This window comes from Oncorhynchus mykiss, chromosome 12 (genome assembly GCF_057628025.1).
Source record: "Oncorhynchus mykiss isolate SJ-2025 chromosome 12, ASM5762802v1, whole genome shotgun sequence".
Taxonomy (NCBI): domain Eukaryota; kingdom Metazoa; phylum Chordata; class Actinopteri; order Salmoniformes; family Salmonidae; genus Oncorhynchus; species Oncorhynchus mykiss.
Genome location: NC_143033.1, coordinates 29,288,624 through 29,345,958, shown reverse-complemented (window position 1 = coordinate 29,345,958; position 57,335 = coordinate 29,288,624). Strand labels below are relative to the sequence as shown.

The following is a 57,335-nucleotide window of genomic DNA, read 5'->3' as shown; positions in this document are numbered from 1 at the left end:
AGATTTTGGCCAACATTATGCACATTTTCTCATGAATTAAACATTTGATCTCAATACTGTTTTCTGTTCCCAAAAATAGAATATGTTACGAACAGAGTGGACTAAGTCATGTAGATTTTACCCTTTCCCAAATAAAAAACAATATTGTTGTTTAGAATGAGGCTAATTGAGTTCTTGCACACGCATGTCACAGAGTAGGCTTTGGATGTCAATTAAGGCAGCAGAGGGGTTGGGTTAAATGCGAATGACACATTTCAGTTGAATGCATTCAGGTGTACAACTGACTAGGTATCCCCCTTTCCCTTCCCTTTCCATAACGGAAGTATGCAAATATGTGCTAGAACGCGCCTATAAGATCTCGTTAGTGCGTGCTTGGCTCTGCCCTCTCCTCTTAGGATCCCTAACCCTGGACCCATCTTTCTCTACTACTCTTCACTGCCTCAGCATCTGACACCTTCTGTACAACTCTGATCCTGGCAACCTCAACCAGCCTTTCTCTTACCAGACACCTCTGATCTCCAACATCATGGGTACCCCTATAGTTTACACACACAACTTTTTCCACCTATACACCTTCCTTTGTATCATGTCCTTCTGCACACTTATCAATTTATCCTCCTCAACACTTAATGCCACTCCAGTTATCACTCCTTTCAACGGTGCCCTGCTCCGGAGAGGAAAGCAAGTCACAGTTCTTGTCCCCAATCGTGTGGCACACGTTCACTCACTCTGAACACTTTTGCAAACAGTTAGTGTAATTTTAAAACGTGCACAAGACAGTTCACAGAATTGTCCATTTAAAGAAATGTTGGCAATTTATTCATTACTACATTTAGCTAACATTAGGTAGTTAATCCAGAGATTCTTACCTTTGCCTCGATTCGGTAGTGTAACAGCATTCCTCCTCCTCTTATGAGGAGGAGAGGCGAGAAGGATCGGAGGACCAATGCGCAGCGTGGTAAATGTCCATAACATTTATTAAAAGACAAACTGAACACTACAAAACAATAAACGTGAACATGAACAAAAACCGAAACAGTACCGTGTGGCCAAAACACTCACACGGAAACAAACACCCACAACTCAAAAGGCTACCTAGGTATGATTCTCAATCAGAGACAACTAAAGACACCTGCCTCTGATTAAGAACCATACTAGGCTGAACTCAAAACCCCAACATAGAAAAACACACATAGACTGCCCACCCCAACTCACGCCCTGACCATACTAAATAAAGACAAAACAAAGGAAATAAAGGTCAGAACGTGACAGTACCCCTCCAAAGGTGCGGACTCCGGCCGTAAAAATCACCGGCGTGACAGGCGGCTCTGGCGGCTCCTGTCTGGCTGATGGCTCTGGCGGCTCCTGTCTGGCTGACGGCTCTGGCGGCTCCTGTCTGGCTGACGGCTCTGGCGGCTCCTGTCTGGCTGACGGCTCTGGCGGGTCCTGGCTGGGTGACGGCTCTGGCGGCTCCTGGCTGGCTGACGGCTCTGGCGGCTCCTGGCTGGCTGACGGCTCTGGCGGCTCCTGGCTGACCGGCGGCTCTGGCGGCTCCTGGCTGACTGGAGGCTCAGGACAGACTGGCGGCTCTGGCGGCTCAGGACAGACTGGCGGCTCTGGCGGCTCAGGACAGCCTGGCGGCTCTGGCGGCTCAGGACAGACTGGCGGCTCTGGCGGCTCAGGACAGACTGGCGGCTCTGGTGGCTCAGGACAGACGGGAGACTCTGGCGGCTCAGGACAGACGGGAGACTCTGGTGGCTCAGGACAGACGGGAGACTGGCGGCTCAGGACAGACGGGAGACTGACAGCGCTGGGCAGGAGGAAGGCTCTGGCAGCGCAGGACAGGTGGGAGCACCTGTAGGGAGAAGACGGAGAAACAGCCTGGTGCGGGGGGCTGCCACCGGAGGGCTGGTGCGTGGAGGCGGCACCGGATAGACCGGACCGTGCAGGTGCACTGGAGCTCTTGAGCACCGAGCCTGCCCAACCTTACCTGGTTGAATGCTCCCCGTAGCCAGGCCAGTGCGGCGAGGTGGAATAGCCCGCACTGGGCTGTGCTGGCGAACCGGGGACACCATGCGTAAGGCTGGTGCCATGTACGCCGGCCCGAGGAGACGCACTGGAGACCAGATGCGTAGAGCCGGCTTCATAGCACCTGGCTCGATGCCCACTCTAGCCCGGCCGATACGAGGAGCTGGAATGTACCGCACCGGACTATGCACACGCACTGGGGAAACTGTGCGCTCTACCGCATAACACGGTACCTGCCCGGTCCCTCTCTCTCTCCTGTAAGCATGGGAAGTTGGCGCAGGTCTCGTACCTGACTTAGCCACAATACATTTTTGGGGCTGCCTCTCGGGCTTCCAGCCACGCTACCGAGCTAGCTCATCATAATGGCGCCTCTCTGCTTTCGCTGCCTCCAGCTCTGCTTTGGGACGGCGATATTCCCCTGGCTGAGTCCAGGGTCCTTTGCCGTCCAGAATCTCTTCCCAAGTCCATCTCTCCAGGTATCACTGCCTCTCCTGCTGCTGCTGCCTGTTACCACGCTGCTTGATCCTCTGGTGGTGGGTGTTTCTGTAACGGCATTCCTCCTCCTCTTCTGAGGAGGAGAAGCGAGAAGGATCGGAGGACCAATGCGCAGCGTGGTAAGTGTCCATAAAGTTTATTAAAAGACATAAACTGAACACTACAAAATAATAAACGTGAACATGAACAAAAACCGAAACAGTACCGTGTGGCCAAAACACTCACTTGGAAACAAACACCCACAACTCAAAAGTGAAACCCCTGCTACCTAAGTATGATTCTCAATCAGAGACAACTAACGACACCTGCCTCTGATTGAGAACCATACTAGGCTGAACTCAAAACCCCATCATAGAAAAACACACATAGACTGCCCACCCCAACTCACACCCTGACCATACTAAATATAGACAAAACAAAGGAAATAAAGGTCAGAACGTGACAGGTAGACTTGTCCAGATCATCAGGGCATTTGTAGTTATTTATGTTAGCCACATTAGCAGCTAATTAGCATTTACATTTTTTTAGGGGAGGTAAATACAGGCAAATATATTGCTAAAAGTCACCTAGTCCTAGACAGAATTATACAAAACGTCATGCCAGGGTAAGCCTACATGAAACACAGCCCTTTTCAAATCCAATTTTATTGATCACATACTTTAGTGAATGGCTTGTGTTTCTAGCTCCTAACAGTGCAGTAGTATCTAAAAACAATTCACAACAATACACATACATCTAAAAGTAAAATAATGGAATTGAGAAATATCTAAATATTAGATTGAGCAATGTCGGAGTGGCATTGACTAAAATACAGTAGAATAGAATTCAAAATATACATACGTGATGAGTATAGCAGTATGTGAACATGATTTAAACATTATTAAAGTGACTGGTCTTCCCCTATTAAAGTGGCAAGTGATTCCAAGTCTATGAATATAGGGCAGCAGCCTCTAAGGTGCAGGGTTGCGTAACAAGGTGGAAGCCAGCTAGTGGTGGCTATTTAACAGTCTGATGACCTTGAGATAGAAGCTGTTTTTCGGTCTCTCGGTCCCAGCTTTGATGCACAAAAACTGACCTCGCCTTCTGGATGATAGCGGGGTGAATAGGCCATGGCTCGGGTGGTTAATGTCCTTGATGGAGGAACTTGACGCTTTCCACCTTCTCCACTGCGGTCCCGTCAATGTGGATACGGGCGTGCTCCCTCTGCTGTTTCCTGAAGTCCACGATCAGCTCCTTTGTTTTGTTGACGTTGAGTGAGAGATTTTTTTCTGGCACCACTCTACCATGGCCCTCACCTCCTCCATGTGTAGGCTGTCTCGTAATCAGGCCTACTACTGTTGTGTCATCTGCAAACTTGATAATTGAGTTGGAGGAGTGCGTGGCCACGCAGTCATGGGTGAACAGGAAGTACAGGAGGGGGCTGAGCACGCACCCTTGTGGGGCCCTGTGTTGAGGATCATCGAAGTGGAGGTGTTGTTTCCTACCTTCACCCCCTGGTGGCGGCACATCAGGAAGTCCAGGACCCAGTTACACAGGGAAGGGTTCAGACCCAGGGTCCTGAGCTTAATGATGAGCTTGGAGGGCAATATGGTGTTGAATGCTGAGCTATAGTCAATGAACAGCATTCTTACATAGGTATTCCTCTTGTCCAGATGGGATAGGGCAGTGTGATGGCGATTGCATCATCTGTGGATCTATTGGGGCGGCAAATTGAAGTGGGTCTAGGGTGTCAGGTAAGGTGGAGGTGATATGATCCTTAACTAGCCTCTCAAAGCACTTTATGATGACAGAAGTGCTACGGGGCGATAGTAATTTAGTTCAGTTACCTTTGCTTTCTTGGGTATAGGAACAATGGTGGACATCTTGAAGCAAGTGGGGACAGCAGACTGGGATAGGGAGAGATTGAATTGGTCCGTAAACACTCCAGCCAGCTGGTCTGCGCATACTCTGAGGACGCGCCTAGTAATGCTGTCTGGGCCGGCGGCCGTAGTCCGTGGTTGTCTGTAGACCCTGCCACATACGTCTCGTGTCTGAGCCATTGAATTGCGACTCCACTTTGTCTCTGTACTGACGTTTTGCCTGTTTGATTTTCTTACGGAGGGAATAACTACACTGTTTGTATTCGGACATATTCCCAGTCACCTTGCCATTGTTAAATGCGGTGGTTCGTGTTTTCAGTTTTGCGCGAATGCTTCCAGCTATCCACAGCTTCTGGTTTGGGTAGGTTTTAATAGTCACAGTGGTTACAACATGTCCTATACACTTCCTGATGAACTTAGTCACCGTATCTGTGTATTCGTCTATGTTATTCTCAGAGGCTACCCGGAACATATCCCAGTCTGCGTGATCAAAACAATCTTGAAGCATGGATTCCGATTGGTCAGACCAGCGTTGAATAGACCTTACGATAGGTACTTCCTGTTTGAGTTTCTGCCTATAGGAAGGTAGGAGCAAAATGCAGTCGTGATAAGATTTGCCGAAGGGAGGGCGGGGGAGGGCCTTGAAGGCATTTTGAAAAGTTTAGTAGCTGTGGTCCAATGTTTTCCCAGCGCGAGTACTACAGTCAATGTGTTGGTAGAACTTCGGTAGCATTTTCCCAAAATTTGCTTTGTTAAAATCCCCAGCTACAATAAATGTGGCCTCAGGATATGTGGTTTCCAGTTTGCATAAAGTCCAGTGTAGTTCTTCGACGGCCATCGTGGTATCGGCTTCACTCGGGTGGTAATACGGTCGGCAATTGATTGTGAGGTATTCTAGGTATGGAGCACAAAAGGACTTGAGTTTCTGTATGTTATCACATTCACACCATGTAGTAGTTAATCATAAAACATACACCCCCAAATTTCTTCTTCCCGGAGAGATCTTTTTCCTGTCTGCACGATGTACTGAGAACCCAGATGGCTGTATGAACGGGGACAGTATGTATGAACGGGGACGTGAACATTAGCGAGTAATATACTCGGAAGTGGTGAATGGTGTGCACTTTTCCTGAGTCGGACTAGAAATCCACTCCGAATACCTCTTCTCCGCTGGCTGTGTTTTGGAGCAGCCTCTGGAATAAGTTAAATTGCCCTGGGGGCTACGAACAAATGATCCAATTCGTAAAATTCGTATTCCTGGTCGTAACGCTGGTGAGTTACCGCTGCTCTGATATCCAAAAGTTATTTCTGGCTGTATGTAGTTACACAAAACATTTTCTGGGCTAATAATGTAAGAATAACACACCAAAAAGCAAAATACTGCAAAGTTGCTTAGGAGCTAGAAGCAGAGCTGCCATATCTGTCAGTGACATCTTACTATTTTAAGTGTTTCTAAAATCCCCTATAGGAAAAATGAATGGTGGAAAAACGATTGGAACCATTTCCCCATTTGACCGCTAGGTGTTATGGGTATTATGACTTATACTGTGGTACTCTATACTGGCAACCATCTCATTCAGATTGCTCCTCGGTTAAAAAATACAGAGTTAAAAACGTTCAACAACTGGGACCTCAGAAATCTCTGACATCCGACTTAAGTGCATTCAAGATAACTGGGGAACTCAACAAAATATATACAAAAAAGCTCAGACTGGGAATGGTCATCTAACTCGGAATTCGAAGTTGGAAACTCAGGCATCTTTCTACAGCTCCAACTTTCTGACTTGAAGATCACGGACATCATGATTTGACCTCGTTTTTTGTTCCCAGTTTCTTTAAAGCACAAAAAGCAACATACGGACAGTTTGTAGAATGGTAAAAGTACTTCTGTGAGACGTCACACACCCAAGAAGGCTCACCAATCACCCGACGTAAGTCATTAATGTTAATACCTTTGGCTCCGGATATCCTACGAAAGGAAATTTCGCACACGGCGTAACGTCAAGTTTCAACCCGTCCAGTTGGTGGCGGCAATTCACCTTTTGGGGTTGTAGTCCGCCATAAAACCCACAGAAGAAGAAGGACGGCGTGACGTCACTGTTTACCTCTAAAGGCCCTTTCTCTTCCTCATAGTGTGAGGAAAAAGGTACATTTCCTCGACATTATTCCATATTAGCTTGCTAGCTAGTTGATTTTATTTTTTAAAATAGAAATACAGTTTATTATTTTAGTAAACTTGTAGCTTTGGTTACTGTATGACTGTTATTTTTCTCGCTGAAAATATAGTAAAGCTAACGTTAGCTGGCAGCCAGCTTGCTAGCTAACAACCCCGGTACACATAACTTACTACCTAGCGTAGACGAGTGTGCTGGTGTTTGCACAGCAATAATCAATACCAAGTTTGTACTAAATTCCATGCAATGCTGAAATCGTTATTAAATGTGCTTTACTAACTAGCTGTGTCGGCTGGTTAGCTAGCCATATAACTAGCTAGCTTATATGTATGTGTTTATTTAAGTACAGTACTACTAGCTAGCTAACGTTTCTCGCCAGATACTCTGTATCTCAGACGTCCACCGTTTGTTTTTTTCACCATGGCGAGTTAGCTAACTAAATACGTATCGAGTTATGTTAACGTGACATAAAAAAACGTTGTCACGTAATTTGATGTGTTAATGGCAGATTAGCTATGTATGTGTTGCCCTTTATGTTCTCGCTAGCTAGCTATATTTCCTTGGGTTTTCTATTTTTAGAGCTACCAAAAATGACAACAGCCGCGAGACCAACGTTTGAGCCAGCGAGAGGAGGGAGAGGGAAGGGAGAAGGCGATCTCAGTGCCTTGTCCAAACAGTACTCAAGCCGAGATCTGCCTGGTCACACAAAGATCAAATACAGGTGAGTGACACAAGTAACAAAACCTATTCTTGTTGTGTTTTGACATCTTGGCATCAGTCTTTCCCCATACCATATGGCTTAGTGCTGCACTGCACCAGTAGTTGGGAACAGGTCCCTCTGGTTGAAGGTAGAGTGATGTCTCACTGTGTCCCTGTCTCATCCCCTCAGACAGCCCACCCAGGATGCCCCCGAGGAGGTGCGTGCCCGTGACTTCCGCAGAGAGCTGGAGGAGAGGGAGCGTGTTGCTGTCCGGGAGAAGACCAGAGAGAGGGGACCTAGAGGTGGGTATCCAGGCATACACATAAACTCAGACCTGAGGTAAAGATTGACCTGAATGTAAAATATTGTCTTCTGTGTGTAAAGAAGATCAATAGGATTTAGCATCTGACATACCATTATGCCCAAAGGTTATTTTTTGTTGGCATGAGTCATCTGCAAGGGCTTTCATCTCAAGCAAGTATCATTGAAATTGTGGTTTCTCTTTTTAATTTTCAGAACACACCACATCTTCATCCTCGTCCTCAAAGAGGCCCAGACTGGATCAGATCCCTGCTGCCAACCTTGATGCAGACGACCCCCTCACTGACGTAGGTGCCACATGTTCATCCACCTGTCACATTAAAGTCTGTGCTTCTTTTTTTCCCTTCTTTTTTGAAAGCTCAGCCTCTAACCTTTTATTGTTTTATGTGTTTGGGTGTAGGATGATGAGGAAGATGATGACTCTGAGGACAGTGATGATGATGATGACACTGCAGCCCTGCTGGCTGAACTGGAGAAGATCAAGAAGGAGCGGGCTGAGGAGCAGGAACGCAAGGTAAGGCCTCCAACGCAGAGATACGAGTCGCTACAAGATAGTCAATAGCTGCAAGGTCACAGTCGTGCCAGTTGAGTCCAGCCAAGTGCAAATGGCTTACTCCAGTATTGCTGAGTAGTAGAGAATAGGGCTAAATTGACCTGCTAAATTAATGGGTTGTTTTGTTTGAAAAATATGTGGACACCTGCTAGCCAAACATCTCATTCCAAAATCATGGGCATTAATATGGAGTTGGTCCCCCCTTTTCTGCTATCACAGCCTCCACTCTTCTGGGAAGGTTTTCCACTAGATGTTGGGACATTTCTGTGGGGACTTGCTTCCATTCAGCCACAAGAGCATTAGTGAGGTCGGGCACTGATGTTGGGTGATTAGGCCTGGCACTAAGTCGGCGTTCCAAATCATCCCAAATGTGTTCAATGGAGTTGAGGTCAGGGCCCTGTGCAGGTAGTCAAGTTCTTCCACATCGATCTCAACTTCGATGGGGAAGCGTGATTCATCACTGCAGAGAACGCATTTCCACTGCTCCACAGTCCAATAGCAGCGAGCTTTACACAACTCCAGTCGACACTTGGCATTGCGCATGATGATCTTAGGCTTGTGTGCGGCTACTCAGCCATGGAAACCCATTTCATGAAGCTCCCGACAAATAGTTTTTGTGCTGACGTTGCTTCCAGAGGCAGTTTGGTAGTGAGTGTTGCAACAGAGGACAGACTATTTTTATGTGCTACACGCTTTAGCACTCACTAGTCCCGTTCTGTGAGCTTGTGTGGCCTACCACCTTACGGCTGAGCTGTTGTTGCTCCTAGACATTTTTACTTCACAATAACAGCACTGAGTTGACCAGGGTAGAAATTTGACGGACTGACTTTTTTGACCGTGCCACGTTGAAAGTCACTGAGCTCTTCAGTAAGGTTGTTCTTCCGCCAATGTTTGTCTATGGCGATTGCATGACTGTGTGCTCGATTTTATACACCTGTCAGCAACGGGTGTGGCTGAAATAGCCGAATCCACTATTTTGAAGGGTTGTCCATATACTTTCGTCATTATAGTGTATAATCCTGGTCAGACATTTTCTGACTTAGATATATACATATGGATTCAACTGTCAAACCCCATCAGAAACCAAAATATAAGATTGGAGTAAATGCCTAAAAACATGCATGAAACTAATGTTGATATATTGGCTGGTCAGTCCTTGCATCTATAGCTCTGTCTTTGAATTTCAGAGTGGTTACATATGTTTAAAGGGACAGTCCTGAGTTGACACAAGTCTACCTTTTTTGTTGATTTTTGAGATGCTTGCAAGCAACTATTTGAGCCTTTTATCAAGGCCTACCAGGAAGTGGCTAAAGTATTGAACAATGAGAGCTTTGCACCTGGTCCTCTCTGTCCACGTTTCGTGTCCTGTACCAGGAGCGGGAGCAGAAAGCTGAGGAGGAGAGGATCCGCATGGAGAACATCCTGAGTGGGAATCCTCTGCTCAACCTGGCAGGACAGCAGCAGCAGCAGCAGCAACAGATAGTCCCCACCCCGACTGCCTTCAGCGTCAAGCGGAGGTAAACAAACACACACAAACACAACTGCCTGGGGCATGGCTGTGGATGACAGTTGTTTTATATCCTCTCCTGTCTTTCTCTCTAAGGTGGGACGATGATGTAGTGTTCAAGAACTGTGCAAAGGGAGTGGATGAGGCACGCAGGGAGAAACGCTTTGTCAACGACACTCTGCGCTCCGAGTTCCACAAGAAATTCATGGAGAAATATGTGAAGTAGAACTTACAACTCTGCTTTGAAGGTGTTTCATTTCACTCGGCTCTGCTCTGTTTCCAGTTCATCACTGACTGATAGGGATTCGTCTGAAATCATTGAATGAACCTGAAGAATGGAGGGACCCCCACGTACCGAATCCTCTGTATATAAATGAATCTAATGCTTGACATAAACAGATTAACTAATTTTGTTTAGTGTTAACATTTTCTACCCTTGAAAGGAATGGTTGCAATTGCGACATCGTCAACTTTTTGTTATTTTGCTTTTAGCCTTTTTTTTAAGTGATGTTAATAAAACAATAAATAAAACCTGTCTGTGAGAGGGCTTTTATGGTTTTGTCATTGCTTTTAGCTTTGTGCCCCAGGAGTTATAATTCTGCAATGGCAAGCTCGACAGCATGCCTTTTCTCTCCTTTTGTTTTGGGGGCTTATTTTGTGGTCATTGAAAGCCTATGTGACACATTACCTTTAAGACTCATGCCTTTTAATTGAGATGAGGTTAAACCTTTCTGCAGAGGATGTTTATTTTAACTGAAGTGAAGTGTTGGTTAAACTTACCGTCAGCTGCAACCTGACTGACTGCCTTCGGGAGGAGGTTCACACACACTGGTGAATGTCCTCAGAATTAGAGGGGAGATATTGTAGCTATTTAACGGACAATGGAAGTTAAGTAAAACTAATGCGATGGCCAAAAGCCGAAACACTGGTTTTACTTGTAATGTTTTAACTTCCATTGTCCTCCAATAGTTGCTGAATCTCCCCTTTAGTTTGCTCTTCAGTTCATGCACCTTGGTTGGAGAGCGAGGTTGCGGCAGTGCTCCCTTTCCTTTGGTGAATGAGTCAAGCCATATTCTTCATAACGCATCACAGTGTGGCAGAGAAATGTGGAAAGATTAGTAAGTATTTGTATTTTGTTTGCTTTGATGTGCAAAGCTGTTCCCACTGAATGTCTTCTCTCGTTTGAATTTAACCTTGACAGATGTTATTTTCCTCATGGTGATAAAGGCAAACATTTAGCTCTGCAGATGTGCTTGACATTCATTTTGAGATGGTGTGATTGTATGTTGCAATAGACATTCTTCACTTTAATTATGACAACATACTTTTTCCTTTCAGCAGATTAGGTCCTCAGCCAGCAGTACATCTCCAGGGAACTCTTCTGGGTGGTTTTCTTGACCTTATTCCATGTGGTTCCTGCCTTCTTAATTTCCTCCTCACTTCCATGGTAGGTAGGTCATTTGACCACTCCAGTATTTATGCTGCAATAGTTTGTGATTCTAGCACCCCCAACAGTCTTATATCTGGAGTATTTATCCTGTCTTATCCGGTGTCCTGTGTGAATTTAGGTATGTTCTCTTTCGCGGAGGACCTGAGCCCTAGGACCATGCCTCAGGACTACCTGGCCTGATGACTCCTTGCTGTCCCCAGTCCATCTGGTCGTGCTGCTGCTCCAGTTTCAACTGTTCTGCCTGCGGGTGTGGAACCCTGACCTGTTCACCGGACGGGCTCCCTCTCCCAGACCTGCTGTTTTCAACTCTAGAGACAGCAAGCGCGGTAGAGATGCTATGAAAAGCCAACCGACATTTACTCCTGAGGTGCTGACCTGTTGTACTCTCTACAACCACTGTGATTATTATTATTATTCGACCCTGCTGGTCATCTGAACGTTTGACAGCCAGAAGAGGACTGGCCACCCCTCGTAGCCTGGTTCCTCTCTAGGGTTCTTCCTAGGTTCCTGCCTTTCTAGGGAGTTTTTCCTAGCCACCGTGCTTCTACACCTGCATTGCTTGCTGTTTGGGGTTTTAGGCTGGGTTTCTGTACAGCACTTTGACATCAGCTGATGTAAGAAGGGCTTCATAAATAAATTTGATTGTACAACCTTTCATACCAAAGTTAAGAAGAGTACGTCTCGTGGGGAAACAACAAAACGATTAACTGGCTGAATGCAACCTATGTTTTTGTTTGTTCAATCATGTTGCTCAGTTCTACAATCTTACTTTGCTGAACTTATACACAATATTTTTAGCCATTCAGCCACTCAGAGGAAAAAGGAAATCAAATAAGAATGCACTTTTTCATTCAGTTTGTTCCCTAAACATGCGCTTTGGTTGAATGTATTGCCAGTATGCTTTTTCCTTGTCAGAATACAAAAAGGTACATGTCATTGGAAGATGTTCCACAGACAATGTTTGACTGACGGTCTTTGTGATTGCAATAACGCAGTCCTCAGATGTACAGAAGTTATTATATTATTGGCTGTTCTCTTTCACTCAAAGGCTGAACAGTAATCATAAAGGGCCCCATTCCGACTTTGGAAAGGCATAAATTCCTACGCACTTCTCAGTACACTTATCTTAAGCCATCCCTTTAAAGATGGTGTGCCTTTTAATTAGAACTTTGTCTACAGACTAGAATACATTGAGAGAACGGGTTCAGAAAATAGGGTTCAATGAAAGAAAGTCATCTAAATATATGCATATTCGTCTCCGTTTCAACACCAACTGGTAGATTTAAAAATACTCATGTTAATGATTTAGGCACATTTTAGGGTTGTATGAATCATTAAAAAGAACTGGTTTGGAGAGCCTTTACGCATGAAAGATATTGATGAATAAAAAATGGTGGTTTGAGTCATTCAGAAAATGTTTAACCCAAGGTAATGTATATACAATTATAATAGGGAGAAAAGTGTACAATAGCAGGCTATACCCTCATTTATTGCCTGCACTAGCCATGGAACTATGTGATGACATAGCCAAGTGTCGGGTTCAAACTGTTCGGTCTTGGTCTGTGCTCTGCTCCATAACAATTTCATTAACTATTACGAATGATCCCCTGCAACAACTACACGTCTGTGATGGAGTTCACAAAGGAAGCAAATGAAGGCAAACTAAATAATGGAATGATAATGTAGGCTATACCAACTGAAGGGAACTAACAGTCAATTGGCAGTTGAATATGTGTTGTTATTAGGCCTACTGAGGGTCGAGACTGATCGTGGTATTTAGAAAGTTGGGGTAGCCTGTAATTACAACATTTGAGAGTGCCCATCCCCGCCAGTTAAAAGGCTGTCAAATGTTTATTCTGCATAATGGCACAGCATTTCATAAACTTTACTGTGAGAAAGTTGATATGCTTCAGTTTGCTGCCATATGACTGGTTTCACTTCTCCAGCGATAAGGTCAAATATATCTAAAAACAAGTGTCAATTATATTTACAATTCCCTTATCCAAACAGATTACTCATTTACCTAGCTCTTATCAATAGCGTTATTTCTATCTGAAAAAATAAAGTCAATTATTTTTCCACTTGGTAGTTTGCTGGACCTTATTCATGGTTTCGTCATGTGTAAAGTTGGTGGAAATATTAGGGGATTAAGTAAAGGTCAGAAAACTGCATATCTGTAGGCACACCTCTGCCACACCTTCATTTATTCCATCTAAACCCAAAATGAATGGCAGGTGAATAGCACCCTATTATCATGCTTAAGTTCAAGGTCAGAATACACAGAAAGAGAAGTGCATATAAAGGGAATAACGTTCCATTTACACGTGCTTAACTCAGGTTGGAATCAGGGCCATAGCGATTTGCTGCTGTAAAAAAAAAAAAAAATACTGTATGAGATGAGCAAGCTGCAGTAGCAAGAGGCTGACCAGAGCAGAACAAGGGTTATTCACACTCCCATTCACAGCATCTACTGGACCATTCATCCCTCTTTGATCTCACTTTGTTCAAAGTGCCTATATATTTCAGATCTTGTTAAAAGAATGATGTGGTTCAGCCTGTCAACTAGCAGAATTTAGACTGACTAAATAAGGATGTCATTGAAGGGTTACTCAGCATCAGCAACCATCTAATTCTCTGACATTCTACTTGGCACTGTCATATATTAAGCCAGGAAATTAGGATACGTTTCTCAAATTTAAATGTTTGTTTTGATGAAACAAAAGCTAAAAAAGACAATCACCACTACGTCAACTTTATTTGCAAAGAATCCAATTCTAGGTAGGAGCAATGTAAAAAAATTATAATAGTTCTATTAAAATGTTCAATTTGCTGGAAGTTATGAGTTTTTCCTACCAAGGTCATTGCTAAGGTCCACTCATTAAAGAGCTTAAAGAGCCAGTCTTTTCCAGACATCCCATTTATCTGTAAGCTAAGTGCTTCAGTATTACAAAAGGAAAGGGATTCCATGCTTTGGATTGAGACCCTCCACTGGCCAGACTGAAGGTGAAATCTCTCCAACTCAGTATCCTGTACCCTCTATGACCACAGTACCCTAATGTAGCAGCTACTATTCAAACACATTATGGCACATCACACAAAAAAACAGAGCGACTGAAAGCCAGCTTCTATCTATCAGCCAACTGAACCATGGCCTAAAGGTGGAGACAGTACAGGTGCAACCAAGCTGGGACCAAGAGACTGAAAGCCAGCTTCTATCTTCAGGCAATCAGACTGTTGACTATTCACTACTAGCCAGCCTCCGCCCACTACCCTGCCCTGAAATTGTGTCACTGTTACTAGCCGGCTACCACCCGGTACACCACCCTGCATCTTATAGATGGCTGCCCCTTTGTACATAGTCATTGATCACTGGTCACTTGAATAACGTTTACATACCGTTTTACCCACTTCATATGTACAGTGCCTTGCGAAAGTATTCGGCCCCCTTAAGTTAATACTTTGTAGCGCCACCTTTTGCTGCGATTACAGCTGTAAGTCGCTTGGGGTATGTCTATCAGTTTTGCACATCGAGAGGCTGACATTTTTTCCCATTCCTCCTTGCAAAACAGCTCGAGCTCAGTGAGGTTGGATGGAGAGCATTTGTGAACAGAAGTTTTCAGTTCTTTCCACAGATTCTCGATTGGATTCAGGTCTGGACTTTGACTTGGCCATTCTAACACCTGGATATGTTTATTTTTTAACCATTCCATTGTAGATTTTGCTTTGTGTTTTGGATCATTGTCTTGTTGGAAGACAAATCTCCGTCCCAGTCTCAGGTCTTTTGCAGACTCCATCAGGTTTTCTTCCAGAATGGTCCTGTATTTGGCTCCATCCATTGTCCCATCAATTTTAACCATCTTCCCTGTCCCTGCTGAAGAAAAGCAGGCCCAAACCATGATGCTGCCACCACCATGTTTGACAGTGGGGATGGTTTGTTCAGCTGTGTTGCTTTTACGCCAAACATAACGTTTTGCATTGTTGCCAAAAACTTCAATTTTGGTTTCATCTGACCAGAGCACCTTCTTCCACATGTTTGGTGTGTCTCCCAGGTGGCTTGTGGCAAACTTTAAACGACACTTTTTATGGATATCTTTAAGAAATGGCTTTCTTCTTGCCACTCTCCCATAAAGGCCAGATTTGTGCAATATACGACTGATTGTTGTCCTATGGACAGAGTCTCCCACCTCAGCTGTAGATCTCTGCAGTTCATCCAGAGTGATCACGGGCCTCTTGGCTGCATCTCTGATCAGTCTTCTCCTTGTATGAGCTGAAAGTTTAGAGGGACAGCCAGGTCTTGGTAGATTTGCAGTGGTCTGATACTCCTTCCATTTCAATATTATCGCTTGCACAGTGCTCCTTGGGATGTTTAAAGCTTGGGAAATCTTTTTGTATCCAAATCCGGCTTTAAACTTCTTCACAACAGTATCTCGGACCTGCCTGGTGTGTTCCTTGTTCTTCATGATGCTCTCTGCGCTTTTAACGGACCTCTGAGACTATCACAGTGCAGGTGCATTTATACGGAGACTTGATTACACACAGGTGGATTGTATTTATCATCATTAGTCATTTAGGTCAACATTGGATCATTCAGAGATCCTCACTGAACTTCTGGAGAGAGTTTGCTGCACTGAAAGTAAAGGGGCTGAATAATTTTGCACGCCCAATTTTTCAGTTTTTGATTTGTTAAAAAAGTTTGAAATATCCAATAAATGTCGTTCCACTTCATGATTGTGTCCCACTTGTTGTTGATTCTTCACAAAAAAATACAGTTTTATATCTTTATGTTTGAAGCCCGAAATGTTGCAAAAGGTCGCAAAGTTCAAGGGGGCCGAATACTTTCGCAAGGCACTGTATATATATATATATTTACAACTTTTTATTATAGTCAAGGTTCATCCTATATACTGTCCATAATGTCTATACACACCATCATATGTCTCATATCTATCTATATTGCCACATCACCATATTGTGATGCCCATGTTCCAGTCCCATGGAGTTAAAAATAGAATTTATCATGGCATTAAACAAGGGACTGGTTGTGTGTGTGGTTCCATTTTCCATTTCACAAAAAGTGAGGGGTAACCGTGAGGGAGCTGTCCCAATATAAACCTGTATCAACCGTCCAAATAATACAACTCAAGATCCAATTATATAATCTCCCACAGATCCTTTAAGGGTACAGTAGTCCTTCTGTCTACAATTTGTCATTGGCCTTTCCAGGGCTCTTTTGTGTGCCTGGCTTTGCATACAACAATCTCCGCTCAATCTCAGCTCTGCATAGTTATTGTTTTTATGCAGAATTTTTTATATTAGCATGAAAATCTGTCACCAATTGGATGGAAAGCTAGCCATGGTTGACATGGTTGTTGCATTCATCCATTTTTCAGTCCTGTGGACTTCCACAAGTCACATTATGCTGGCTTGAAAAGTACACTGAACAAGATATAAACAACATTTAAAGTGCTGGTCCCATGTTTCATGAGCTGAAATAAAATATCCCAGAAGTGTTCCATACCCACAAACATTGTATTTCTCTCAAACTGTGTGCAGAAATTTGTTTACATCTTTATTAGTGAGCATTTCTCATTTGCCAAGATAATCCATCCACCTGACATGTGAGGCATATGAAGAAACTGATTAAACAGCATGATCATTACACAGGTGCACCTTGTGCTGGGGACAATAAATTGCCACTAAAATGTGACGTTGTCGTCACACAATACAATGCCACAAATATCTCAAGTTGAGGGAGCGTGCAATTGGCATGCATTGGCAGCTGACTGAAAGAATGTCCACAAGAGCTGTTGCCAGAACATTTTATGTTAATTTCTCTACCATAAGCTGCCTCCAACATCATTTTAGAAAATTTGTCAGTACATGCAACTGGCCTCACAACCGCAGACCACATGTATGGCATCGTGTGGGCGAGCGGTTTGCTGATGTCAATGTTGTGAACAGAGTGCACCATGGTGGCGATGTGGTTATAGTATGGGCAGGCATAAGATGTGGACAACAAACACAATTGTATTATATCGATGGCAATTTGAATGCACAGAGATCCTGAGGCCCATTGTCGTGCCATTCATCCACCGCCACCACCTCATGTTTCAGAATGATAATGCACGGCCCATGTCGCAAGGATCTGTACACAATTCCTGGAGCTGAAAATGTCCCAGTTCTTCCATGGCCTGTATACTCACCAGACGTGTCAGCCATTGAGCAGGTTTAGGATGCTCTGGATTAACATGTACGACAGCGTTTTTCAGTTCCTGCCAATACCCAACAACTTTGCACAGCCATTGAGGAGGAGTGTGACAACATTCCACAGGCCACAATAAACAGTCTGATCAACTCCATGCGAAGGAGATGTGTCATGCTGCATTTGCTGCAAATGGTGGTCACACCAGTTATGGACTTGTTTTCTGATTCAGACCCCTACTTTTAATTTTATTTTTAAAGGTATACAGATGCATATCTGTATTCCCAGTCATTTGAAATCCATAGATTAGGGCCTAATGAGTTTATTTCAATTGACTGATTTCCTTATATAATCTGTAACTCAGTAAAATCTTTGAAATTGTTGTATGTTGCATTTATATTTTTGTTCAGTGTATTTATCAAAGTGCAGCTGCACTCTTAAACACCTTGATGCCGTTTTTCAAAGCGCCTTCAGTTTTATCACAGAAAACAGTATTATTACTCATCACTGTATTCTTTACCAAAAGGTTGGCTGGACCTCTTTGAAGTAACATAGATCACATCCTTACACTCTTTTTGTTTCCAAGCCCTGCTCCACAAACTTACGACTTACCTAACATCACTGTTAAGATTTACAATGACAAGTTATCAAACTAGTTCACAGGGTTGGTTAACTCTGGAGACTCCTTTGGTGTCTAGAGAGTTAGGTCGGTTTCCTTGCGCCTTGTGTGTGGAATGATCTACAATGCACTTAAGAAATAGGAATTGGTACCTCTAGGGCATTTCAGATGGCTGTAAGGGGACCTTTTTATTGAAGAATGTGTCTGTTTTTTATGATTGCGTTTAGCTTTTTGTGTATTGTTGTGTATAATAAAGTGTATTTTATTGTGTATATGCATTTGTAGTAATGTGTTTCTTGTATTTGGATGTGTATTATGGTGCTATACAGGGCTCACCAGGAAAAAATATATTGGTCTCAGCATTGACTGAAGGTTAATGTAAAAAAAAATAGAAACATTAAAGTGTGTCATTGTACCATCCCACCACTAGAGGGCACAGTAAACTCTGTGTCTAAATCAAATCAAATGTTATTGGTAACATGGTTAGCAGAGTGTAGCGAAATGCTTGTGCTTCTAGTTCCGACAGTGCAGTAACATCTAACAGTAATCTAACAAATCCACAACAACTACCTAATACACACTAATCTAAGTAAAGGAATGGAATGCACACATGGACACATATGCACACATGGATGAGCGATGACAGAGCAGCATAGGCAAGATGCAATAGATGGTATAAAATACAGTATATACAAATGAGAAGAGTAATGCAAGATATGTAAACATTATTAAAGTGGCATTATTAAAGTGACTAGTGATCCATTTATTAAAGTGGCCAATGATTTTAAGTCTGTATGTAGGAAGCAGCCTCTGTGCTAGTGATGGCTGTTTAACAGTCTGATGGCCTTGAGATAGAAGCTGTTTTTCAGTCTCTCGGTCCCAGCTTTGATGCACCTGTACTGACCTTGCCTTATGGATGGTAGCAGGGTGACCTTGATGATCTTTTTGGCCTTCCTGTGACATCGGGTGCTGTAGGTGTCCTGGAGGGCAGGTAGTTTGCCCCCGGCGATGCGTTGTGCAGACGGCACCACCCTCTGGAAAGCCTTGCAGTTGTGGGAGATGCAGTTGCCGTACCAGGCGGTGATACAGCCCGACAGGATTCTTTCAATTGTGCATCTGTAAAAGTTTGTGAGGGTTTTAGGTGACAAGACACATTTCTTCAGCCTCCTGAGGTTGAAGAGGCCTTCTTCACCACAATGTCTGTGTGGGTGGATCATTTTAGTTTGTCCGTGATGTGTACGCCAAGGAACTTAAAATTTTCCACCTTCTCCACTGCTGTCCCGTTGATGTGGATAGGGGGGTGCTCCCTCCTATCCTGAAGTCCACGATCATCTCCTTTGTTGTGTTGCTATTGAGTGAGAGGTTGTTTTCCTGACACCACACTCCTGGAGCCCTCACCTCCTCCCTGTAGGCGGTCTCGTCGTTGTTGGTAATCAAGCCTACTATTGTTGTGTCGTCTGCAAACTGCATAGCCACGCAGTCATGGGTGAACAGGGAGTACAGGAGGGGACTGAGCACGCACCCTTGTGTTGAGGATCAGTGAAGTGGAGGTGTTGTTTCCTACCTTCACCACCCGGGGGTGGCTCGTCAGGAAGTCCAGGACCCAATTGCACAGAATGGGGTTGAGACCCAGGGCCTCAAGCTTAATGATGAGCTTGGAGGGTACTATGGTGTTGAATGCTGAGCTGTAGTCAATGAACAGCATTCTTACATAGGAATTCCTCATCCAGATGGGATAGGGCAGTGTGCAGTGTGATGGCGATTGCATCGTCTGTGGACCTTTTGGGGCGGTTAGCAAATTGAAGTGGGTTTAGGGTAAGGTAGAGGTAATATGTTCCTTGACTAGTCTCTCAAAGCACTTCATGATGACAGAAGTGAGTGCTACGGGGCAATAGTCATTTAGTTCAGATACATTTGCCTTCTTGGGTACAGGAACAATGGTGGCCATATTGAAGCATGTGGGGATAGGGAGATATTGAATATGTCCGTAAACACACCAGCCAGCTGATCTGCGCATGCTCTGAGGACGTGGCTAGGGATGCCGTCTGGGCCGGCAGCCCTGCGAGGGTTAACATGTTTAAATGTCTTATTCACGTCGGCCACGGAGAAGGAGGGCCCGCAGTCCTTGGTAGTGGGCTTCGTCGGTGGCACTGTATTATCCTCAAAGCTGGCAAAGAAGGTGTGTAGTTTGTCTGGAAGAGTGACGTCGGCGGTTGTCTTTTTGTAGTCTGTGGATGCCTGTAGACCCTGCCACAGCCGTTGAATTGTGACTCCACTTTGTCCCTATACCGACATTTCACTTGTTTGATTGCCTTGCGGAGGGAACATCTACACGGTTTGTTTTCTGCCATTTTCCCAGTCACCTTTCCATGGTTTTGCGCAAATGTCGCCATATATCCACAGTTCCTGGTTAGGGTAGGTTTTAATTGTCACAGTGGGTACAACATCTCCAATGCACTTCCTTATAAACTCACTCACCGAATCAGCGTATAAATCTAGATTATTCTCGGACACTGCCCTGAACATTTCCCAGTCCGCGTGATCAAAACAATCTTGAAGCATGGATTCCGATTGGTCAGACCAGCATTGAATAGTTCTTGTCACGGGTACATCCTGTTTGAGTTTCTGCCTGTAGGACGGGAAAAGAAAAATGGAGTCATCCTCAGATTTGCCAAAGGGAGGGCGGGGGATGAAAGTTAAAAGGAGAAGAGGGGTTCAATAAAGATATTTAAGTTAACATAATTATCTAAAATTGAATGAGGGAAAGCGATAGAAAACTACAGATCACTGTTCATATGTTTGGGACATGGCTTTCAGATCAAGGCTGAAATGAACCCACATTTAAAATCTGCAATTCTCTCATTATTTTCTGTGAGGATATTTCTCTCTGGAATTACTGTAATTAAAAGGGGATTTACCCCTCCACATCTAGTCTACTAGTAGGGGAACAGTCTGAGTGATTGCATCATTATGTACCAAACTGTTTTGGAGATTGAGCTTTCTTTTTCACACTGAAATATTGTCAAGTCATCATGGCCAGACCTTGGTTCACACAGCAGCTCCCATTCATTCAAACTGCTTCACTTCTGACTCACTCTGTTATCTGACATTAGTCAAAGTAATGGAAAGCTGGTTAATCACTCTGTACAATAGAGCATGACATTTAGAACGTCAGGATTGTTGGTTCAATTCACGGCGCCACCCATATGTAAAATGACTATGCTGTTTTGCAGAAAAATGTCTGATAAAATGGCATATATTATGTATTTGTTATATTATCAGTGGGCTGGGCTGAGGTAGTGTTCTGATCAGGTAGCTTAATCACCAATCAGCTTGCTAGAACTTTCACTAATTACTTTATTACTAATGACAGATAACAGTCTGCTGTTACTTCCAGCCTGATAGATCTGAATATAAATGTGTTTATTTCCACACAAACAAAGGTTTGTGATATTAGTTTTGGGTACAGAGATGGTCTGTCTGAAATATTCCACTGTGCACACCACGGCAGTTCAACGTGGACATTTTAATATTTGGTTGAGACGTTGATCAATGAGATTTCAACCTAGCCAGCCAGAAGTTTGTTGAATTCCCAATGTGTTATCACTACACTTTCAACCATTTAAACAAAATTAAAATGGCAAAACAACGTCAGATATTTTGTATTTATACAAACAACTTAATGTGTTATCACTGTGCCTTATCAAATAGCATAACCAAATGACCTGGATTGTAGTTGAGGTTTCATTGAGATTCTGCACAGATTATTATAGCAATGGTGAAAATATCCATAGACATGCGACCTTTGCATGCTTCGTTGAACATGCACGATTTCTATGATTAAATCAGACATTTGTAGTTACAGTAACCTCAATGTGTTCATGGATGTGTTAGTCATTTTAAGGTTGAATAAATACTGTTACATTAGTTCAGGGACAGTGGAGGCTGCTGAGGAGAGGACGGCTCATAATAATGTCTGGAACAGAGCGAATGGAATGGCATCAAACACAAGGAAACCATGTGCTTGATTTATTTGACACCATTCCTCCTATTCCGCTCCAGCCATTACCACAAGCCCATTCTCCCCAATTAAGGTGCCACCAACCTCCTGTGTTCAGGGATCATCAACTAGATTCAGCTACGGGCCAATTCTTTCTTGAGCGGATGGTTGGGGGGCCGGAACATAATTACAAATAATTTGTAGACTGCAAGAAGCTCAAGCAGATATAATATTTGACTAAAACAATAATTGCAAACCTTACTTATATCACGTGTCTCTTTTATGTATGGTAATACTTGGGAACCGATTTCCAAAATTAAAATATCTTGGAGCAGATTTCCTGGTGTTTTTACAGTCTTACAGCCAAAAACAAACTTGGGAACCCTGCATTAGTTTGTAAGATAGGCCATTTACTGTTTTACAAAAGTAATATTGAATTGTGTTTGGTTGACAACTCAACCAAATATGAACATTTATAGGAGATGTATCTAGTGCTTGCATAGATTCATCTGAGCTACTGGCTTAATCCTTTTCTTTAACTTTGATTTTTGGGTTTGGTTTTAGACATGAAACCAACTGTTAACTTTTCAACAAGTTAATAGGCTATTTAGCTACTTTATTGCAAAGTTGATATTAAATTGTTTATGTTTGTCAACGCAACCAAATATCAAAATCTGAAGGAGACGTATATTTTGTGCCATTGACTTAGTCTGGCTTTAATTCCAGTTTGACTTGTTGGATTCATGTCTACATCTCAACCAAAAAGAATAGGACTAAATCAAATCACACATGATTTAAAGTTTGACTTGATGTAGTGTGATGGAACATTTCATGTTGGTGCTTTTCTACCCATACATTTGTGTTCTACGTTTGTACTTTTCTAATAACTGTTTTCTGTGTTCATGCAAGTGACTGATTGAATGAATCCTCACCATCAGTATCTGCAACTGGCTTTCAGATAGCACTCCAATAATGCAATATTTTAGTAATTTGATGTCGTAAAACAGAGGGATTGAGCATTGGGACTGACATTAAATTAGAGGCCATTCACTCTTCAAGGCCTGGTTCACTGCTCTCGTGTTTAAGCCCTCTATTGTTTGGGTTAGAGATAAGCTTCCTGTGGAACAATAGATTGGCGCCAGTACACACTGTACTCAAACTGGCTGTAAGGGGCACAGTGGGGGAATTTTGGATGGAGGTATGAACAATTGAATAAGATGTTTTTGACAATTTATTACTCAATTCCATAGTTTGGGTAGCACCAGTGATTTAATTAAGTAATTTCATCTAAAACAATAATATGTTTTCATTACTCGGAACTGTCCAGAATTGAAGTAGATCCAAGTAAATGTTTTTAATACCGAATGTTGAGCAGATAAGACAGCACCAACGTTTTGAAAGGTCCTAGCAGATGTTAAACAGGTTTTATATATTTTTGACTAAGTTTATGTTCCTGGGACAGTTTGTACAGAATTGTATCTCAATGCAACAGGTCAAAATGACAGTGATTACAAGAGAGGGTTTCTGGGATTGTTTACTTTAGAAGGTGCATATTCAGCTTGACGGTACACTGTAACATGTGTCTGAAGTATAATTCTGTATACGACTGATGGAATGTCCACTACCAAGTTAAAAAAACAAATTTTTAACAATGATTCTGTATCTCTCCCTTTGAAAGGCTTCCTAAGGCAAGTGCTTTAGGAGAGCAGTTAAATGTACCCGAATCCAGCTGTCAAGGGAGCTCCCAAATTAAGTAAGGCTTGGCCATTTTGTTTGTTTTTACCCTGCAATTTTTACCACAAACACAATTATTTCTTTATGGAGTTGTCAATAGTTGTAATTCTAATTTGATATTCTAATTTGTTTATTTTACATTTATTGGACACATGAATCCCGATGTGAGTCATGTGTACAAAGGGGGAATTACCAGTCCCCTGGAGCCCTGGCCCGTTGGTAGATATGCAAATTGTTTTTGTTCACGTCTGCCTATAAAAAGGAATAAATATATGTTGGTAATGGTTGACAATTACTCCAAATTATTTAAGTTTTCCCCACCTCAAGTGATGTGCATTGCTGTTGCTGTTTTCCTTTCTTCTCTTTTTTGTGTTTGTCTTGCTTCAATAACACATCTCACTAGATTGGGTCTGCTGGTTGGTTGGGATCTCACCCTAAGGATTAGCCCTCTAACTCCCTGACCCTGTAACTCTCCAGCGTGATCGCAAAAATGACATTGGAGTATAAGCCAATTTGTAGAAAAAAATTGTTTTAACTGTGTTGTTATTCTCTTTGACAATTGTTTTAGATATCTGTATTAAGAATATTGGTAGTAGTAATAATTTGTCATACAGTAAATAATTTGTCTGGATTTCCTGAATCAGGTCGTAATAATTTATCAGACAATAAATACATTTGGATTTCCTGAATCAGAAATACCCTAACCTAAACTGTTGTTCTGGTCTGTCCTCTCTCAGGGTTATGGTGAAGGTGACCACAGATGGTTTCTAGATGCATGGAAGAGATAATTTGACCAAGAACCGTGTGAACCTCAACTCCCCCCTAACCGTCTGAAGCAATGGCGACAATGGCGTTCAGTATAGTCCTTCACCACGTCTACTGTGAGACCTGAGTCCGAGCCAGCAACCTGTACACAGCATCCAGTCGAAGCTATCAACTGCCTTTTCTCTCAGGAGTGCGACATGAGTCCACGTGGAGTGAGCATGGAGAGAGATCCCATCCAAACTTGCTGGTGTACTGGTAGGAAAATGAACAAGACATAATGGACTGTAAAGGACAGTGGCGGCTCAGGTGAGAGACATTATCAAGGGCCATCCACTTTGAACATGTGCCATTGGGAGGATGAATTGAAACACTATCTGAAGAAGAACATGAAGAAACACCAGAAGGATGATTGCCGGAAGGGAGGGGGGTGGTCAACCGTGCCCGTAATTGATTTAGGCTTATCCAAAATTGTTTATTTGGGGTATCAGGTTGATTGTGGAGGTCGGCATACTGAAATATATAGTAATTTAGACTGAGAATGCATTTAGATACCAATCTGTCATTACCACAAGTGATGAGAAAAGTTAATGCTAGAAATGTAAGATAAATATACTGTATGTAAATGTGCATTCTGCCAGTATCGGTGTGTGCTCAGTTGTGCACCGGGGCCTCCCACCCCTCTTTCTATTCTGTTTAGAGACAGTTTGCGCTGTTCTGTGAAGGGAGTAGTGCACAGCATTGTACAAGATCTTCAGTTTCTTGGCAGTTTCTCGCTTTAAATATTCTTCATTTTTCAGAACAAGAATAGACTGACGAGTTTCAGAAGAAAGTTATTTGTTCTGGCCATTTTGAGCCTGTAATCAAACCCACAAATGCTGATGCTCCAGATACTCAACTAGTTTAAAGAAGGCCAGTTTTATTGCTTCTTTAATCAGGACAACAGTTTTCAGCTGTGCTAACATAATTGCAAAAGGGTGTTATAATGATCAATTAGCCTTTTAAAATGATAAACTTGGATTAGCTAACACAGCGTGCCATTGGAACACAGGAGTGATGGTTGCTGATAATGGGCCTCTGTACGCCTATGTAGATATTCCATTAAAAAACCTGCCATTTCCAGCTACAATAGTCATTTACAGCATTAACTATGTTTACACTGTATTGTTTTAATCAATTTGATGTTATTTTAATGGACAAAACATTTGCTTTTCTTTCAAAAACAAGGACATTTCTAAGTGAGTCCAAACCTTTGAACAGTAGTGAGCCTGGGATTTTAGTATGGGAACTGGTAGAAAGATATATATATATATATATATATATATATATATATATATTCGAATTTGTAGAAATAAGTAAATAAATAGTTGGAACATTTGTGAGAAAAAAATAGTAACAATAGTTAAAATTGGAGTGTATTAGAGTGTGAGTGTGGAGATTTAAACACCCTCGATACCGTTTGGAGAGGTTTAAACCCTAAATTAGTAGATTAGTGCTCAGCTGCAAAAAGACTGGGTTCGTGAAAACATTGATAGAATATGTACGTCTGCTTTGATGGCAGGTTTGAAACCTGTTATCAAAACGGCAAATGCGGGGTTATTGGATGAAATAGAGCAGGATGCTTTGAGAGTGTAATCTAACTCTGCTCACTGCGCAGTCATGTGAGGGGTTAATACAGCCACAGTAAAAGTCACTAACAGTGGTTTCAATGGCCAAGGTAAGACAAACGTAGCGAAAAAACATCAAGGCTTAGGGAGATAGATCCCTGTCTTAGATGTGTGGCCGTGGGTCATTGGAAGAATGAGTGTAGTGGTAATGGAGTGTACTACACCCGGTGCATTCGGAGGGAATGTAGCAATGCAAGGGTTTTGCATCTTTGACAAAAGAACAGAAGCAAACACTGTTAAAGGATAGATTTATAGAATTGACAAAAGGGTGGATGGGTCACTAGAAATTAGATGAGAGTTAATATTGGGAGAAGGTCACAAGAAATTAGAGTTGGGGTAGCCAAACCTATAATTACCTTTTGAAAATGTTGTACTGCAGTGGTCATGGAAAATCATGGAGACCAGTCATTACGGGAGTGAATCGTTGGACTCGGTGGCGAAATAAATGTTGCCGTGTCTAAGTACATGCTAAATTAAGTCCATATAAACAATGGGGTGGATTAAAACAAATGATTAATGATTGGAGGGAGGACAGTGGATTTATCATTGAGTTTGGTTTGTAATTAAAACGTACGAGTTGCTGATTAAGATGTAGCATAGTGAATGCCAAGGAAGTGTACACTTTCTCTTCCAGGAGAGGAGGGGGTGTCATTTTCATGCTTTTTGGAAGGATTAGGCCTGTAAATGAGCTCCCAGATAAGTAAGGCCTGGCCGTGTGTGTTTTTGCCATACGGTTTAACACACACACACCAGCATGCAAACACAATTTACTGATAATGAATATGGGTTAGTGGTGTTACTATCGTGGGATTTATTGTTGGGGTCTTAAATTGACATGGTTTCTGAAGGATAGGGAAAGAAAGGGAAAGGAAATAACTAATGGTGGTGAATGACCTTCGTACTGACTTTCTGGTGAGGCCTGATCAATCTTACTAGAAATAATGGACAGTAGGATTTTTAAAGTATAGTCTATTTTACCTTTACCTTATGGGATAAAATCATTTCCTTATGGAGTAATCAAGAGTTGTAATTCTAATTGGATGTTAATAACCTAAGTTGTTTCTCTTTGATTGAACAGGCAGTGTTATGTCGGTTAGTATTTCTGTATTTGTTCTGATACATATTTCACCAGATTGGGGATGTTGTATTGTTGGGATTTCTCCCGAGAGGTTAGTGATGTAACTCCCTGACCCTGTATCTGCTGTGAGGTAGAACCTATGATTAGGGAGTATAGGACAATTTGGAAAATGGTTTCAACAGTGTGTGGTTACGCTCTTTGGCATTAACGTTATAGGGAATTGGGAAAGCGGAATTGAATGTGACTGGCGGTGGCTCATACATTAAGTGGGTAATAGAGTCTCTGGGAAAAAGTACCACTCTGTATATTGTTACAGGATATAGCTCATAGGAGAGGACAGCTAACTGCACAATATAGAATACAGAAACTAATATAAAGTCAACTGAATGTCACACAGACCCAGATCATGGTGACAGTAGCAGAGATGGTATACTATTGTCAACTTTCAATGAGGGGTTTGTCAAAGAAGGTATAACGATTAAAAGGAAAGCAACAAATTCCTGTATACAGCAAGCCACATCAACGGAAAGGAAGTTTGCTGTAATAATATCATCACATCTCCTGAAGAGTGTGATTAAGGAACATATGACTCAGAGTTTGTTAGGTTGGATACGATTCCAACGCTACCATAGGACTCATGCCACAAGAAGGGTTAAGTGGGAGACCGATGGGACTACCGGGTGCTGTTATTCACGTCACAAATGAGTGATTTGGCCATGCTGGGAGAGTCTATGTTGTCATATTGTCAGGAAATGACCCATGCGTTGCAGTGTATATCTTCCCTGGTGAAAGAGGCCCACCGTAGACTCCCTCAGGATTGGAAAGCTCACTCACTAGAGCCGGGAGACTACGTGTGCTTGAAGGTTCATCAACCGGGTACCTTTCAGCCCAGGTGGACCAGACCCCACACTGTCCTACTAGTGACTGACACAGCAGTGAAGGTGTCGGGAAGGAAGGCCTGGATCCACGTGTCCCAGGTGAAAGCTGTATCAACACCTACTGACTTGGGAGAGGCCGAGCAAGATGGAGAGGCTAGAGCAAGTTTTGATAATTGATCATTAATTGTTTTGATAAATTGAGGATTAATTGTGACAGAAGCGGAGGGATGCCTTTCCTATAAATTAAGAAAATGGGTGATATACTCATTAGAGAATGATACCACTCCACTGTGTAGAGTTATACACGGAATAGTGCGTTGTGTGGGAAAGACAGTGGTCTGTGTAGAGTGGAAGGACGACTATGAGGATAAGCCCAACATGGAGGACTCTAGCAGGGTGATCATAACCGTTGCTGAAATAGTTTTACAATTTCAGACTTTAATAGCCACATATGGAGACGGTTTTACTGATGAGGGAACAACAATTGAGAAGGTTGCCACAGACCCATGTATACGGGAAGCTTGCAGTAGTGGTGGCATCCCATCTCTTGCAGGGGACAATCAGGAAGCATGTGACCCAGAGATATGTAGAACTGGACACTCTCTCAACCCCAGTGCTCTCTCCTCCATATCAAAGGGCAGATAATCCATTGACATACCTCCTGGGACCAAGACACGGTAACAGAAATCTGTAGAGGGATTGCGGAAAAACAATTAGGGTTTTCACAGGGGGGTGGGTATGCTGTGGGATAAGAGATGTGATCCAGATCTGAGTAATGGTCATTATTACCCGCCAGTCCCTATTGTAGCACAACATAAGGAGGCAATAGATAAGCTGGTTAGGAGAGGACTGGGAAAAAGGCAGAGAATATCACAAACTCAATCATAGATCTAACGGCAAAGCTGGTGATGAAAGTTACTGACAGTGACAGAGTTAATGCTGTAACAATACTTACTGCTGTTACATTGGGAGTAATAACAAAAGAGACTCAAGGTTGTGGAAGGTGTTGTAGGACCAGCATGGTATTGGACTATTGATCAAATAAGGTGGATGTTGGAATATGGGCAGTGTTGGCAGTTACGGGTGTAGCTATGATGGCATTGTTAGGATTCCATATAGTAAAGCTTTGTTGTTCAAACACACCTATTGTGCGGATTTTCCACAAGAGGAGGTGAAATTGATTCAGGCTACGGCTTGCGTCTTTAGGGCAGCTTTAGGAGGTGAATGCAGTGAGGAGGACGTGGCTGAAAAACATCTCTTGTGATCCTGTAGCCCTTGATGGAAGACTGAGGAAAAGCATAATGGGGATATTTAGAGCCCTACTTTTTGTGGACCTGAGCAGAAAAGCATATCAGTGGGTATAGGGCTCAGGGGTAGCAAGACATTTTGTCAGTTGTGTCCCTCAAGCTGTGGTCAGAGATTTAGTTTATACATGTATCTGCATAGATGCTTATGATAAATCAGTAGAATTTAGGAGTGTTTTTTTGTTTTGTGTCTTCTAGTCTATTCTATGTCTATCAATTCGGTTTCTATCACACTCTCAGGTCTGGAGAAAACCAAAAGAAGTAAGTCTACAGCCGGCAGTTGAATGCTTGTTTAGTGATATTAAACAATAAGAAGTGTTTATGGTTTTAATAGGGGGGACTGATGGATTCTGTCAAAAATGTTTCAAGTTAAACTGTAGTTTGTTTTTTATCCTGTTTAGTGAATGATTACTGTGAATTTAGGCCATGAAACTGTGTGTATGCTCATTTAGAAAGATTAACCTAATCAGATAAGAGGAAATTGCCCAGGGTCAGAGAGCAGGGTCAGGCCCAGAACAGAAGATAGACGGGGTGTGATTATGACATCTGGCTAAACAAAGAGATGAGGGGAAAGGAGGGACACTCATTGGGGTCATAAAATGTATGGCTGAGGAGGTGACACCTACAAGGAATGAAGAGTATAAGATGTTTTCTGAACTTTCTAAATATATGCCCTCAGCTGACTATCCTTGGTATTAAACACTTGAAACTTCAAGCTTTTGGTCTCAATTCCTTATTGCAAAGAGGTTGTAATAGCATTTTTCTTTTTAACATTAATTTTAAAAAAATCCATTGTATTTTCCACTTTGATTCCACGTCACAATATGTTGACAAATTCCTGAAACACTTGATTCAACCAGTTTCTGCCCAGTTGGATGTTGCCTTTTCTCTCACGTACAGCATGGCTATAGGTCTAGTAGTGTAGCATGCTATTGCACAGAATGAGTATGACGTTGCATCTTGGTGCAGACAGATCCTTCTACAAACCCTGCATCAGCTCCCATTTGACAGCATGACACCCGGTTGTAGTAAACACATTTCTGAATGCACAGCTCACTGTTGTTCGGCACTATGGCCAATGAAAAAAACCTGTCAAACAACGTTTTGTATGTTTAGTGGTGAAGTCTTGATTTCAGCCGGTTGAATCAGGCCAGCCCCTGATAAGGACACACCCTTTTCTATTTAAACACTTGGTTCTCTGCTAGGAAGCACAGTTCAGTTACTTCAATTGTGTATACTGTTCTGTCTATCCTACAGTGTGACTGTACTGTACTGCTGTGTTATGGCTGGAGGAGGGGTAGGGTTGAGGGGAGCAGCAGCAGGCCTGGTCCTCTCTCTGTGTCTGGTGGTGTCCTGCCGGGCCGGTAAACTCCTGGTGATCCCAGCCGACGGCAGCCATTGGACGGGCATGAAACCATTGGTGGAGGTGCTGGGTCGCCGCGGAAACCAGGTGGTGGTGGTGATTCCAGAGGTAAGTGGCTCTCTGGGTCCATCGGAACACACCATCACACTGACCTACCCCGTACCCTACACCCGGACACAGCTCCAGACCATTCAGAGGGCCAACCTGGACACCATCATGGCCTCCGACACCTCCAACGACATCAGCAGGATGTGGAGCTACTACCAGACCCTGACGGTTCTCAGGAACTACACCAGTAACAATTGTGACAGCTTGCTATCCAACCAGGACATGATGCAGACTCTGAGGGAGCAGCGGTTTGATGCTATACTGACTGACCCCTTTGAGCCATTGGGCGTGATTGTAGGAGCACTCCTCTCCCTGCCTGCCATCTACATTCACAATGGCCTGTCTTGTGGAATGGACTTTGAGGCCTCCCAGTGCCCCAGCCCACCCTCTTACACCCCTGGACGCTTTACTCACTTCACTGATCACATGACCCTGAGGCAGAGGAGCGTCAACTTCCTTTGGGCGTTGCTCCGCCCCCTGGCTTGCAGGTACCTGTACTCTGATGTCAACCCTAACCCTAAAACAGGGGTACTCAAATATCCTTTCAGAAGGTCTGGTCAGACATATTTCCTAGGTGGCAATAGTCCGGATGGATATTTATCAGTGTAGTAACAAACCCGCTCCTCGCAACCCATGCGATCCCAAACTGTTCACACCCCTCTTGTTGGCAGACTAAAATTGCAGTTTTATTGCTAGTTTCCTGCACTTCTACACATTATGCCATGGAGCGAAGGGGTCCGTTTTGACCCCGTTCTGGGTCTAGATCCGGTCCGTGGTCCGCCTATTGAGTGTATGGCTGCCCTGACCTCAAACCCTTGTCCTGCAGGTACCTGTACTCTGATGTCAACGTCATCGCCTCAGAGATCCTGGGGAGAGAGACCACCATCCCAGAGCTGATGAAGAAGGCATCACTGTGGCTGGAGCGCAACGACTTTACCTTCGAGTTCCCCAGGCCTCTGATGCCTAATATGGTGATGATCGGAGGAATGAACTTTGAGGAGCCAAATGAACTGCCAGAGGTAGCTAAAGACATTTTACATTTGTCATTTATCCAGAGCTACTTCTTATTCAGTGCATGTAACCAAGGGCTCTATTCAATCCGTATTGCAGAAGTTCAGTGTGATTGCAATGTGCATTCACGTACACTGCAATCACTGTAAATGCTGCATATGTCGGCACAATCGGAAATTACCTTTCAATTTCAAATCGCATTGAACTTTCGAAGTAAGGACTGAATCGAGCCCTAAGGTCAATTAGACAATAGTCTGAACTGATTATTTTTTGTCACTATAAAAAAAGGCCAGATAATATAATGCTGTGTAGGACAATTGCAGATGGTGACTGTATGTGTCCTAAATGGCACCCTATTCCCTACAGGGCTCTGGTCAAAAGTAGTGCCATTTGGGACATATTCACAGTCTATTGATCAGATGAGCCAAACTTCTAGCCCTCTTCGCTTCTTCATCGATTTCTGTTTGTGTACACACATTAGGAAGAAAAAAAACAGACAGAGGCCCAACCTTTAGAACCGTCCAGAATAGAATCTCCAGCTTGGCCTCAGGGCATGGACAGATGTGTGTTCTGAATTAGACTGTTGGTTAATTGGGTGTTCTGTGTGGTCTCTCTTTACTCTGTTGAAGAACCATCATCTCAGTGAAAACAGATGGCCATTGGCTGTATTGACTGTTGTATTGTCCCTGGGGGCCTGGCTGTATTCCTCAGCTAGTTGTTTACACTGTAGTGCCCTGATACCCCAGATACACAAACAAACATGGTAACAACACCAGTAAACTGTCTGATCATATCCAGAATGATGGGCACTGAAAGTAATTTTTATATTTAGCTTCCGTCATTAGAAACCATCACAGTGAGTTAGTTGATCACCTCAACAGTTCCTGTTCAGGGAGTAAATAGAACGTGGTGTAGAGAGGCTCAGTTTGTGGGTGGGACTGTACTCAGGATAACAGTGTTATTACGGATTACAGTCCTTCATCTTTAAAATAGTTGATTAGCACTGTATACTGTATTGTATTGTAATATGTACTGTAATTCAAATATGGTTGATTGCGTAACACTCAGCATTCTTTCAATGCTGATGTATTTTTGTTGATGTTCAAGGAAACAAATCTTTTATTCTTCATTAACATAGGAGGACAAATGTAATGTATTTGTGTCACTGTGATAAAGGTGGTTTGTCAATAGTAATATTAGCTTTAACCGTAGGTGAAATACTGCTCTATATATCATATGTTAGATGTTATCTCCCCCGGACTGGATGTGTGAGTGTTTGTTTCCCAAGACAGCTGCCTTCTCACGCCACTGGTCTTTTTGAGTGTGTGTATGTGTGTTTGAGAAAGTGTGTGAAAGTATGTCAGTGTTTTGGGTGGGAGGAGAAAGGGGAGGAGCTGAAGTTAATGATCTAGATTCCTCACGAAACATGAGGTCATACTCTGAGCTTGAGGATTAGAATACCACCATGACTCCTCCCATGGTAAGGGTAACTTACATGCTCTGTAATGACTTTTTTTTCAATATCATGCTTCTCAATGGGAAATTAATAAATAGTTTATTTTGTGGAAATAAGAAAACACTTCAAACAAGAAAACAGCCCATTTAAATTAGCCATGTTTACTTTTCTTGTTTCAGTACTTGTTAAAAAAATCTAATTGATCATAAGTATCTCTGGTACAGTTTTGCTTTAAAAACTATTGCATTATAAGTCACTAGCTAGCTAATCTCGGCACCTAGAACCAACTCAGCTAACCCACTATTAAGGTTGTCGCAAGAGATGACTGGCGAGCCAATCTTGTACCTCTCTCAATTGATCTTAAGGAATCATGAACCATTCAGCCTACAGATAAACTTTAGCCCACAGGAAGGACTGTCTGGTCTTATATAACAGCCTGCCCATAGAGGCAGCGAGAATGAGCAGGGAGACACTCACCAACCCACCCATCCACAGTTTACTCTGAGGTCCAGCCCCCTCTCAGTAGCACTCAGTGCCAGATCTCAGGGAGGTATTGTCCTTCTCACAGCAGCTCGCATTACTGAGCTGAAAGGCAGAGAGGCATGGGTTGGGGGGAGAATGTTCCTGTGCTGGGGTTGAGGACGGGGCTGAAGATGGGGCAGTGTCTGGGACAGGGTTTGCTGGCCCTGCTGTACTGCCTGGCCCTGTGTCCGGGGACCGTCCAGGGGGACAAGGTCTTGGTGATGCCTGTAGATGGGAGCCACTGGCTGAGCATGAAGCTGCTGGTGAAGGAGCTAGCGGCCAGGGGCCATGAGATGGTTGTGCTGGTCCCTGAGACGTCCATCCTCATCCAGGGCTCTGACTACTACAGGACTGAGACTTTTAGGGTCCCTTACAGCAAGGCCCAGCTGGACGAGAGCGTCAACAAACTGAAGGACGGCGTGTTTCTCAAGATGCCGGAGGTAATGGATATATTTGTGAGCGTGCAGCGTCTGGTTGACTTCACCACCATGCAGGTGAAAGGCTGTGAGGGTCTGCTGTATGATGAACCCCTGATGCAGCGCCTCAGAGGAGAAGGGTTCCAGCTGATGTTGACGGATCCCTTCCTACCCTGTGGATCCATCATTGCTGACTCCTTCAACATCCCAGCAGTGTACTTCCTGAGGGGGATCCCCTGTGGGCTGGATGACAGGGCTGCCCAGTGCCCCACTCCCCCCTCCTATGTACCACGCTTCCACTCAGGCAACACTGACCACATGGACTTCCTAGGGAGGTTGAAGAACATGATGATGTACAGTCTGGAGAGCTACCTGTGTACATTCATGTTTGCCAGCTTTGACAAGCTGACCAGTAGGTATCTGGAGAAAGACATGACATACAGGGAGCTGCTGGGAAACGGTGCTATCTGGCTGCTGAGGTATGACTACTCCTTTGAATATCCCAAACCCAGGATGCCCAACATGGTCAACATAGGAGGCATCAACTGTGGTAAAAGAGCTCCACTGCCACCGGTGAGTCTCTTGTAAAAATGTTTTAAAACTAACAAGTGGAGAAACTTCCACTTTGCGGAGTTGTGCACCTTATATGTTGTATGGATCCAGGTACAGAAACCTTAAAGGAAAACTTCACCCAAAAACTATTTTGGTATTTGTTTCATTAGTCCATTCTTGACATAGTCCCAAAATGTTTTGCATGTCAGCAATCACATTTTCAAGATATATAACTTTCATAATACAGAAATACAGCCGGTATGCGCGTTTTGCATCATATGACGTTAAATGCCACAAACCAGCTGTATTTCTGTATTTTGAAAGTTATACATCTTGAAAACTTGATTACTGACATGCAAATCATTTTTGGGACTATATCAACAATGGACTAATTAAAGAAATAACTAAGTACAGTTTTAGGGTAGAATTTTCCTTTAAGGGATAGATTCACTGCAGTGGCAGTTGGACCACAGCAAGGATTCCACTGGATAAAATACAGCAAACTTTCAACTTGTTTACATATTTCAAGATATCAAATTCTTATTTGGGACAATATCCCTTTTCAAGATCTTTATGTTCTAACGTGTTCTCTGAATCACTTTTTGTTTTGTTTTTTGGGGTGTTGTCAGACACTCAATTCGCAACCGGCTGTAACCTGATCTGTGTTTCCTCCATGAGGATTGACTTGACAAAGCTCAATGTTTGTGTACCATGTTCAGCTCCTCCTCACGTTATACAACATGCATTCCAACCTAATTTGCCTTCAAATCTGTGAACCGATCTAGAAACATAGTGTAGACTAGAGAACCAGCTACTTTCCTGTCAATTCTAAGTATCATGCGTTGGGGAGAGTGGAGTAAGTTGAGCCATCCTTTTCCTCCCAAACACACACACACACAAAATTAAGCATTTTACCAAATATTTAGGAAAGAGGTCATCATTTAATGAATCTGAAGGAAGAAACCACATGGAAAAAGTGGTAAGCAAGTTAAGTCCAAAAAAAAGAATTTTCCCCAAGCCAATTGAATGTATCGTGTTAGAGGTGTCATGATGCTTGTATCTAAACCAAAGTAGATTATTTTAAGATTGTTCTATACATCAGTTGGGGTCTTTATAAGCTTCAATGTGAGGAGCTTATAGACATAGCATGAAAGTACATCCTTGTAACATGGGGTAAGTTAAGCCGATGGTTGAGCCGATGGTTGAGCCGATGGTTGAGCCGATGGTTGAGCCGAAGGTTGAGCCGATGGTTGAGCCGATGGTTGAGCCGATGGTTGAGCCGATGGTTGAGCCGATGGTTGAGCCGAAGGTTGAGCCGATGGTTGAGCCGATGGTTGAGCCGATGGTTGAGCCGATGGTTGAGCCGATGGTTGAGCCGATGGTTGAGCCGATGGTTGAGCCGATGGTTGAGCCGATGGTTGAGCCGATGGTTGAGCCGATGGTTGAGCCGAAGGTTGAGCCAATGACAAGTTGAACAAATTGATGCGTTTTCTTCCCAGGCATAATGCAAGGCATTATCGATTGGATATGAGGTAACAGGGCCTATGGCCTATGTTAAAAGTGGTCAAAAAAAGTGCAAAGTGTTTGTTAGGTGTTATTAAGCCTGTATTAATAGATGCTTAAAATGATCAAAAGACAAAAAATTGCGATGTTGTGTTTGGGAAAGGTAGTGATAATATTTCATTCAGGACAGAAATTTGTGGGCAACTTAACTTACCCTGTCCTGCGGTTCAACTTACCCCATAAGTTGTGCCAAGAGACCACCTTTTTTAGACAAGCTATGTTTTCAAATTTGTAATGTTTACATTAATTCTGATTATTTCCCGATGTACACAACGATATACATATTTGTTAGAAAGAATAGTATATTTCCCTTGACAGAGTGATGCTGAATCTGAGAAATGGCTCAACTTACCTCACTTTCCTCTATTGATAATGGAATTTTTTATTTAACTAAGCAAGTAAGTTAAGAACAAATTCTTATTTACAATGATGGCCTACCCCAGCCAAATCCAGACAATGCTGGGCCAATTATGCATCGCCCTATGGGACTCCCAACCACAGCCAGATGTGATGCAGCCTGGATTCAAACCAGGTACTGCAGTGACGCCTCTTGCACTGAGATGCAGTACAGTGTTTCAGAACACTGCACCACTTGGGGTGCCAGAGTGCTATAGGAATCATAAGTTATCCTGACAATGTTCAAGGCATAAAATAATCAATGCACCAATAGAAATTCTGCGTAATTACACTTTCAAATTGAGTTTCTGAAAACAGTTCTAGTTAAATTGAGATGTGTTTTTCTAGCCCAATCATTGAGCTTGGAGAAGGCAAAAATGACAAAGCAGATGTGCAGGGAAAGCATTGGTGTGGTTCTTCATATTTTGTAGAAAGAAGTATTGCTCAACATTAGTTTTGGGAGAGTATTCCTCGCTCTTCTCTAAACATTCTGGTTGTATCCCAAATGGCACCATTTTCCCGATATAGTGCACAATTTTTGACCGGGTCCATATGCTCTAGTCAAAAGTAATGCACTATATAGGGAATGGGGTGCCATGTGGGACACTGGCTCTGTGCAGCCAGTGAAACCTGAGCCAGGAACAGCAATTCTTTCCTCCTGGATTGTGGCCATTATAATCTAACAGAGGAACTGAGGGGCCCTATTGTGTTCTTCCAACACTACAAACCTCAGGAAGGGAAACTACTCTGCAGGGATATTTTTGTAGGGTTGGGGTTAGGGTTTAGTATGCCTTTACCTTGTATGACTACAGGGTGTGCTTTCAAAGCATGGCCTCCTTTCATAACCTCACTCTTCAGCCAATGTTTTACTAACTAGACCAACTACTGTTGTAACACTGATGTATGGAAGTTAAGACATATTGTCCAATGTCAACTATATGATTTAGTCTCCTACATGTTTTATTTTGTCCAATGTGAAATGTTGATGGCTACTATGAGGTAACATTTCAGAGTAAGAGTACACACCAGTTGCTGTCCGTTTTCTGCCTGTGGACATACAATTCCATTGCATAGTGTGAAGATATTTCAAAGGATCTAGTAGCATAACTGTGATATGTGGTTGTACTTTCCCACTAAACTTAGTGGCAAGAAAAAGTACGTGAACCCTTTGGAATTACCTGGATTTCTGCATAAATTGGTCATCAAATTTGATCTGATCTTCATCTAAGTCACAACAATAGACAAACAGTCTGCTTAAACGAATAAACATTTATACGTTTTCATGTCTTTATTGAACACACCATGTAAACATTCACAGTGTAGGGTGGAGAAAGTATGTGAACCCTTGGATTTAATAACTAGTTGACCCTCCTTTGGCAGCAATAAACCCAACCAAACATTTTCTGTAGTTGCGGATCAGACCTGTACAACGGTCAGGAGGAATTTTGGACCATTCATCTTTACAAAACTGTTTCAATTCAGCAATATTCTTAGGATGTCTGGTGTGAACCGCTCGAGGTCATGCCACAGCATTTTAAAATCGGGTTGAGGTCAGAACCACTAGGCTACCCTGGGGCGGTAGCCTAGTGGTTAGAGCGTTGGACTAGTAACCGGAAGGTTGCAAGTTCAAACCACCGAGCTGACAAGGTACAATCTGTCGTTCTGCCCCTGAACAGGCAGTTAACCCACTGTTCCTAGGCCGTCATTGAAAATAAGAATTTGTTCTTAACTGACTTGCCTAGTTAAATAAAGGTAAAAAAAATAAAAAGGACTCTGTCTGAGCCACTCCAGAAGGTGTATTTTCTTCTGTTCAAGCCATTCTGTTGATTTACTTCTGTCTTTTGGGGTCCTGTTGCATCACCCAACTTCAGTTGAGCTTCAATTGGCGGACAGATAGACTTACATTCTCCTGCAAAATGTCTTGATAAACTTGGGAATTCATTTTTCCGTCGATGATAGCAAGCTGTCCAGGCCCTGAGGAAGCAAAGCAGCCCAACCATGATGCTCCCTCCACCATACTTTACAGTTGGGATAAGGTTGATGTTGATGTGCCGTGCCACAAAGTGGTGTGTGTTTCTTCCAATGCCTGTGTGTGTGGTGTGTGTTCCTGAACCATGCCTGTGTGTGTGGTGTGTGTTCCTGAACCATGCCTGTGTGTGTGGTGTGTGGTCCTGAACCATGCCTGTGTGTGTGGTGTGTGTTCCTGAACCATGCCTTTGTTCGAGGCATGGTTCACATCAGGCAATGCTTCTGGTGAATAGTAAACTCAAATTTTGTCAGTGTTTTTTATAGGGCAGCTCTATCCAACATTTCCAATCTCGTCTCATTGATTGGACTCCAGGTTAGCTGACTCCTGATTCCAATTAGCGTTTGGAAAAGTAATTAGCCTAGGGGTTCACATACTTGTCCCAACCTACACTGTGAATGTTTAAATTATGTATTCAATATAGACAAAAACACAATAATTTGTGTGTTATTAGTTTAAGCAAATTGTGTTTGTCTATTGTTGTGACTAAGCTGAAGATCAAATTTTATGACTAATTTATGCAGAAATCCAGGTAATTCCAAAGGGTCCACATAGTTTTTCTTGCCACTGTAGTTGAATGCAATGACTAAGTCACTGGATAAGCGCATCTGCTAAATGACTAAAATGTTAAATGTAAAACGTCCTTGTTAAGTAACCATTCACCCTCGTGCCTCTTCAGGACCTGCAGGAGTTTGTGGATGAGTCAGGAGAGGATGGCTTTGTGGTCTTCACCCTGGGCTCTTTGGTCTCCCAGATGCCAGAGGAGAGAGCCAAGCAGTTCTTTGATGCCTTCAGCAGGATCCCTCAGAGGGTAAGGACAATGCAAATACATACCAAATGGTACCTTATTTTCTACATAGTGCACGACTTTTGACCAGAACTGGCCAAATGTAGTGCACTGTCGTTCTACAGAAGTGGTGAAAATTGGGGGTCTAACAAACTTTCAGCACACATCTTCCAACATACAGTATGTAAGGTAGACATATACTCACACAATTTGTATAGCATATTTTAAATATTTACCTGACTTCCTTACCACTCCACTAAATGTGTCACTACTGAAACATACCGAAAAAGTTGCAATAAAGGGAGAACCATGCACAGTAGTGATCATTTTGATTTAACCTTCTATTAGATTAATTGTAATATTTGTATTTGCATAACAAAATATTAAAAAACATGTATTGTTTTCTGTTAAATGTTCAATGTTGATTAATTGTTGTTAGATGTTTAAAATATCACTTTACCCATCTTTATTTTGGCAAAACAAACTGCAGTTTCAGTCTTAAGTGTCAATCATAGAGATAAAAGAGCACTCTAGATGGAAATAACTGTTCTGTTGTAGACATTTCCATTGAGGGCTTCCAGCATTTAAAGAGGAAATGCCTCCTAGAACCAACTTCCCTGGTTCTAAATGGCCTATGTGGCATCGATAGGAATCAGAAACATTCATTATAGTGTCAACATTTACTACAATGTGTAAAGAGGATAATTTTGGTCATAAAGTGAATCTCGCCCAAAACGAGATTTGGAAGTCAATGGGTCACAACGGGTATGGATGGGTAGGTTTTAGATTACTTACATGCCGAATTTTGTCAATGATGTCCAATTGCTCAGAGACAACAAGGTGTGGTCCGCCCCAGCTGCCATGTGTAACGCATGCACACTTGCAAACTTCTAATGCATTCAACAATATTGCAAGGAATGGATTACATATGACAAGATGACTGTGACGTGTATGGTGAGTAGCTAGCTAGCTATGATACTGTGATGTAACTAGCTAAATACATATCCTCTCCTTATGTGTAATGTCATAGAGAAAAATTTGCAAAATTTGCATGTACCTGACAGTACAATTTGATGGGATGTAACAGTCAGCTTGCTATCGATAAGGTTTCAACTTGAATTGGCTAGTTAAGCTCCCTATTAGCGAACGTATGCTAATTCATTTAAATTAGGATAAAGATATAACTAACCTGGATTTGCAAGTTATGTAGCTAGCTAATATACTTTTTCTTTTTTTTTTAATTTTACCCCTTTTTCTCCCCAATTTCATGGTATCCAATTGTTTTGTTTTTAGTAGCTACTATCTTGTCTCATCGCTACAACTCCCGCACCGATACACAACCCAACCAAGCCGCACTGCTTCTTAACACAGCGAGCATCCAACCCGGAAGCCAGCCGCACCAATGTGTCGGAGGAAACACCGTGCACCTGGCAACCTTGGTTAACGCACACTGCGCCCGGCCCGCCACAGGAGTCGCTGGTGCGCAATGAGACAAGGATATCCCTACCGGCCAAGCCCTCCCTAACCCGGATGACGCTAGGCCAGTTGTGCGTCACCCCACGGACCTCCCGGTCGCAGCCGGTTACGACAGAGCCTGGGCGCGAACCCAGGGTCTCTGGTGGCACAGATGGCGCTGCAGTACAGCGCCCTTAACCACTGGCTAATATACTTTTTTTGAGAACAGGAATGTTATTTGGGTTTTCTCTTGATAACTCTGGCCCAGACGGAATTCTGCCTTTACTGTAATGGATCTCGGAGTTATGATCAATGGCTAGGTTAGTTAGCTAGCTTTCGTGGGCTTCGTCTGCTACTAGTGCTAAAACAAAATGCCTGTTATCATAAAAGTATATTGTGTATTTTCTAGCGCAAAAATAAATGAAGGATGGCATTTGTCTTGCCCGAGTACCAGTCTTTAGCGAGCATGCTACAAATGCGTGTCAGCAAGCATTCAGCAATGTAACTTTACACACATCACACCTGTTTGCATAGAAACGACGTCAACATCACTGGCCTGAATCTATTCTGTACTTAGTCACTCTATTTGTATAATTACTTCCAAACTAGAGAAAAGTTATTTTTCTTCGCTGTATGTTTATTGAGTGATGATATTTTTATTCTATTCACAGTCTACTTACAAAACCTGGTGATTTGTTGTTCATTTGTTGTTTATTAGCTTAATTGGGATCCCCATTAGCCGGCGCAATGGCGACAGCTAGTCTTACTGGGGTCCGACATATAATGAAAGACATTACAGACAAAATACTTTACATACATTTAAATCATTGACATGTAGTGTGTGTGTGTGCATGCATTTATCAGTTACACATATATGTCATTACAAACATACAACAAGTAGGTCACATGTGGGAGAGGCCTTGTGCCGTGAGGTGTTGCTTTATTAGTGTTTTGAAACCAGGTTTGCTGTTCACTTGCGCTATATAAGATGGAAGGGCACTCATGGCTCTGTATAATACTGTACGTTTCCTTGAAATTGTTCAGGACCTGGCGACTGAAAATACCCCTGGTGGCATGTCTGGTGGGGTAAGTGTTTTCAGAGCTGTGTGTAAGTTACCTATGCAAACAATTTGGACTTTAACACGTTTATTATAAAAAACAAGTGACGCAGCCAGTCTTCCCTCAACTCTTAGCCAAGACAGACTGGCATGCATAGTACTAATATTAGCCCTTTGATTACATTGAAAAGCAAGATGTGCCGCTCTGCTTTGGGCCAGCTGCAGCTTCATTAGGTATTTCTTCGCAGTACTTGACTATATGACTGGGCAATAATCAAGATAAGATAAAACTAGAGCCTGCAGGACTTGCTTTGTGGATTGTGGTGTCAAAAAAGGAGAGCATCTCTTTATTACAGACAGACATCTCCCCATATTTACAACCATTGAGTCTATATGTTTTCATCATGACAGTTTACAATCTAAGATGACTCCAAGTCATTTAGTCTCAACTTGTTCAGCAGCCACACCATTCATTACCAGATTCAGCTGAGGTCTAGAATGATTTCTACCAAATACAACCAAAACAGACTGAACTCTTTAAGGGTTTCATTTACTTCATTAGCTGTGGCTGCTGATGCGCATATGGTTGAATCGTTAGAAAACATGGACACACATGCTTTGTTTAATGCCAGTGGCAGGTCATTGATAAAAATAGAAAAGAGTAGAGGGCCTAGAGAGCTAACAGTACAGCTCCCACAATTTCTTTCAACCTATCAGTAATTTGTGTCAGTGCAGTACATGTTGAGTGCCCTTCTATACAAGCATGCTGAAAGTCTGTTGTTAATTTATTTACAGAGTAGCAGCATTGTATTTGGTCAAACAGTTTGCTAAGAGCTAGCAGCAAGCTGATAGGTCTGCTGTTAGAACCAGTAAAGGCCGCTTTACCACTCTTGGGTAGTGGAATGACTTTGGCTTCCCTCCAGGTCTAAGGTCAAAGAATTTCCACCAGGCTTAAAGATTAAGATGAGACAGATAGGAGTAGCTATAGAGTCAGCTACCATCCTCCGTAGCTTTCCATCTAAGTTGTCAATGCCAGGAGTTGTCATTATTGATCGATAACAATATTTCCACCTCCCACACGAACTTTACAAAATTCAAACTTGCACTGAATTAAAAAATAAAAATTATACATGAGTAGGATGGCTCATTGTTGGCATTTCCTGCCTAAATTTGCCCACTCTGCCAATGAAGTAATCATTAAGATAATTGGCAACATCAAAATTATTGTGATAAGCCATCTGATTCGATAACAGATGGAGTTGAATGTCTTTCTGCCCATCATTTATTTTAAAGTACTCTATTTTTTTCCATCATTCTTCATCATTGATCCTGACTTCATAATATACTTTATTATTTTTGTTGAATTTAGTCACATAATTCCTCAATCTGCAGTAAATCAGACAGTCAGATTAGCTACTCCTTTTGCCCCATCTCTTTCAACCATACACTTCTTTAATTCCTCAATCTATGGAGCCTTAACAGTTTTATCAGTCAGTTTCTTAACAGGTGCATGTTTATCAATAATTGAAGAAGCAATTTCATAAATTCATCAAGTGCAGCATCTGTATGTTCCTTATTAAATCACATCAGACCAACAAATATTTTTAACATCCACATAAAGTCACAGCTAAATCTTTTGTATGACATCTTACACTATTTTAGGCCCAGATTTGTATATATTTTTTTACTTTGGCTTTCCTGGATATTGCCACTGCATTCAATGGGTACAGATAACATTTTTTACAAATACTGTAGAACTTGTATCAGTACATGTGGATGACATTCACTGCCTTCTTGGTAAGCAATGAATGTAGAATTGGCCTTTTGTTTTAGGTTATTGTCCAGCTGAAAGGTGAATTCATCTCCTAGTGTCTGGTGGAAAGCAAACAACCAGGTTTTTGTCTGTGCTTAAATTCCATTCCGTTTATTTTTTTACCTGAAAAACTCCCCAGTCCTTAATGATTACAAGTGTTAGGTTCTTATTTTTCAGAGTAAATAACTCACGGACACTAGAGAAGCTTTAACCACGTTTAATTATTCCTAAAGGTTCTGTACAGTTGTAATGAGACAGCAAAACATTTCTTTCTTCACATTTATATACATCCTACTTAAAACACATCCTTACAGTTTATGGCTCCACAGGAAGCTATTACAGAGGGTAACGGGATGACAAACCTTTATTACTGCCTTATGAGAATCTGTCCTCACCTCCTGACCTCAACACATTCCTTCATCTAATCCATAGATGTCCATTGTTTTTCTTCAGAGAACCATTAACTTCTGACATAACCCACTCTTTAATTTCCCATCTCAATTATCAAAGTTTAGCCGATTCCAGCTCAAGCATACCCATAACATGATGCAGCTACCAGTATGCTTGAAAATATGGAGAGTGGTACTCAGCAATGTATTGTATTGGATTTGCCCCGAACATAACACTTTGTATTCAGGACATAAATGTAATTGCTTTGCCACATGCTTTGCAGTATTACTTTAGTGCCTTGTTGCAAACAGGATGCATGTTTTGGAATATTTTTATTTTGCACAGACTTTGTTTTTTTCACTCTGTCAATTTGGTTCGTTTTGTGGAGTAACTAATGTTGGTGATCCATCCTCGGTTTTCTCCTATCACAGCCATTAACCTCTCTAGGGTACGTGGGGCGGTAGCGTCCCACCTGTCAACAGCCAGTGAAACGGCAGGGCGCCAAATTCAAATCAACAAAAATCTCATAGTAGATATTCCTCAAACATAAATGTATTTTACACCATTTTAAAGATAACATTCTCGTTAATCCAGCCACAGTGTCTGATTTCAAAAATGCTTTACAGCGAAAGCACCACAAACAACTCACAGAAAAACCAAGCAATTTTTCCAACCAAAGAGAGGAGTCACAAAAAGCAGAAATATAGATCAAATTAATCACTCTCCAGATGACACTCATAGGACTTCATGTTACACAATGCATGTATGTTTTGTTCGGTAAAGTTCATATTTATATCCAAAAATCTGAGTTTACATTAGTGCATTATGTTCAGTAGTTCCAGAACATGCGGTGATTTTTGCAGAGAGCCACATCAAATTACAGAAATACTCATAATAAACATTGATAAAGATACGACTATTATACATGGAACTTTGATAAACATCTCCTTAATGCAACCGCTGTGTCAGATTAAAAAAAAAATAACTTTACGGAAAAAGCAAATCATGCAATAATCTGAGTACAGCATTCAGACGACAAAATCAAGCCAAATTGATATCCGCCATGTTGGAGTCAACATTAGTCAGAAATAGCATTATAAATATTCACTTACCTTTGATGATCATCAGAATGCACTCCCAGGAATCCCAGGTACATATTAAATGTTTGTTTTGTTCGATAATGTCCATCATTTGTCCACATAGATCCTTTTTGTTAGCGCATTTGGTAAACAAATCCACACTCATGAAGCACGTCCACCAGTTGCAGATGAAATGTCCAAAAGTTCCATTACGGTCCATAGAAACCTGTCAAACTAATCATAGAATCAATCTTTAGGATGTTTTTAACATAAATCTTCAATAATATTCCAACTGGAAAATTCCTTTGTCTGTAGAGAAGCAATGGAACAGAGCTCGCGAGACTGATGTCGAGGCTGCTGGCAGACACCTGACTCAATCCCCTCTCATTCGGCCTCACCGCACAGTAGAGGCATCAAACAAGTTTCTAAAGACTGTTGACATCTAGTGGAAGCCGTAGGAAGTGCAACATATCCCACTGTAAATTCAATAGGGGCTATTGGTTGAGTTAAACTACAAGCCTCAGATTTCCCACTTCAGGGTTCATTTTTTTTCTCAGGTTTTTGCCTGCCATATGAGTTCTGTTATACTCAGACATCATTCAAACAGTTTTAGAAACTTCTGGGTGTATTGATACACTATCAAATCAAATCTAAATCAAATCAAATTCTATTTGTCACATACACATGGTTAGCAGATGTTAATGCGAGTGTAGCAAAATGCTTGTGCTTCTAGTTCCGACAACGCAGTAATAACCAACGAGTAATCTAACTAACAATTCCAAAACTACTACCTTATACACACAAGTGTAAAGGGATAAAGAATATGTACATAAAGATATGTGAATGAGTGATGGTACAGAACGGCATAGGCAAGATGCAGTAGATGGTATCGAGTACAGTATATACATATGAGATGAGTATGTAAACAAAGTGGCATAGTTTAAAGTGGCTAGTGATACATGTATTACATGAAGATGCAGTAGATGATATAGAGTACAGTATATACGTAGACATATGAGATGAATAATGTAGGGTATGTAAACATTATATTAAGTAGCATTGTTTAAAGTGGCAAGGTGACGTTATTAATTGCACTCTTTTTTTATTTTGACCTATCTATCAATAGGTGCCCTTTGGATTTATTAGGGATCCCCATTTGCTGCTGCTAAGGAAGCAGCTACTCTTCTTGGGGTACATATACAATACCAGTCAAAAGTCTGGACACCTACTCATTCCAGGGTTTTTCTTAATTTTTTACAATTTTCTACATTGTAGAATAACAGTGAAAACATCAACACTATGAAATAACACAGTAAACAAAAAAAGCATTATAAAATAGAGTTTGATTTTATTTTGAGATTCTTCAAAGTAGCAACCCTTTGCCTTGATAATAGCTTTGCACACTGTTGGCATTCTCTCAACCAGCTTCATGAGGTAGTGAGTGACCTGGAATGCATTTCAATTAACTTGTTAAGGTCATTTTTTTTATTTCTTTCCTCCTTAATGCATTTGTGTCATGTATTGTCATGTTGTGTCTTTCTGTCCTTTCCTTTCACCCTGTCTCCCTCTGCTGGTCGTATTAGGTTACCTTTTCTCCCCCGCTTTCCCCCAGCTGTTCCTTGTCTCCTCTGACTACCTCATCCACCCCTTTTCCCACCTGTTCCCTTTTTCCCTCTGATTAGGTCCCTATATCTCTCTCTGTTTCTGCTCCTGTCTTTGTCGGATTCTTGTTTGTTGTGTTTCATGCCTGAACCAGACTATCGTCATGTTTGCTGTAACCTTGTCCTGTCCTGTCGGAATCTGCCGGTCTATCTGAGCCTACCTATGTTTGGTTATTAAAGAAGCTCTGTTTAAGTTAATTCGCTTTTGGGTCCTCATTCACTCACCGTAACAGAAGAATCCGACCAAGAATGGACCCAGCGACTTCGGATCCTCTCCACTCAGCCGTCGGGATCCAGGGAGCAATGCTAGGCAGACACGAGCAGGAATTGTCTGCTGCTCGACATGCCGTTGAGACCCTGGCCACCCAAGTCTCCAACCTCACAGAACAGGTTCACCATCTCCGCCTCGATCCACCGGCCACTTCCAGGGCTTTCGAATCTCCGGAGCCCAGAATCAATAACCCGCCGTGTTACTCTGGGGAGCCCACTGAATGCCGCTCGTTCCTCACCCAGTGTGATATTGTGTTTTCTCTCCAGCCCAACACTTACGCCAGGAGCACTGCTCGTGTCGCCTACGTCATATCTCTCCTTATTGGACGGGCTCGTGAGTGGGGCACGGCAATCTGGGAGGCAAGGGCTGAGTGTACTAACCAGTATCAGGACTTTAAGGAGGAGATGATACGGGTTTTTGATCGATCTGTTTTTGGGGAGGAGGCTTCCAGGGCCCTGTCTTCCCTATGTCAAGGCAATCGATCCATAACAGACTACTCTATTGAGTTTCGCACTCTTGCTGCCTCCAGTGGCTGGAACGAGCCGGCCTTGCTCGCTCGTCTTCTGGAGGGTCTCCGCGCAGAGGTAAAGGATGAGATTCTCTCCCGGGAGGTTCCTTCCAGCGTGGATTCCTTGATTGAACTCGCTATTCGCATTGAGCGACGGGTTGATCTTCGTCACCGAGCTCGTGGAAAGGAGCTCGCGCTCTCCGTTGCCCCCCTCTCCGCATCACTACCATCTTCCTCTGCCGGCTCGGGAGCTGAGCCTATGCAGCTGGGAGGTATCCGCATCTCGACTAAGGAGAGGGAACGGAGAATCACCAACCGCCTCTGTCTCTATTGCGGTTCTGCTGGTCATTTTGTCACTTCATGTCCAGTAAAAGCCAGAGCTCATCAGTAAGCGGAGGGCTACTGGTGAGCGCTACTACTCCTGTCTCTCCTTCAAGATCCTGCACTACCTTGTCGGTCCATCTACGCTGGACCGGTTCGTCAGCTTCCTGCAGTGCCTTAATAGACTCTGGGGCGGAGGGCTGTTTTATGGACGAGACCTGGGCTCGGGAACATGACATTCCTCTCAGACAGTTAAGGGAGTCCACGGCCTTGTTCGCCCTGGATGGTAGTCCTCTCCCCAGGATTCAGCGTGAGACGCTACCTTTAACCCTCACTGTTTCTGGTAATCATAGCGAAACCATTTCTTTTTTAATTTTTCGTTCACCTTTTACACCTGTTGTTTTGGGCCATCCCTGGCTAGTTTGTCATAATCCTTCCATTAATTGGTCTAGTAATTCTATCCTCTCCTGGAACGTCTCTTGTCATGTGAAATGTTTAATGTCTGCTATCCCTCCTGTTTCCTCTGTCTCTTCTTCACAGGAGGAGCCTGGTGATTTGACAGGGGTGCCGGAGGAATATCACATTCTGCGCACGGTGTTCAGTCGGTCCAGGGCCACCTCTCTTCCTCCACACCGGTCGTATGATTGTAGTATTGATCTCCTTCCGGGAACCACTCCCCCCCGGGGTAGACTATACTCTCTGTCGGCTCCCGAACGTAAGGCTCTCGAGGATTATTTGTCTGTAGCTCTTGACGCCGGTACCATAGTCCCCTCCTCCTCTCCCGCCGGAGCGGGGTTTTTTTTTGTCAAGAAGAAGGACGGGTCTCTGCGCCCCTGCATAGATTATCGAGGGCTGAATGACATAACAGTGAAGAATCGTTATCCGCTTCCTCTTATGTCTTCAGCCTTCGAGATCCTGCAGGGAGCCAGGTTTTTCACTAAGTTGGACCTTCGTAACGCTTACCATCTCGTGCGCATCAGGGAGGGGGACGAGTGGAAGACGGCGTTTAACACTCCGTTAGGGCACTTTGAATACCGGGTTCTTCCTTTCGGCCTCGCTAACGCTCCAGCTGTCTTTCAGGCATTAGTCAATGATGTCCTGAGAGACATGCTGAACATCTTTGTTTTCGTTTACCTTGACGATATCCTGATTTTTTCACCGTCACTCCAGATTCATGTTCAGCACGTTCGACGTGTCCTCCAGCGCCTTTTAGAGAATTGTCTTTTTGTGAAGGCTGAGAAGTGCACTTTTCATGCCTCCTCCGTCACATTTCTCGGTTCTGTTATTTCCGCTGAAGGCATTAAGATGGATCCCGCTAAGGTCCAAGCTGTCATTGATTGGCCCGCCCCTAAGTCACGCATCGAGCTGCAGCGCTTTCTCGGCTTCGCGAACTTCTATCGTCGTTTCATCCGTAATTTCGGTCAGGTGGCAGCTCCTCTCACAGCCCTTACTTCTGTCAAGACGTGCTTTAAGTGGTCCGTTTCCGCCCAGGGAGCTTTTGATCTCCTCAAGAATCGTTTTACATCCGCTCCTATCCTTGTTACACCTGACGTCTCTAGACAGTTCGTTGTCGAGGTTGACGCGTCAGAGGTGGGCGTGGGAGCCATTCTTTCTCAGCGCTCCCTCTCTGACGACAAGGTCCACCCATGCGCGTATTTTTCTCATCGCCTGTCGCCGTCGGAACGTAACTATGATGTGGGAAACCGCGAACTGCTCGCCATCCGGTTAGCCCTAGGCGAATGGCGACAGTGGTTGGAGGGGGCGACCGTTCCTTTTGTCGTTTGGACTGACCATAGGAACCTTGAGTACATCCGTTCTGCCAAACGACTTAATGCGCGTCAGGCGCGTTGGGCGCTGTTTTTCGCTCGTTTCGAGTTCGTGATTTCTTATCGTCCGGGCTCTAAGAACACCAAGCCTGATGCTTTATCTCGTCTCTTCAGTTCTTCAGTAGCCTCCACTGACCCCGAGGGGATTCTCCCTGAGGGGCGTGTTGTCGGGTTGACTGTCTGGGGAATTGAGAGGCAGGTAAAGCAAGCGCTCACTCACACTCCGTCGCCGCGCGCTTGTCCTAGGAACCTTCTTTTCGTTCCCGTTCCTACTCGTCTGGCCGTTCTTCAGTGGGCTCACTCTGCCAAGTTAGCCGGCCACCCTGGCGTTCGGGGTACGCTTGCTTCCATTCGCCAGCGTTTTTGGTGGCCCACCCGGGAGCATGACACGCGTCGTTTCGTGGCTGCTTGTTCGGTCTGCGCGCAGACTAAGTCCGGTAACTCTCCTCCTGCCGGCCCTCTCGACCGTGGTCTCACATCGCCTTAGATTTTGTCACCGGACTGCCTTCGTCAGCGGGGAAGACTGTTATTCTTACGGTTGTCGATAGGTTCTCTAAGGCGGCTCATTTCATTCCCCTTGCTAAGCTTCCTTCTGCTAAAGAGACGGCACAAATCATCATCGAGAATGTTTTCAGAATTCATGGCCTTCCGTCAGACGTCGTTTCGGACAGAGGTCCGCAATTCACGTCTCAATTTTGGAGGGAGTTTTGCCGTTTGATTGGGGCTTCCGTCAGTCTCTCTTCCGGCTTTCACCCCCAGTCTAACGGTCAAGCAGAACGGGCCAATCAGACTATTGGTCGCATCTTACGCAGTCTTTCTTTTCGCAACCCTTTTCGCAACCCGGCAGAATACGCCCACAACTCGCTTCCTTCGTCTGCGACCGGGCTATCTCCTTTTCAGAGTAGCCTCGGGTACCAGCCTCCGCTGTTCTCATCTCAGTTCGCCGAGTCCAGCGTCCCCTCCGCTCAGGCTTTTGTCCAACGTTGCGAGCGCACCTGGAAGAGGGTCAGGTCTGCACTTTGCCGTTATAGGACGCAGACTGTGAGGGCTGCTAATAAGCGTAGAACTAAGAGTCCTAGATATTGTCGCGGTCAGAGAGTTTGGCTCTCCACTCAGAACCTTCCCCTTAAGACGGCTTCTCGCAAGTTGACCCCGCGGTTCATTGGTCCGTTCCGTATTTCTCGGGTCATTAATCCTGTCGCAGTTCGACTTCTTCTTCCGCGATACCTTCGTCGCGTCCACCCGGTCTTCCATGTCTCCTGTATCAAGCCCTTTCTTCGCGCCCCCGCTCGTCTTCCCCCCCCCCCCATCCTTGTCGAGGGCGCACCCATCTACAGGGTCCGCAGGATTTTGGACATGCGTCCTCGGGGCCGTGGTCACCAGTACCTCGTAGATTGGGAGGGGTACGGTCCTGAGGAGAGGAGTTGGGTTCCCTCTCGGGACGTGCTGGACCGTGCGCTGATCGAGGATTTCCTCCGTTGCCGCCAGGTTTCCTCCTCGAGTGCGCCAGGAGGCGCTCGGTGAGTGGGGGGGTACTGTCATGTATTGTCATGTTGTGTCTTTCTGTCCTTTCCTTTCACCCTGTCTCCCTCTGCTGGTCGTATTAGGTTACCTTTTCTCCCCCGCTTTCCCCCAGCTGTTCCTTGTCTCCTCTGACTACCTCATCCACCTCTTTTCCCACCTGTTCCCTTTTTCCCTCTGATTAGGTCCCTATATCTCTCTCTGTTTCTGCTCCTGTCTTTGTCGGATTCTTGTTTGTTGTGTTTCATGCCTGAACCAGACTATCGTCATGTTTGCTGTAACCTTGTCCTGTCCTGTCGGAATCTGCCGGTCTATCTGAGCCTACCTATGTTTGGTTATTAAAGAAGCTCTGTTTAAGTTAATTCGCTTTTGGGTCCTCATTCACTCACCGTAACAATTTGAGCCAATCAGTTGTGTTTTGACAAGGTAGGGGGGTATACAGAAGATAGCCCTATTTGGTGAAAGACCAAGTCCATATTATGGCAAGAACAGCTCAAATAAGCAAAGGGAAACGAAAGTCCATCATTACTTTAAGACATGAAGGTCAGTCAATCCGGAAAATGTCTAACTTTGAACGTTTCTTCAAGCGCTATGATGAAACTGGCTCTCGTGAGGACTGCCACAGGAAAGGAAGACCCAGACTTACCTCTGCTGCAGAGTTAACTGCACCTCAGATTGCAGTCCAAATAAATGCTTCAAAGTTCAAGTTGCAGACATCTCAAAATCAACTGTTCATTGGAGACTGCGTGAATCAGGCCTTCATGGTCAAATTGCTGCAAAGAAATCACTACTAAACGATACCAATAAGACGACACTTGCTTGGGCCAAGAAACACGAGCTATGGATATTAGACGGGTGGAAATCTGTCCTTTGGTCTGATGAGTCCAAATTTGAGATTTTTGGTTCCAACTGCCGGGTCTTTGTGAGACGCAGAATAGCTGAACGGATGATCTCCGCATGTGTGCTTCCCACCGTGAAGCATGGAGGTGGTGTGATGGTGCTTTGCTGGTGACATGGTCAGTGATTTATTTAGAATTCAAGGCACACTTAACCAGCATGGCTACCATAGCATTCTGCAGTGATACGCCATCCAATCTGGTTTGGGCTTAGTGGAAGAATCATTTGATTTTCAACAGGACAATGACCCAACACACATCCAGGCTGTGTAAGGGCTATTTGACCAAGAGTGATGGAATGCTGCATCAGATGAGCATTTAATAAACTGACAAAATAACAAAGCTCATAAGCAATAGAATGACAAAAGTCTTACCAGACTTGATACATAATCAAACAGAGTTTATTAAAAATAAACACTAACAAACACATACAAGAACATGTTCCAGCTGAAATACATTATCTGATAAAATTGCTTTTGAAAGGGGCACAAGAGGGATGTCTTTTCTTTCTCCCCCAATTCTCTTTGCTCTGGCAATTGAACCGCTTGCAGAAATAGTTAGACTGGACCCAAACGTAACAGGTCTCGGTATAGGTTGACATGAATATAAACTGAACTTATTTGCAGATGATCTTCTGATATATCTGACCAATATTGAAAACTCAATGCTCCCCTTGCTAAAATTATTTTTTCAGAATACTAAAATCTCAGGATATAAAATGAACGTGGAAAGAAAACAAAATGGGAAAATGAAAACTCATCTACAACAATCATTTAAGTGGACCAGAAGAAAAAAATCTAATACTTAGGATGCTTAATAATTGACCAAATAAATGTAAAACTGTATCTCATTAACAATATGAAAGCAGATGTCATTAAATTAAACAATGTTCCCATAAATCCACCATGCTGCCTTGTTGACAAAATGACAGTGGCACAGATTACTGTTTGATTTGAGAATGGCACTCCTCCCTGCCCGATGGTCCTTTGCCTGGCCCTGCATCTCAGCATAATCGAATCCACCCAATGATCATAAGAGCAGCTCCTCACCACTTTGACAGCTCGAACACAGTTACCAGTGATTTACACCCCCAGACACTGCCAAAACAACAGCTATGCGGGTGTCGTCTGTTGCCGATTAACACTTGATCTTATTGAATCTAAGCCTTGATTAGCTAAATAAACTGTTGTCTCTGTTTTTCAGGTTGTGTGGAGGTACACAGGGGTGGTGCCTGAGAATGCTCCAGCCAACGTCAGAGTGATGAAGTGGCTTCCTCAGAATGATTTGCTGGGTTGGTTTAATCAGTTAGTGTTATATATTTATAATAAACCATATAGGGGAAGTTACAGAAGGGCACTTCTCAGTGAACCCAACACACTGTTTATGTTGAAAGATAAATACTTAATCTTCTCCTTTATTTTGATGTCAACACCCTTGTGGTGAATGTTCTGTGTTCATAAGATTTTATGTTCTAGGCCACCCCAAGGTCAAGGCCTTCATCACCCACGGAGGAACCCACGGTATTTACGAGGGGATCTGTAACGGCGTTCCCATGGTGATGCTGCCATTGTTTGGTGACCAGGGTGACAACGTACACCGCATGGCAGTGAGGGGAGTAGGGGAGGTGCTCAGTGTGTTCGACATCACCTCAGACAAACTGGTGGAGGCCCTCAACAAGGTCATCAATGACAAGAGGTCAGACATCATGCTAACATAATACTAGGACATCATGTTATAGGAGAGAGAGAAGTGAGATTGCGGGGTTGTCCAGACTGTTTTCAGTGTTGCTTTAACCATCAGACGACAGAAAACATTTGAGCTGAACAAAGTATGCCAGTAAAAGGGAGGACAGTAGCATGTGACCCAACTGTGGTTTGACTATTATGATTTTGCATGTTAGCCAATTCAATTGAAAATCCGTTAATTTTCTTTCTGTAATTCCGTTACCGATTTGGTAACAGAATTCAGAGTTTTAATCACATGATACCACTAAAAACACAAACTAATTGGTAAGTCTACCTTTACTCGTTACTTCTATGAATTCATTATCCTCCCTCATGAGGTTTTTGGTAACGGAATTAAGGCACAAGGCAATGTTTCTTAAACGCACAGAAGACAAATAATTTCTCAAATAATCATCAAATGTATTTATATAGCCCTTCTTACATCAGCTGATATATCAAAGTGCTGTACAGAAACCCAGCCTTAAACCCCAAACAGCAAGCAAAGCAGGTGTCGAAGCATGGTGACTAGGAAATACTCCCTATAAATGCCAGAATCTAGGCAGAAACCTAGAGAGGAACTATGCTATGAGGGGTGGCCAGTCCTCTTCTGGCTGTGCCGGGTGGAGATAACAGAACATGGCCAAGATTATCATAAATGACCAGCATGGTCAAATAATAGTAATCACAGTGAACAGGTCAGGGTTCCATAGCCGTAGGCAGAACAGTTGAAACTGGAGCAGCAGAACGGCCAGGTGGACAACAAGGAGTCATTCCAGGTGGTCCTGAGACATGGTCCTAGGTCTCAGGTCTTCCGAGAGAGAGAAAGAGGGAATTAGAGAGAGCATATTTAAAATTCACACAGGACACCGGATAAGACAGGATAAATACTCCAGATATAAGACTGACCCTAGCCCCCCAACCTGTGTTGATATTGGCAGGGTTCTGTAATTTAACATTGTGTTTTGATGTATTTCTAAGACTTTTTCTGGTAGATGATGTCTAAGACCCCTTTTCCATCTGTTTTACCAGAAATAAGTGTTTGCTTATTCCTAATTATTTGGATGGAAAATGGTTGAAGAATGTATATATGCCTTGACTATAAAAAAAAAATGTACGCTTAGCTTTCATTTGACATGCTCCTATGAACTTCACATGTTGGTCGTCATGCGTCCTTTTAGATGGTAATGTCTTTATATAATAGGAGATACTGTGAACTCAAGAAGCTGTGCAAACACTATAGAGACCAAATCCTAACTTTAAATCCACACACATTGCATTTCAGTACAAATATATGGTCACCAATCCATTATTGGAGGTGACAGTCGGAGTTCCTCGTTCGAGGAACCCACTTCCTTCACTGGTACAGTATTAGCAGCCATGAGTTGTCTATGAAGAGATGGCAAGCCTTGATGCATTCCTCATGTTCTCTATCCTTCCTCCTCAGTTACAAGCAGAAGATGCTACAGCTGTCAAAGGTGCATAAGGACCGTCCCATTGAGCCGCTGGACCTGGCCGTGTTCTGGACAGAGTTTGTGATGCGCCACGGAGGAGCCGACCACCTGAGACCCGCTGCTCACGACCTTAACTGGATCCAGTACCACAGCCTGGACGTGTTCGCTCTGCTACTTACTATAATTCTCACTGTTGTCATGGTCACCGTTAAATGCTGCAAAGTCTGCTTCCACAAGTGCTGTGGAATGATTTGGACAAGGAAGATGAAGAGTGAGTGAATGTCCTTCCTGTGGCTTAGGCTGGGATTCAATCCTGGTTGTAGTGCACTGTCACCAATAATGTGCCTTTTACAGGCAATGTTTCCGTGTTTGCTGTGATCGCATTCACATTATATGCTGCAGATATCAACTCAAATTATCTTCAAATGTTAAGCGACCTACAAAGCTATGATTGAATACCAGCCAAGCCTTAAGGCACTAGAGTCCAGTGAAGCTATACTGCCACCTCTAGGGCCTGTGTGTATAACAGGGAAGATATACTGTAGACTACTGTAGGCTACTGTAGGTTGAAGTAAAGGAACACCAAAAAACTGCTCAGTAAACCCACACCTGGGTTTATATGGTTTGTGTGAGTGAAGGGTTTGTGTGTAGTGGGGGGAGCTTATCTCAGGATAATGTCAAAGTAACTTCATGCATCTGTTATCAATAAGGCCTGAATCCAGCAAGACACAAGTCCCATTTCTCAGCCACTGTGCCTTTGGAAGAGTATGGCCTAGATGAAATCCGTATTGTGGAAGATCAGTGCAATAGCGCGATTGCCATTTAAAAACAATGTTCCTGCATTTGCGGAGACTGCGTTCACACGTGTCTCAATCGGAAATTTGAATTGCATTATAACGCAGCTCTTCCGCGATATGGTTGAATCTAGCCATGACTCAAACTGTTGGCCTTTCTAGTTCAGCCTATGTCATGCTGATTCAATACCCTGTTAAAGGCCCAGTGCAGTCAAATTTGATTTCCCTGTTTCATATATATTTACACACAGAGTTTGGAATAATACTGTGAAGAGAAAAGTATGATAATGTCCTTTTAGTATAAGATCTGTTTAAAAAGACCACCTGAAATGTCATCCTATTTAGGTGGAATGGAGTTATGGCCTGCCTGTTGACATCTCCATGCTGCAAGTTAGTTAATAAACCAATAAGAAAGAGTTCCAAACCTATTTGCCAATAACAGCTAGTTTAGTTTCCCACACCCCACTCAGACCACTCCTAGACAGTCCCAGCTAAATACTTGCTTGAGAAATTGATCTTAGCTAAGAAGCTGTTTGTTTAAAATGGAAATGGTAAAATAATCACAGTAATGTACTTAATTGTTACCCAGAAATGATTTGATATTGAGATATAAAATGGCTACATTGGACCTTTAACAAACAAATTGGTGACAGGAGAGAATTTCTCAGTCTTTGAAATGCATTTTTCGCTGGTAAAAAGTGATGTCTTCCAGCTGAACATGTTGCTAGATGTTAAGACAAAGAATACGTATTTTGCTTATATGTTGTTGTACAGTATTTTGGTTCACATTGTGAAAAAAAAAATCTACAAATACATTTTAATAAAACGTTTTGTCCCTTTTCATTGCCGTTAGAGTGAGAGGAAATAACTTTCCAATGAGCACTTGAACACAGCCAAATAGAGAACTACATTACCTATGAGAGATGAGAAAACGGAAATAACCACAGCTGGCTGTTCAGCGAGTAGACTACAGTATATTAAAATATCATACCACTTTTTGTTATCTCTGCAGGAGACTTGCTAACTGTACATGTAC

General features: G+C 43.1%; 3 protein-coding genes across 3 annotated transcripts; all 3 read left to right on the top strand.

Moving 5' to 3' along the window:
- The first annotated feature begins 5,917 nt into the window (after window positions 1-5,917).
- cwc15 (CWC15 spliceosome associated protein) lies at window positions 5,918-10,168 on the top strand. Its single transcript, XM_021623315.3, has 7 exons — window positions 5,918-6,528; window positions 7,136-7,277; window positions 7,446-7,558; window positions 7,773-7,864; window positions 7,978-8,091; window positions 9,505-9,647; window positions 9,734-10,168. Exons 2-7 carry the CDS (start codon window positions 7,147-7,149, stop codon window positions 9,861-9,863), a joined length of 723 nt encoding a protein of 240 aa, XP_021478990.2. The 5' UTR covers window positions 5,918-6,528; window positions 7,136-7,146; the 3' UTR covers window positions 9,864-10,168.
- Window positions 10,169-27,858: 17,690 nt separating this feature from the next.
- LOC149979129 (UDP-glucuronosyltransferase 1A6-like) lies at window positions 27,859-31,466 on the top strand. Its single transcript, XM_090192168.1, has one exon. The coding sequence runs from the start codon at window positions 30,614-30,616 to the stop codon at window positions 31,409-31,411; it is 798 nt and encodes a 265-aa protein (XP_090048294.1). The 5' UTR covers window positions 27,859-30,613; the 3' UTR covers window positions 31,412-31,466.
- Window positions 31,467-31,628: 162 nt separating this feature from the next.
- LOC110537351 (UDP-glucuronosyltransferase) lies at window positions 31,629-57,125 on the top strand. Its single transcript, XM_021623310.3, has 5 exons — window positions 31,629-34,780; window positions 39,424-39,555; window positions 53,534-53,621; window positions 53,806-54,025; window positions 55,499-57,125. Exons 1-5 carry the CDS (start codon window positions 33,872-33,874, stop codon window positions 55,782-55,784), a joined length of 1,635 nt encoding a protein of 544 aa, XP_021478985.1. The 5' UTR covers window positions 31,629-33,871; the 3' UTR covers window positions 55,785-57,125.
- Window positions 57,126-57,335: the final 210 nt, after the last annotated feature.

What these genes read in the sequence shown, in the direction of transcription:
- LOC149979129 (XM_090192168.1), top strand. Translation starts at nt 30,614, where the DNA reads ATGGCTGGAGGAGGGGTAGGGTTGAGGGGAGCAGCAGCAGGCCTGGTC.
- cwc15 (XM_021623315.3), top strand. Translation starts at nt 7,147, where the DNA reads ATGACAACAGCCGCGAGACCAACGTTTGAGCCAGCGAGAGGAGGGAGA. An exon ending in CACACAAAGATCAAATACAG is followed by an intron (nt 7,278 to 7,445) that starts GTGAGTGACACA and finishes TCATCCCCTCAG; the next exon opens with ACAGCCCACCCAGGATGCCC. An exon ending in CTGAGGAGCAGGAACGCAAG is followed by an intron (nt 8,092 to 9,504) that starts GTAAGGCCTCCA and finishes GTCCTGTACCAG; the next exon opens with GAGCGGGAGCAGAAAGCTGA.
- LOC110537351 (XM_021623310.3), top strand. Translation starts at nt 33,872, where the DNA reads ATGGGTTGGGGGGAGAATGTTCCTGTGCTGGGGTTGAGGACGGGGCTG. An exon ending in AAAGAGCTCCACTGCCACCG is followed by an intron (nt 34,781 to 39,423) that starts GTGAGTCTCTTG and finishes GTGCCTCTTCAG; the next exon opens with GACCTGCAGGAGTTTGTGGA. An exon ending in AAGGTCATCAATGACAAGAG is followed by an intron (nt 54,026 to 55,498) that starts GTCAGACATCAT and finishes CTTCCTCCTCAG; the next exon opens with TTACAAGCAGAAGATGCTAC.